The following is a 72,089-nucleotide window of genomic DNA, read 5'->3' as shown; positions in this document are numbered from 1 at the left end:
TGACCTATGACCTCTTAACCGTAGGTCTGACGAAAAGGTCACTGTGGAAACTTTTATTTGTTATTCCAAGTTCCATCCACCCACCAAGTTTGAGCTTCATAGGGGCAGTTTGAAATTTATACCTTTGTTGACCTATGACCTCTTAACCGTAGGTCTGACGAAAAGGTCACCGTGGAAACTTTTATTTGTTAATCCAAGTTCCATCCACCCACCAAGTTTGAGCTTCATAGGGGCAGTTTGAAATTTTTACCTTTCTTGACCTTTGACCTCTTAACCGTTGGTCTGACGAAAAGGTCACCGTGGAAACTTTTGTTTGATAGTCCAAGGTCAACACAATGGCATGGCTAGATTTGCCATTTAAATTATTTGAAATTAGACTTCAATTGAACTTGACCCCGTCCTTGACCTTTGACCTTAAAAAATATAAACTCGTTCGGTCTCATACCAAGCTGCACCCACCCACCAAGTTTGAGCCCCGTATGACCTACGGCGGCCTCACATTAGCAGTCACAGACAGACAAACAGATCTACAGACAGAGAATAGCGTATTATTATATAGATTATTAACTTTAAAAAGGTGCCTATTGATTATATAATAATTCAAGTACAGTTGAATCATGGTAGGTGTTATGATACCTACCATGGTTGAATACAAGAAGACATTAAAAGATGCTCATCATTACGTGCACTCACTAAATTTAGAACTCTTAGAAATTTGGCAACTCCGTATCAATTAAGCAACCTATGATTGTAGCAAAATATATATTTTCCCGGTACATACTATTTATTGCACGTGTAATGCTATTTGACGTCACGAAAAGTATTGTACATACAATATTGTACGTACAATACGGAGTCTGAAGCGCGCTTTAAAGTTGCAGTTTGCTGCGTTAAATGCCCTATTGATTTGTACACAAAGCGTTCGTGAACAAGAGAACTAGCGCTGCGCTTCCATTGATTATTGTCTGTCCAAATAACTTAGACACCCGGTTTTTAGGATATATTTCGAAAAGTTTTCACTTTGGAAAAAAGTCATGAAAGAAAAGTTGTTAAACACGGTCAGACCTAACAGAAATTATTAGTAAAGCGATGAAAAAATATTCTTCCTTGTCTACTTTTATTCAATTTTGACCAATTTACAGCAAGATATCTGGGTCCAGCCGAATATTCCTAATGACTTTAAACTTTTGATGGGATAATCTATTTACAGTAAGGGGTGTTTGAACATTGTAATCATGCATATTGATCAGTGACCAGTGATTCCACCCTTTTTTCTTTGATCCTTTTACTAATTCACAATAATGGCGGTCTACTCAAATGCATTCAACAAAAGCATGTTTGCAATCTACCGCGAGAGGTCGTCTCACACACATAACAAATACACTACGATCAAATAGGTTGATGACAATATTTGATTGAATGGACTGCGCTGTGCCATGATTTCGGTGAAGGACACCGGTTCAAATCCTTTGTTTGGAGCCAATCAATAATTCCATGCACAACCTCTATAACTCAAAAGATGTCACAGTTGGTGCATTATAACAAATGATAGAGCAAGTTACTATGTGGCTGGAGTGTATTGTGAATTATACTCCTCACCAATAACATCAGAACATTTATAGTGCATACAATTGGTATTTTCTTAGAATTGGGCCAAGCCAAAAGCATGCACAGAAGAAGATTCAAATACCGCGCCGAATTGTTGTAATTGGTTGAGGGACAGCTGGGATCACTTATAGTTAATACACTAAGAATAAATATGCCAATTAGAAACACTGTCTGCATTTTATGAACTGAATTATATTTTTCATTTTTATAAAATGTTTTTGGTGAGGAGTATAATTAATTTACTATTCATCCATTCACTATCCAAAATCACCATACCTACAAATCTTTATAATGAGACCTTCCAAAATAATGGTACCCAACTTCTACCGGATTATTTTTAAAGTGTTGAGAAAAACCTTCCAATTTCAATAGAATTTCTGGTAAACTCTCACTCAATCCTTTGGAAACACAAAAATCCTGTTAGGTCTCAGCGAATGTTAACACTTTTCTTTCATGACTTTCTTTAAAAGTGGATATTTTTTCAAATAAGTAACAAAAACTGGGTGTCTAAGTTAATTGGACAGACAATAGCACGTTAAAACCAGCGTCGTGCTGTCATTGATTAGAACACAAAAGTGCAACTTTTGATTTCGTTTCTTCATTAGGTTTTTAGTTACCGTTTCTTTCATTCTCAGCCAATTTTAACAAGTAAGGTCTTAAATCAGAGCTAAAGAGTACAGGTCTTGGTTGCTTGTTTTAATTTGGACATATTTGTCTTTATTTATGATATACAGGGGTGAACATAACTGATACCTTAATTTTTTGGCTTACTGTATATGAATCCCGATTTGAATGGGGCTTCAACTTCGTCAATACTGCTGTTTTCTTCGTTTTTTTGCCAAATGTTTCATTTCAAAAATATCAAATGACAATTGGAATGATTATCCTTTACTTTTAAGCAATTTATAAACAATTTTTTTAACACTTGCGCTGAGATCACTGAATGGGTCTTTAAATAATAGTTAAAAAATGACAACTGTCCATATTTTGTGTCCTCTAACAAAGTCAATATTACCCATATGTGGTACCTTCACCGATATAGATGCCGATATAATTCAATAATTTCCCATATAATTACAATCATTATCCCTTCAATAAAATGCCTTCCACACTAATTACAAAAGATCTCTTCTATATTGAAGCTGGCTTTTCCCTTTAAGGGGAATTTTATTAATCATAGAACCTGGAAGATCGGGTATGTTTTAACATGATATTGCAGTCTTTCAATGCTTTCACAACTTCAGTGAGCTGTGTAGTAACTTATACAAAGTCCCGCTGAAAAGTGATTCTTTTAATTTTAGAAAATCGCTCTAAACTGTTCGTACTGATCCAATGAGGTAGAAAGGATAGAGTGCCCTGCTCGCCGAATCTGTGAAGCAGGTTTGGGTCCCGGTTTGGGTGCTGTATAGATCACAAAGTTGAACAAATCATGTATTAAAACGCATTAAATTTCCCAGTATACCATTGTCTTTATCAAAAAATTGCTGAATTATAAAGGCAAACACGCCTGAATCTGGTATTTCATCAGTGTTGCCACGCTATACAACTCTACCACTTTACGAAATTTCGCCTTCAGTCGCAGTTCCTGTAGCGCTGCATGGCAACGGGCGAATGAACTAGATTTAGGAGCGTGCTTGCCTTTATTATTCAGCAATTTTTGATAAAAAATGGTACACAGTAAAGTTGAATATGCTAAAACAAGTAATTTATTTATTTTATTAATCCATACATGCTAGAGTAAATTCAGTTTCCATTTTAGTTGTATTTGATGCTGATTTTGTTAGGTCCTTCATTTCATAATGGCTTATTCAGTGTGTGATTGTCAATGAAACGGCAACGTACCAGCTCGAGCTCAGCGATCTATGTTTTTCTACGTCATTGTACTGATCAGACTATAGCTGTTCTAATCCAACGGACTGAAGCCTTTATTCATCTATTGTGTCCGATTTGAGCGCTGATATATTGGAAAATGTTGCGTTAATCAAGATAATCGCACGAGACCGAATAGTTTGATATATCTCGAGGAGTAGACGAGTGTCAATTTCGCGTTTGAGCATAGACTCTGAAGAGTCTATGGTTAGAGCTAGAAAAAATTGGAACACCAATGTTTTTGCTTGCTAGTGACTCTAAACACCCTCCTGAACAACATATCCAAAAAGGACAAAAAAGGACATAGGGGAAAAATTTGTATATATTCAAAATGGCCGCTACTGCAGGGCTCAGATTTCAAAATTGACCGAATATGGATAAGCATATAATTGTATTCCTCTCATTATTAGGATTCAGAAAAAGTAAAGTGTTACGAGCCGTAATAACTCAAGGCCAAAATCAACTTTTACCCAAGTTGACTCCAATGCACAACAATAATACACTGTTTGATTAAGTTAACAAATCTAAGTCATTAATTGAAAAATATTCTTGATACGTAACAACAAATGCACATGCAATATAATCAAGTATAATCACTCTTTTAAACTACTTAACCGACAGTCTTCTTCTTGGTGATCATAGAGTTTATTGCAATGTATATATCCTTATTCACTTTTCCTGCGAAAATCACTGTTCAGCGAAGTCCACTGTACACTTGCATTTATAATCCTTTGCGTATAAAATTCCAACCCCTCGCACAGAAGTGGTGCTGCTTTCTCCAAATACTTAACTCCTTGCGCAGTTCTCCAAACAAATTGCTCAGTAAAATTTCAAACGTATACGATACATTTCGTTGACATGATTTTTACCTTCATTTTACAACAGAGTGTGCAATATTTGTTTGTCTTTTAACATGTCTTGAGTGTGTGATGTGCCCTGAGTAATTTGATTTGATTATTTATCTTTGTTTACAAAGTTACATGAGTGATGACATTTTGGGGGAATTCCCCTCTCAAATTGAGCAAAACAAGTTGAATCATATCTAATTTGGAATATTTGGAAACCCCTGAGGTTGTGAAGTGAAGATGACATAACGGTATTCCCCTCAGGAAATGATGTCATGTGAAAGGTTAATGTTATAATTAAGGCTTGGGAATTTCCAAGATCACATTTGGCTATTAATATTTGGTATTACCCACTGATTGATATATGTGACGTGTCATGGGCAGGTTATCAATATTGAGGTTTTTACATATCTTAAATATAGAGATATTTTGCTCCACAACGCCGTTTTCCACAATGAAATCAAACATTCCTGAGCGAAGATATTGAGTTCGTAAGTTATAGTATTATAAAATTAGAAACTGAGATATCAGCCTTTAAAAATATTATTGACAATGTTGAGAGTAGGAATTACCTTGAAAAATGTCTAAAAAAATACAAGATGCCAGTTATATTCTGGTCTGAAACTATCAGACAATATTTTAAACATTAATAACAGCACAAATTCGCAACAAACCCAAATTGGGATAAAATCACCCCGAGCAGATTTTTGGCTATTTCTCCATTTACGATCCTGCCTAAAAGTGTCTCCTTTTGACATGACACGTCACATATAAGAAAATGTAAACACAATTATTGACAGTTTGTAGTGTTGATCTGGGCTAGCTAGCTAATATGCTTACAGTCCAATTCGTTCAAAGAAAGGAAATTGCGAACCAGAATTAATTTAAGTAGTCAATGCACTACTACCTGCCAGTGTTATCGGAGAAGATCTAGAATACGTCAAAGAACGTACTTCATCCAAGAAAGGAATATAAATTCTTCTGTCGACTCGCTGAAGTCTGGTTCATGCATAGATTATCCAAATATGATGATCTATGGTTTTTGATACAACACAGCTGTCAATATAAGTGTGGACAACTGCATCGCAGTCCTGCTTCCTGAAGATATTGTGTGAAAGGTGGAAATAGCACCATAGCAGCGCAAGGAGTTAAGTTTGGAGAAAGCAGCGCAAGGAGTTAAGTTTGGAGAAAGCAGCGCAAGGAGAAAGCAACGCCATTTTTGTGTGAGGATTCCATACGCAAGGATATTTATAAACGCAAGTGTTCATTGGACTTGGACTTCGCTGATTTTCGCAGGACAAGTGAATAAGGATATATTACATCAGTCGTCCAGAACATTGCAAGAACTTTGTGATCACCAAGAAGAAGAATGCTGGCTAAGTACTAAATAGATAAAGACTGATTATATTTGATTATTGTGTATGTGCATTTGTTGTCATATATTATACCAATCATAACGTGCTTTCAGTTAAGGTTATTAATTATTTTAAACTGTTGTGATTTGGTAGTTCACAGCATCTTACGAATGGTAGTGAGCTTTGGCAAAAACTGCATTGCTCAATTCATAGCGAGCGTGTAGAATAATTAAAATATCACAGATATACTTCTATAGGTGCTGCGGTTCTTGAGTTATGTTGTAAAGAGGGCTGAAACAACAACACTTTTGTAAAACGTACATAACTCATTAACAACAATAAATTAAGCAAGTTTGCAAAGTATACGATTATAGAATGAACTTTTGCAAAACACCAAGGTATTAATTTTCAATAATATATTGATCTAGATAATGAAAATCGATTTTTATGTTGCTTCGACCAACAATACCTCGTCTACCCTTAAAGACTTAGAAGCTCTTAGACTTTGTTAGCTTAATCAAACAGTGTATTTGTGTTGTGCATAGAGGCCCTGCATGAAATTATTGATTGGCTCCAAACAAAGGTTTTCAACCGGTGTCCTTCACCGTAGTTATGGCGGAGTGTAGTCCATTCAATCAAATGTTGTCATCAACCTATTTGATCGTAGTGCAGGATTATGTGTGTGAGACGAACTGTCACGGTAGATTGCAATCATGCTGTTGTTGAATGCATTTGAGTAGTCCGCCATATTTACGGGATGATACGTCGCATGCAAGGCCTCTATTCGTGTGAGTTCGGGTAAAAGGTGATTTTGGCCTTGAGTCAAGTACGACTCGTAACAAGTGACAAAGGGTGAAAGAGAACAGTATTTACCATGATAAAATCATTGACATGTACATGTATTTGATTTTACAGCAGAATGTGAAATATTTATTTATCTTTTAATCTGTCTCAAGTGGAAAAGAGAATCATTATACCTGTGTCATGATAAAACAGTAAAAACAATTTTGTCGATGCATTCTTTTGATTTCACGAAGGAACTCTTGATAAACTTAATGCTATCATTGATTTAAGTACATCATGTACAGCCCTCTTCCCTAGCAAAAGTGGCACAATTGTTTTTTTCTTTTCTTTTTTAACTAAAAATATCTCGATATTAAAACAACCAAATTGAAAAGAACAAACGGCATTTGAGAGCTAAGAATGCGCCCTTGACGTTTATTTAAGCATCATGCCACAACAGTATTTTTTAATTGCCAAAGAGGGCGCTTTTCACTTGCACAATATTTTTTGAGACAGGCTTTATTTCTGGGTTGTTATGATTACTTGTGACTTAAACCTGTTACTGAAAGTATTTTAAGCAGCTAATTAGCAAATTAATTAGCGAATTCAGATTTTGGAATAATTAATAATGTATAATAATAATATATACATTTATATACATTTATTTCGTCCACCATAACAACTTACCCTAAATTTCCAAATCGACAAAAATTGCATTATGTTCAGACACAAAACTAGAAACGGGTTTCTTTTATAACATGCAATAATATTTTGTCGTAAAATCTAAAAAAGCTAAACTAAATAATTAAAACAAAGAAAGATATAAATAAAAAAAGAAGAAAATATAAAGAAGGAAAGAAAATCTTGAAAAGAAGTTTTCATGCAAAGAGCATATGGTCGAATCCAACGAAAAGTGTACACGGCATGTTCAGGGCCATAACTTAAAAGTATTAATCAATTGGTATTCGTTTTTGTATTGTGTTTATTCGCCTTGATCATACGCTTCGCGCCATATATAATAAGACCCCCTTCTGTGAAAAACTTAGACACAGAGACCCCAAAACATGCTATTTTTACCTATTTTTTCACAATATTTCTGAAAGTATTTTAAAAACATCTAAATCAGTTATGAAAAGAAGTCATTGGATTGAATCTAAATTGATTTCCTGAAAGGTGTGTATTCAAAGATTGCCTGTTCAATTTTTCACATATTTGTACATAATTATGAATTTTTTGTGATAATTTTTTGAGTGGTATTTTTTACATTACCTACGAATACAATTTTTCATAGCACTAGATATATCTTTAAAAATGGAAATCACTAATAAATGCGCAATTGATACAAGCTTTGATATGTCCAATACTGAAATGCATTGCATTCGGACATCTTTATTATTGTGTTTAGCTGCCAGAAATTCTAAATGGCACAAAGGTAGGTTTGGTAAAAAATATGCATTACCTCCGAATACATGTTAAAAGCTGTGCCATTTCCACAAAGTGAGAGAATAGTAAACAATAGTTAAGCAATAGGTGCAGGGTAATACACTCTTTATTTCTATCAAGTTTCAATAGCCTGCGTTTAAATATTTCTGAGATGTCAACAATAAAAGCAAGTATTCGTAGGTAAATTTCGTAACCGAATGTTACCTACGAATAAAATTTGACATCATGACAGTATTGTGAAACACCGCCATTCATGCCAATGCCCATATTGGTACATAACAAAGGCCTGTATGTTTGCTATCAAATCATATGTCAATGAAAGTTGCGAATTCACATACATGCCCACCATGCAAAACTGAATACGGCGTAATTGGTGAAAAATATGTACTGAAATAGACGACGGTCTGCTCATTTGAAAGAAAAATCAGATTCAAAGAAGATTAGAAGGGATAAATACTTGGATTTGTCAACTGTCATGTGTGCTTCATTTTAAATGTTTACCGACCTTCTGGTTTCTGAGTAATTTGTGTCCAAATTGATTTATTCGAAGGTAACTTTTGACGTTTTCGCTAAGGTTACCTACGAATACCATGGAAAAAACGACTGTTCTCATTGTCTCATGATCTAGACAACACATTGATGGACCCTGGTATAAAGCTAATTGTAGTTGCCCTCAAACGAAAGGCCACAAGACGTAACTGACTCCAAGATGGACTTCACAAGTCTGCAATAACGGTTTTAAGTGATTTGTGTGCAATTAAGCAAATTAAAGTCACTTTAGTGCCTTTGTTTCTTACTTCAATCCTCTTTCAACCGCTGTGAACCGACATTATTAATACATGATAGGGTCTAAAGTATCAAGTAACGCACATAACAAAAATAATACATTCAAAGTGCTTTATAAAATGAATTTTTGATTCCGATATCCACCAAAAGTCTAATTCTTACCTACAAATACTGAAATGTTACTTACGAATACAGCATAATACATGCCATGTGTAGTGAAGTGTGTCTACCAATGGAAATTAATTGTCAAAAACTTTAAGCGGTACCCCAGGACACTATTATTACCCATATACGGATTCATTCAACAATTATTTATTATGTAAAATTGCTGATTAACTACTTGTATATCAAAATGAAGTGGTCAAAATCTTGCTAAAAGCATCAAAATGTTTTGATCTAAGGTAATTGCATTTATTCATTTGGACGTACCATCTGAAAGAGATCTAAAAACTACCATTTTATTAATTCATTACCATAACAGCAAAATTTAAACCTCTAAACTCAATATAGATATTGTTAAATCGCTCATGTTACCTACGAATACCCGGGTTTCTTCACCTTTTCATTGTATAAAGCGTTAGGTGTATGCGTATAATTCCTAATATTCTTGAAAATATATATCCTACTCGTTCTAATACAATGTGTAAATTGATTCATACTCATTAGATAAATAAAATACAGAAACTGACCTAAACTTCATTTTCAAAAATAAACTAGCATAAATTGACTAAGATCATATTAATCGCGTTATAAAATAAAAACAAATATTTTCTGGTTGAGCTAGCATTTTCCTGACACCCTGTGGTCTACATTACACGAAAAAAACGTTAATGGGAATATTCCATTTGTTTTAGGTTGATTAGTATTGCGATAGTGAAAGCATCCTAGTGGTATTCGTAGGTAACAGTGGGTTTTGATATCACATTTACTATCACACGTCCTGAATTTATTTTTCAAGATTAGTAATGGCACTTTTGGTTCCTATAAGGCCAATATGTCATCAATCCATGGGCAAAAGGAAAAAATTGTGGAGACATTTTTATTTCGGACTTTTATTTTTGGCCCGTGGACACTTTTGGTTGGATTCGACCATATACTATGCATTCTGTGTGTTTCTGTGTGTATGCTTCAAAACTGGGTTGTGTATTGAGAGGGAAAGTGCTGGCACATATTGCCAGTCAATCATGGTTCAAAGTTCTTGCCTTTTTAGTTCATACTTCCGTTCATTGACTAATCAGGCGTGTCGCTTTCACTTTTTACCAAATATGGTAATTGTAAACAGTTGGCTTTATTATGTTCATGATAATGCAATGCCATTCAATGCAATATCAATTTATGGTATGTAATAGGAATAGGATCGGAGATGGAACAAAGCATGTCTGAAGGCTTGCAACATGCCAGTGTGCCCCCTCAGAAGTGTGAAACTTTGCAAAATGAAGACCCAATTGAAGCCATTTTGTGGTCCATTTTAGTACTATTATTGTCTTGAATTTTAGTTCAAAAAGCCGAAAATTGGTGAAATGAAGGCCGAATTAAAGCCATTCGCGGACAAGTTCTCACTATTATTAATTGTATAAATGATTGCTTTCAACATTAAATGTCGGGTGACCAAAGCAGAAACGAAAATAATGAACGCAGGGGGTGTCTGAAGGGGATGTGCCCCCTCCCTTTTGCAAAATCGAAAACATTTGGTGGACTACTGCCAGTTTCCCAGCAAACACAAAAATGTTCTTAAAATGTTTATTCAAAACGTTTTAATAACATTTAAATGTCGGGTTATTTAAAGAGCATGAATACGTTTTTAAAACGTTATTATTAAAATATTTTTGGCAAACATTTTTGCAAAATATTTCGTCAACAGTCAAATAACATTATGTTAGAATGTTTTGCATCACGTTTTCAAAAATATTATGTTATTGAAATATTATTATACCCTTTATATAACTCGACATTTCAACATTTTTGGTAAAATGTGTGTTTGCTGGGTTGGTACTATTGTTGTCAACAATTTTAGTTTGAAAAACCCGAAAAATGTTAACACATTCTTGGACAAGTTCTCACTATTTTTAATTGTATACATTTGTATAAACATTAAGGTCCGTATGCACAAAAGAGTTAGACCGGGTCTAAAGTTAGACCTGGTCTAAGTGGAATTTAGTCTCAGGAGAAAGGACATTTTCCTTTACATTTGCTTAAGTTATTTTGTATTATTTTTTAACTTTGCATTAAAACCTTTAGAATTTGCTAGCTACTAATATAATTGGAATGAAATAATAGTAAAGGACCATTCCTGATGGAACTAAATTCCACTAACTTTAGACCCGGTGTAACTTAAGACCCGGTCTAACTCTTTTGCGCATATGGTCCTAAGTGTCGGGTGACCAAAGCAGAAACGAAAAGGGCGACTTGTTTATGTATACGTAGTGTCTGAGGGATGATGCTCCCCCCGAGAAGTGAGAAACTTTACAAACTGAAGGCCCAATTGAATGGGTTAAAAGAAGGCCAGGTGAACGAAGGCCCAAATTGAAGCCAATCATGGACAAGTTGTAACTATTATTGTATACATTATTGCTTTAAATATATAGTGTTGGGTGTCCAAAGCAGTAGCAAAAAGGTAGGCTATTTGTTATCCATAAACAGGGGGTTGGAAAATTTACTAAATGAAGGTCCAATTGAAGCCATTTGGTGCTTCATTTTTACACTTTCTTTCAGGTTGTAGAATAGAGATTTAATTATTTATGTTCACCCAGACATGTAACACACATCACATTATGATTTTGATTTTGTGTGTGTGTGTGTGTGTGTGGTATGCACTGACCACCTGCCCCCCCGGTTCCGCCGCCGATGCTGTGGGTATTTAGACGTCAAGTAAACATGGTAAATGGTAGGAGCAAGTTTAACGCCATACCACATTAGCAGCCTGGGCATTTGTGAGATTGAAAAAGCACCATCCAAGACATCTCAAGGTCACTAGAAAATGAGGATTTACAGAGACCTTAGTCTCCCTATTGCCACTTTCGGAGCCATATCTTTGACTTTGAGTAAATCAGACCACGCAAGCGTGAAATAATTCAGTCGAGATGAGATGCCATATCCTTGGTGTTGGACAAGATAAGAAATTAGGAGGTCATGTACAGGCTGAACCGTAACCGTGGCAGCCAACGACAGATGAAATGGTTTGGATATCTAGCCCTTTCTCCAAGCTTACTAGAACGACTTCACTGATCATATGCCACCAGGAGCTATCAGGTGACAGGTCGCCTACTATACAAGATGGAACAAATAAATACAGCATTGGGATGTCGCTGCAGGATGAACAGCAGGCCTAAGGAAGAATGGAGTGGAGGATGATGACTCAGAGGAGGTCGAAGGGCCACACCAGTCAATGGAACTAAGTCAAGTTAGAACTTAGTGAAGCCTAATCAAGTACAAACCCGCGGTACAAACACGAACTGCGCAATCGGCCGCGGTACGTATTGAGAAAACAACGGTACCCGATTATTTTTGATCAGCAACTAGATACGTATTGTAAAACTGGTGCACGATGTCTCGGCAAATAGATTGCCTTAGTCTTAGAAATATATGAACTGGCTGAAGAAATTCTCAATTGAGACGTGTCTTAGCAAGTCATGGTTTAACCAGAAACCAGAAGACATACTTCAATCATGTCAATAATAATCATTGGCACATCTTGCCCGGACATCTTGTACCCGGGATCAGACCCCTGCCCGGGATATTGTTCATTTCAGTGACCTGCATGGAGACATGCTTTTTTGCGAAACCGTGCGAAGTAAAAATTGGCAAAAGTATCCGATCGATTTTGAAAAAGTCGAAGGGCAACTGCAAATGAAATGATGAGAAGAAAGCTTCTTAATTCAGTATTTAACCATCACCCTTCTACCTCTGCTTTTCTCCGAATTATAGAGATGCACTGACATATTTGGTAATAATTATGTTTCATAGACAGGCACAAGCGAGAGTATTACATTTATTTGATTTTATTAATCAAAGAACACGTGCCGTTCAACACGCATGGATACGCACCAGTGAAATATTGCCCATGTATGGCTGTGAAAGCGGAACTGGAAGTGAAAAAAAAATCCCCGACGAGTTTACTCAATCGAGAATACTGCATTAAATACACAATGAGTCTACAAAGTGTAAACAATGTCTCAAAGCTTCCCTGGATACATCCAGCAATTATGGTTTTTGCAGCATATTGATACCTTTAGTGCATGGAGATTGCAGCTGATTGCAATAACTCCCTGGGAGAATGTGTCCGGTATTTATGGTTTTTGTAGCTTTAGTGTACTTCAGTGTATAGAGATTGCAAATTCGAAATCTTTATGGTACCGAAGAGTCCCCAATATAATGTTTTTTACCATCGTCTTACAATTTTCATTTAATATTTACAAGCGAATAGTTGCCATCCACACAATTAAACGATCCTAGGAATTCGAGGCAATTTTCGGTAATACAGACTTGACATTTAGTATGGAATATTTTTTCGCAAAATTCCAAGACGGGTCTGGAAGGGGTCTGCACAAACTGCACGGGGTAAATATTAATTGGGGTGTGTCGGGTGATAGTGTAAAGTAATTGTTTGACAGAAAATGTGCTTTCCATTAGTTTACACTATGGCCCTCATAATGTAGTGAATTAGCCTAAAATGGCGGATTTAAAGAGAGTGAATTTGATTTTTTTGGGGGGATAAAATTTCTGAATTTGAGCAAAATTATTCTGATATTATCAAATTAATTGAGGTTTGAGGTGATCAATATTTTTACTGAATCTAATACCAACAAGTGTTCGTCAGAACTGAAATGCACTTGTAATCTGCCAGTTTTTAAAGTGGGAGGAGCTTTAAAAATATGGCTCTGAAAAGTGGTACGCATAACATTTGACCTCAGGGGACCATTCAAACTTTTTGAGTATACGTACCACTTTTAAGAACCATATTTTAAGCTCCTCCCATGTTCAAAAAATTGGTACATTTGCATATATATTTCAGCTGTGATGGATGCTAATTGCTGACGAAGTTTAGGAAATATCACTTAAAACCCCTATAAATTTGATAATAACAGAACAATGTTGCCTAAAGTCCGAAATTGTGTATCTCACAAAGCTCAAATTCAGCCTCCCTAAATCCGCCATTTTAGGCAAATTTGCTACATTATGAGCACCAAAATGTAAACTCATGGAAAGCACATTTTCTATCAAACAATTATTTTATATCATCTCCCGACACACCCCAATTAATATTTACCCCGTGCGGTTTATGCAGACCCCTTCCAGACCAGTCTTGGAATTTTGCGAAAAAATATTTCACACTAAATGTTAAGTCTGTATATCCAATGGTATACCGATGTAAAAATTAACAATCATGACACCAGAGTCAGGCTTAGCACTTTTGGTCAAGTTAACACAATTTGAACTTAACGGCAAATAACTGCAAAGATATGCACATAGTTTTTAGCATCATTGTGAAATTTTTGTTGCAATGCTGATTGTAGATGAAGAAAGACAGATCTATGATGTGAAGAACAAGAATGATAAAATCAATGCAGTATGCAAACCATCCATGGAAGAGCTTGGAAGTTACTGACTAACACTGCAATAGCAAAAATACAAAACCACATGGGACAAGAAGACAAGAGTTAACAGGTACAGGGACAAACAACAAAAATATATTACAGTAAAGCTTGGTACCAAAGAATTAATTAAATTATAGCAAATAATTGAGTTTAGGTAGCAAGCAAAATATCATACACACAGTCAAAAAAGAACACCAGCTTGCTGCTGAGAGACCATTTACGTGATTTATGGTGACGGAAGGGTAATTTCTAACACTTTTATCAGAACCTTGGACGCCCGGCTTGGACGCGACTTCATGGTTAAATTGAAAATACAAACAACCATTTTCAAAGCAAACTTACTTATAATGTGATGCGATCATCAAGCAAAATCAGTCGGAACTCGCAAATAGTGATTTTGAGATATAGCCATACAAAAGAAAAAAACTCTTTAGTTGCTCATATCTTTGGAATTGGCTATTCAATTTCAATGGGGTTTTCTGCAAAATCCAGGTTTGTCAATGTTTTTCACTATCCATAAGAAACTGAAAATTTAATATTTCCAAGTTCCGACTGATTTTGCTTGATCGCATCACAAACTATATTAAACCATATTGTCAACAAGAACTGACTAAGCTAAGCTTACTGTAGCTATTGGGGTTAACTAATTTATATGTCTGTGGGCCAATGTGGTGAAAAATTGAACGATTTTAATGAATTACATATCAGTTTGTACTAAAATTGATTAAACTAATCGCTTATGTCAATGGAAAAGACATTGGTCCACAACCATTTAAGAATATTCTTAGAATATTAGGACATTTTCAATGTATAGCCATGTGCAACTGGAGTATGCTTTGATGAGGTTTTCTAGGGTCTGTGTTTACAATCATTATAACCAGCTACCATCTACCTTGTCGTCATCAGGGGCGTAGCTTTCTTGGTCGGGGGGGGGGGGGGATAAAATTACGGGGGCAAAGACGAAAACAATTACAGTTGCACTACATACACACATATACCGGTTTTGTCTTCGGGTTTCCAAGAAAGGCATTATTGGAACGACGTGCATTATTTTCGCCCATTATCTGGATGAAAAGGGCTTCATTGTGACAATGTGCTCGCGGGGAGAATTTTGGTGGAAAAGGGGCTCCTTGCCCCTTTTCTTTTCCTTTGCCCTCCAGATTTTCTCTTTCATTTTTTGTAAGAGGGGCACTTTTTTCTTTCATTTTTTGTCAGGGGCACTCTGCCCCCCCCACAGCTGGCTACGCTACTGATTGTACGGGGTCAAGTTTTATGGATTTTCCTTAATACTTCCAAAGGCATTTATTACGGCGTCTGTGATTGGTCAGTCAAGAAGGCTGGTTTTTAATACAACTTATTTTGATCTTCTCCAGGAGAACAATACACTGCTGAACTGGGTCAAAGTTTTATGGCCCCCAATAATCCTAATAGTGTATTACATTTGTTGGTCGAGACATCCGTCTCTCATAGTTCTTCTCACAGACAAACCCCTACACATAAATGTTTTTGACCAATACACCTCTGGGTGCAATTGCAATAATTATTAAATCAATGCAATTTATTTCAAAGTGCTTCTCAGACGCAGTAAACTGCGAAAAACAAGAAGGAAAGTATAAGATCTAACCAAATTCTAATCAAATTCCAGATATCATATTTCCAGTAATCAGTAATACCAAAGACAAAAAAGATGGTACTTTCGAAAGGAAATTTAGGGTATGGATATTAGGGGGATATCAGAACCCCTTTCTTGTCTTCCGAGGACCCGTGTTTTATAGGCCGTCGAATTCCTCAAGCACCTCGTTGTGTCGGTATGCCGTTCTGTTAAAATTCTTCATAAAAATGCCAGACAAACGCGCAACCAACACATAAGATGTCTTACTTCAGCTTACTGAATTGAGGGAACCCAGAATCGGATAAGATAACGTTATGCATGCTCGTGAAAACTTCCTTTTTAACCCGCTGCTTGAGAGTGATACCTAATACCTTTACCTTGAAAGACCTAATCTATTCTATTCAAAGAGCAAGGGTGAAAACTCACACAATTCTTCACCATAAACTCTGATTGTTTCCATCTTGTCACGCCGTTAACCAAAATCATTGCAACTGTGCTCCCGGGACTGTGCTACATATCAATAAGTATTTCCGTGTGGTTCGAACAGACTAGACGCAGAGCTGCAATCACAAACTATGAGCTATCACGGAGTTTGTGGTTGAACTTTATTCAACCGAGTCGGGTATTCCCCGGCTACCACGTGACAGCATAGAAAAAGGAACTACAATCGGAATAATCCAAGGGAAGTCAAGCAGAATAAAGGGTATTCACTTTTTTTCGCAATTGCACAATATTGGCACATTAGCATACACGGGGCATACACATTATTAATTCTGAGAAGATAGCAGGTTGAATTCGTGGAAGCACAAAGAGTTGACCAAACATGGATTGGATCGCATTTACCCCTGCCCATTGGTATAGAAGAAGTATGGTTGAACCCTGGATATGGGATGCCCTGGAGAATGGATGATATCAGACTCCAAATCACACTGGTCATTCCAGAACAATCTACCTCGGCATCTACATGGAGTGTCTTAGTCTCTCGTAACACAGGTAAGTCATAATATTACTTACGATATTTGCTTGCATTTTACTTGTGGCATTAATATATATGTAGCTAATTGGTTTGCCTCAACCGTTTACCTCATTGCCTCTTTAGTTCATTGAATCATCATTTTTAGGTTTTAATTTGATTTGGAGTATGTTGCTTACGTAAGAGGATGTTGGCGGAGTCAAAAGACCATGGACTTACTAACTCGTCGACATGGTTACCACTTTTGAGACGTTCTATGCCGTTTTCAAAAGATCTAAGCATGTGTACTGAACTTTGACGTCATTTGGCTCTGGTAATACGTCAATGCCATACTTTGTGTTTACCTGTGCATTGTGTATACAACAATATACAACTTTCACTAACCATGCACACTACGTTTTAGTTTGATTGCTTGAACTTGTATTGGTAGCTATAAGTTACAATGGGAAATGGAAATGGAAAAAATTAATCCGCTCGCGTGTAAAATGGGGAGGGCAGGAGAGGGGTTTATAGGTAAAAATTGGGATCAAAGTGTGACTTAAAGACCCATTCAGAGATTTGCTCATCCGGACGATCGTAAAAACCATCAAAATTCAGATTTTGGTACCTTTGTCATTGTCATAGATGTGCTAACTTAGTCTGCTAGTGGTTCAACCGGAAGCCGTGTATTTCAGACAAAATAAGGCATTATACATGAAATAATAATATATATACTGACAGTATATAAATTAGCTACATATATTTGAATGGGGCTTCAACTTCGTCAATACTGCTGTTTTCTTCGTTTTTTGCCAAATTTTTCATTTCAAAAACACCAAATGATACTTTGAATGACTTATCCTTCACTTTAAAGCAATTTATAAACAATTTTTGTACACTTTCGCTGGGATCACTGAATGGTACTTCGGAACTTTACTTTGCAATTTTTGGCATGCCGAGAAGGAAGGGGGGGGCAAGCGATTTTTGGCAAACATTCATGGGGCGCCATTTAAATAAAACGCTCTAAAAAGCTTTAGGAGCAAAAATTACTATTTGCGTCGGAGCAAATGTGTAGCATGTGTAGCATCCTATCTACAATACACATGCTACACGTTTGCTCCTACTCTGAATAGTATTTTTTTGCTCAACCCTCTCCTGATGTAATAAAACGCTGAAGCGACCAAATGACTTGAGTTAATCTTATAGGACATTCCTTGCACTCGTTGTAGCGACAATGACTTGGGTAATCTTATAGGACATCCCTTGCACTCGTTGTAGCGTTAATGACTTGAGTTAGTCTTATAGGACATCCCTTGTACTCGTTGTAGCGTTAATGACTTGAGTTAATCTTATAGGACATCCCTTGTGCTCGTTGTAGCGCCAATGACTTGGGTTAATTTTATAGGACATCCCTTGTGCTCGTTGTAGCGACAATGACTTGAGTTAATCTTATAGGACATCCCTTGTGCTCGTTGTAGCGCCAATGACTTGGGTTAATTTTATAGGACATCCCTTGTGCTCGTTGTAGCGACAATGACTTGAGTTAATCTTAAAGGACATCCCTTGTGCTCGTTGTAGCGCCAATGACTTGGGTTAATTTTATAGGACATCCCTTGTGCTCGTTGTAGCGACAATGACTTGAGTTAATCTTATAGGACATTCCTTGCACTCGTTGTAGCGACAATGACTTGAGTTAATCTTATAGGACATCCCTTGCACTCGTTGTAGCGACCAAATGACTTGAGTTAATCTTATAGGACATCCCTTGCACTCGTTGTAGCGCCAATGACTTGGGTAATCTTATAGGACATCCCTTGCACTCGTTGTAGCGTTAATGACTTGGGGTAATCTTATAGGACATCCCTTGTGCTCGTTGTAGCGACCAAATGACTTGAGTTAATCTTATAGGACATCCCTTGCACTCGTTGTAGCGACAATGACTTGAGTTAATCTTATAGGACATCCCTTGCACTCGTTGTAGCGCCAATGACTTGGGTAATCTTATAGGACATCCCTTGCACTCGTTGTAGCGTCAATGACTTGAGTTAATCTTATGGGACATCCCTTGCACTAGTTGTAGCGACCAAATGACTTGAGTTAATCTTATAGGACATCCCTTGCACTCGTTGTAGCGACAATGACTTGAGTTAATCTTATAGGACATCTCTTGCACTCGTTTTAGCGACCAAATTACTTGAGTAAATCTTATAGGACATCCCTTGTGCTCGTTTTAGCGACAATGACTTGAATTAATCTTTATAGGACATCCCTTGCACTCGTTGTAGCGACCAAATGACTTGAGTAAATCTTATGGGACATCTCTTGCACTCGTTTTAGCGACCAAATGACTTGAGTTAATCTTATAGGACATCCCTTGCACTCGTTTTAGCGACCAAATGACTTGAGTAAATCTTATGGGACATCTCTTGCACTCGTTTTAGCGACCAAATGACTTGAGTAAATCTTATGGGACATCTCTTGCACTCGTTTTAGCGACCAAATGACTTGAATTAATCTTATAGGACATCCCTTGCACTCGTTGTAGCGACAATGACTTGAGTTAATCTTATGGGACATCCCTTGTACTCGTTGTAGTGACAATGACTTGAATTGATCTTATAGGACATCTCTTGCACTCGTTTTGGCGCCAAAGGACTTGAGTTAATCTTATAGGACATCTCTTGCACTCGTTGTAGCGACAATGACTTGAGTTAATCTTATGGGACATCCCTTGTACTCGTTGTAGCGACCAAATGACTTGAGTAAATCTTATAGGACATCCATTGCACTCGTTTTAGCGACAATAGTGAGTAAACTTTGAAGCTCACTCACTATTACCCTTATGATAAGTTCAAAGAATTATAAACTTCTGTTTTATGGGATAATCATTCAGCATGCTCAGGAACACCAGATATAAATAACTGTAGCATTTCTCGACTTTCTTTCTTGAATTCGTCTTTCCTCATGGAATATCCCATATAGATGGATGAAGTCAAGAACTCGTGCAGGTGTTTCCCTCTGTGGCTAATACAGTTATTTAATAGCTTGGGTGAATATCCATGAAATGACTCCTCCTTATGGGTTAGTGGAGAGGGTTACGACAAGCAGGGGAATCAAAAATGGACCCCATTATCACAACTTGATTTTATTTTTGACTTCTCTAATACACAGCGGTGAGTATAGATGTAACCAAGAAATAGTCAAAGTAAAAAAAGTAAAGAACTAGAAATACAAAGAAAGTGGGTAATGCTTGACAATCAGTTGGAAAAGCCTCTCACTTATAGTAAATGCCAGATTGGCTCTAATCACAAAATAGATCATTATTATACGTGTGATTTACATGTATATGGTGTGATACCATGGACATTAATCCTGGTGCCAGGGGGACGTGGTAAAAGTCTCCCCTACTTTGTAGTAAAATGAGCTATTTTTTGTTCTTTCAGTCACTTTGATGTGGCAATTCAGGTAGTGCCCCACCACCACTTAAAGGCTTAATGTACGATTTCCTTCAAATTTAAAATTTGTCATATATACTGAAAATGCTGAAATAATACTAGTAATAATTATCGGGAATGGTTTCTGTTAATTTTGAGCTAGACACTGCTTGTTATTTTAGCCGTTTAACACGCAGTTCTATGGGAGGACATAAAGTCATAATTCTTTGAATTATGACTTTATGTCGAACTTTGCTCTGTTTACCTACAAACACAAGAAATTTGGCTGATTCCATTTAGGTGCAAGTTGTGACATGTGTAAACATTACAAATATGCCAAAAAATCAGGTTTGAAAAAAATCATTGGTTCATATTATAAGATCGTACATTATGACTTTAAAAGAGGCGAATTAACACCGCTGTGTGACACACTTTATCCCAAAAATTTGTTACATGTCCTTTCCTGCTGAAGCTAATAAGAACTTTCTTCCCTTTTGAGACATAATGAGTCGCATCTTTGTTATGCTATTGTTTCACTTTCAGGCTGAGGGTATGAATGGTCACCATTTTGGTAAAGGTATCTTACAATCTGTTGTATTAGCAGTTATTAATGACTACAGACAGCCATACTTCGGGGTATACCTACCTCCAGATGAAAAAGATGAGGTAAGAAAGAACCAAGATAAACCATTCAAGTTAATCATTGCGTTTGTAGCACAGAAGCCGTTCTCTCAGGCCCGTGCCCATAAGCGTCCATGAAATATTATGAAAGGTGAAAGAGGATGTGCTTTGGGCTTTTTCCTACAATCATCGAAATAAGTTTTGGAACGCTTGGGTGTAAATAGCGGAAAACTCTCACCCCCTTTCCCCCATTCAATGTTGAGAAATGCTAATGTCTTCAGCGGTTTCCCAATGTGTTCCAACATTGATTGATGGGGAGAGGGGAAGGGTATATCATTGTTGTAGATGTCATGCTTGTTCCCAGGCAAAATATACGTCATTTCCATGATCATATGAAATTCTGCACGGAATTTCGACATAGTGTACCAAGCGTTCCAAGGACTTATATTTTCGTAGATTGTAGGATCTTGTCTGTCCGCAGGAACACGAGGCTGCCTTTATTGAAACTGATATTGATTTGGTGGTATTTTCGATAATTTCATCTGGCAGCAGGGTAATTTAATCTCAATTCAAACAATTTAAGGTGGTACTACAGCCCTTGATAAATTTGTGACTATTTTTGCATTTTTCTCAAAAAATAATAACACACTGGTAACAAAATTTAATGTGGGCAAGGAATCAGTTACTACACTGGAATTTCAGTGACTCAAGACAAGCGGTACGTTATTCATGATAAGAAAAGAGGTACCGCAAGAATGTACCTCATTTCTTAACATATATAATGAATTACTTGTCTTGAATCACTGAAATTTCAGTTAAGTAATTGGATTCCTTGTCCCTATAATATAGAAAACTTTCTTTTGTTACCAATGTGTAGTTATTTTTTGAGAAAAATGCAAAATTAGCACAATCACAAAATTTATCAAGGGGTGTAGTACCACCTTAACATGCTTAAGGTCTTTTGCAGATGGTGCTTTTAAGTCAAACAAAATCGATGTTTCATTTCATTTCATTTCATTTTATTTAGGATTCAAACCAAGGATAAAAAACAAATAGTAAAAAAATGCCACAAAGATATATCATGCCAAATGTGTACGGGATATGTGCACAAAAAATGTACAAAACTCAAGCCAAAACAACTAAAATGTCTAAATCCTAAGGAGTGGGTGTGCTCAAAGTGCTCAAACAACACTATTCCTGATTCTGATTTTGAAGAAGATGCAAATGACTTAAACGAGAATCCTCAATTTAATGTTACTGAGGTAGACCTAAAAAATATGATAAAATGGTTTTAATCCTCTACGATTTGATTGTAATTCAACGGAAAATAGATATAACGATGTAGTAAATGATGATACGGAAAGGAGTCATGAATGCTCATATGTTACCCCTGAACATTTTTCCTCAGATTCTAATTCTAGTATTGGCAAATTTAGTTTCCTAAATGTTAATATTAGAAGCCTATCAAAAAATTTCGAAAAGCTCAAAGAATGCATTAATATATTGAAAAATGACTTTAGTGTAATTGGGATATCAGAAACTCACCTTAAAGACAAACCAAATGACTTTTATAACATATCTGGGTATAAAGTAGAATATACAAATAGAATTGCAAGAGAGAAAGGTGGCGTATGCATGTATGTATCTGACAAAATTAATTATAAACTACGAAAAGATCTTTGTATTGCAAACTGTAATTACGAATCCTGTTTTATTGAAATTGAATGTAATAATGCTAAGAACATTGTAGTCGGAGTTGTATATAGAGCACATACGTCTATTGATGACTTCATGACAGATATTGAGCCCGTCTTTAAGAAACTGAATACAGAGAAAAATCAGTTTATATCATGGGAGATTTTAACATTGACCTTTTAAAGGTAGATACCCATAGACCTACTCATGATTATCTTGAACTCATTTATTCCTATTCCTTATTACCTACGATATACAAACCAACGCGGATTACTGAAACTACTGCAACAATAATTGATAATATTTTAACCAATGATGAAAATATTATTAAATCCTCCATAATAGTTACCGATATAACTGATCATTTACCAACTGTGTTAACAACTCGTAATACCCAAACTAGTCCATCTAATAATTCTAAAAGAATTTCTTACAAAAGGAATCACACTGACGATAATATTGCAAAATTTAAAAAGAGGTTATCAGAAGTTAAGTGGCAGGAAGTTCTTGAAAACAACAATGTAGATGATGATTACAATAAGTTCCTAGAAACTTTTGATAAGTTATATAACGAATGCGTACCACTTAAGAAATGCACTAATAATAGAAAGAAGGAACCAATGTCTCCTGGATCACAAAAGGCCTACTAAAAAGTATCAATAAGAAAAATAAATTATACAAACAATATCTTCACTCCCCAAGTCAAAATGGATTTCAAAAATTTAAAACTTATAAAAATGTATTAAACATGCTTATACGTAAAGCTAAAAGAAAATATTATTTCTTGAAATTCGAACATAGCAAGAATAATATGAAGCAAACATGGAATACAATAAATAATATTCTTGGACGAGGAAAGCAGAAATCTTCCCAGAATAAATTTAAGGATGGTCATGGCAACATATATACAAACTCTGACGATATATCAAATCAATTTAATGATTTTTTGTAATGTAGGCCCGGAACTTGCATCCAGTATTCAAGATTCCGACAAAAAATATTATGATTACCTTCATGATCCAAGATTTAGTAGCATGTACATGAGCCCAATTGTGGAAATGGATATTATAAAAATTATTGATAAATTTAACCAAAATAAAAGTGCTGGTAATGATAACATAGGAAATTTCATTATAAAAAGAGTAGCTAAGGAAATCGTAAAACCTCTTACAAGCATATTTAATATGTCAATCTCAACAGGTATTGTTCCTGAAAAACTAAAAATAGCTAAGGTTATACCAATATACAAAAAACAAGAAGCTGAAGTCTTCTCCAATTATAGACCAGTGTCACTTTTACCATGTTTTTCAAAGATTTTAGAAAGACTTGTATTTGATAAATGTGTTAACTACATAGATACTCACGAAATCCTTAATGACAAACAATTTGGATTTCGATCCAACCACTCTACCTATATGGCTATATTACAGCTGGTGGATAAAATTAATACAGCAGTGGACAAAAATAAAGCAACTATTGAATTTTCTTAGACTTATCAAAAGCGTTTGATACAATTGACCACAAAATACTTCTTCATAAATTAGAGCATTATGGATTTCGTGGTGTGGTATTGGAATGGTTTACAAATTATCTAAGTAATAGAAAGCAATATGTATCCTACAACACGTGTGACTCACAACTTAAAGATATTGTATGTGGTGTTCCGCAAGGATCAATATTAGGTCCACTATTTTTATATTATATGTTAATGATATCACTAGTACCTCTAATATTCTGGATTTTATACTATTTGCTGATGATACCACTATCCTTTACTCGCATGAAAATATTGAGAATCAAACAAATGTCGTGAATGCTGAATTGAAAGAAGTAAGCAATTGGTTTAGAGCAAACAAGTTATCAGTAAATGCAAGCAAAACAAATTATATGTTATTAGGAACGCCTCATATGACATCAGTCAAAGTGCAGCAAGATTTAAACATCGTCCTAAACAACACACTATTGGACCGAGTGAAACATACCAAATTTTTAGGTGTCTTAATAGATGAAAACCTCACCTGGAAATGTCATATTGACTGCGTTTCCAAAACTTTGTCGAGAAATATTGGTATCATGAACAAATTAAAACACTTTATTCCTGATCGAATATTATATACCTTATATTGTACTTTTATTTTGCCGTACCTCAATTATGGAATTCTAATCTGGGGAATACATGTAAACTTTATTTAGATAAACTGACCAAACTCCAAAAATGGGCAATAAGAACAATTTCTAATAGTCATTATAGAAGTCATACCAGACCTTTATTTGCCAAATACAACATTTTAAATATAGAAGATATGTATTCTCTTGAACTTGGTGTATTTATGTACAAGAATTCCATACATGAGTTACCCAATTCATTTAATGAGTATTTTACAAAACGTTCTGACATCCATGACTACCAGACAAGACGAAATAATGATCTCCAGTTAACAAAAAATAAAAGAGTTTTTCCGACCATTCCATTCGAACGAGCGGGCCCATACTTTGCAACTCTCTAGATAAAAAATTAAAGACTCAAAGTCCATAAAACATTTCCGCAAACACCTTAAACAAAAACTTATCTCTAAGTACAATTAGGCCATTCTCGAGCACTGTAATTTGTCATGTCTGTTAGTCATTTTTATTTATTTTTGTTGATTTCATAATCTTTGTTTTGTTTTTTCGTAATGGAAAGGCAATTGTCAGGCCTTATTGGCCTTCCTGCCTTTTCCGCCATATTGTGTTTCTTTATTTTTGATGTAGTTGTATATTTTTATATATGGAAATAAATGAATGAATGAATGAATGAATGAATGAACACAGAAAAGAATACATTTAAAAGCACACTTATTTCCACTGTGGTCCTTGATGAGCCTAAGACTTAAAGGTACAAAAGTAAAGAAATATTTGGATTGCACTTTACATATGATATCACACACATCAAGGTGGTACCACACCCCCTGACAAATCCTGCGACCAGTTTCGCACTCCTCCCAAGAAACAACCACACACCGGCAACAAAAAGCCATGCACACTACAAGGGCAGGGAGCCCAATCTCCCCACCGAAAACCCAGCGACTCAAGACCAGCGGCCCATCTCATATGTCAAGAAAAAGAGGTACATTCTAGTGGTACCTCCCTTCCTAAAACAAAACAAATGCACCGCCCCTCCTGAGCCACCGAAAATTCCAGCGCAGCAACAGGACTCCCCGCCCCCACAACACACACGACTCCTCCCACCCATGCACGACTATCCCCCGAGAAAACTACAAAAATAGTCACACACCCATCAAGGGGTGTAGTACCACCCTAAATTTAAACTGTTCAGCAAGCATAAGACATAAAATATTACAAATACTGTTATCATTACCTACAAATTTTGAAAACAAAAAATAAAATAATATTAAAAACACACAATATATTAATGTTGAAAAAACATGCATCAGGTCCAGCCTTAGTTAAAAAGATAAATTGCACGTTCATTTTTGAAATTTTTTTTAAAAAAGTGATGTTTGACCTCTTTCCTGAAAATGTCTTGACATAGCTGGGATTGCACAGAATTTGGAAGCGAGTTCCACACATTTATTGCATTATAAACAAAGGTTTTTTGCCCATGGGTGCCCATACGAGGCTTGAATAAAGCATATGTTCCTGACCTGGTTGAATGTTTGTGTACGTTTTAGACTTAGAAATACCTTCAAGAAAATAAGTAGGACTTTTGCCATTCAGGATCCTAAACATGTGATTTGTCATAATCTGGAAAACCCTGTACTGGGTCGGGAGCCAGTTTACCTCCTGAATTCACTAGCACCAATGTGAGACCTAGGGACAGATTTAGCACATTTCTGATGATTTTATTTTGGGCAATTTGGAGTTTTTGTTTTGTTTGTTTGGTTAAAGCAGGATACCAGGAACTACAAGCATAGTCATAATGACACTGGATGAGAGCCGAAACAAGAAGTTTTTTAGTGTATACATTCAAAAACCTTCCTTTTCTTTGAATAAATTTGAGTCTGGAATTAGCCTCTTCTACAACTTTATCTGCTGTATTTTGCCCACTTAGAGTTTGATGAATATTGAGGCCTAAATACTTTACTTCAGATTTGGGAGTAATTAGTGTGTTACCACATTTGATGCTGAGCTCTGATTGTCTCGCAAGTTTACGTGCAGTGCCAAACAGGACCGACTCAGTCTTCCCTAAGTGAAAGGATAATTTATTATCAATCAACCACTCGTTCACAGCCTTGAGCTCCAAACTGAGCTGTTCCTGAATGACATTGACGTCACTATGCGAGACCATCAGAGCTGAGTCATCTGCATACAAAAGTAATTTACACCCCACTGCAGAAGCCATGTCGTTGACATAGACTAAGAACAAAAGAGGCCCCAATATTGAGCCCTGGGGAACTCCGCACGTAATATCCTTGGGCTGTGATTTCACTCCGCCTATGTCAACGACCTGTTTCCGACCTGTAAGGTACGAGTCAAACCATTTAATTGAACTTTCAGCCACGCCAAGGGCCCCCAATTTTCCAAGAAGAATTGCATGATTCACCGTGTCGAACGCCTTTTGTAAATCAAGAACCACCATACCAGTAAGATTACCTTTATCCCATTCCTTTCTTATGTAGTCCGACAGGTGAATCAAGCAAGTATCTGTAGAAAATGACGGCCGAAAGCCTGACTGAAATTCATAAAGGAGAGACTCGTCCTTCAAATATTTTTCTAACTGGTCATAAACAATCCTTTCAAAATTTTTGAAATAACACTAAGGATGGAAACTGGTCGGTAATTGCCAGTTTCCGTCTTACTGCTTTTCTTATGTATAGGCACCACTCTAGCATTTTTCATGTCATTGGGAATTACACCAGATTTTATTGACAAGTTAATAATGTGAGTAAGAGGCTCGCATATCACCGGTGCAGCATCCTTGATGAATTTTGCAGGTAGATTGTCAAGACCAGTTGATTTGCTAGTATTTATTTTCATCAGTAATTTTAAAACACTATCCTCATTTATCTGGGAAAGATCAAAATTATTTTGTTTGACATTTCTCTTTTTGTAAAATTCAAAAACAGAATTCAGGCCATATCTGCCAGAGCCAGTGGGGAGTTTGCTGACCAGTGTGGAGGCCACTGTAACAAAGATATCATTAAACTTCTCAGCCACAGTTGCTTTGTCAAAGCAGACCTCTCCCTCTATCTCAAGGCCGATACTGCCTGATTTTGTGGAACCTTTATCACTAGCCCCCATGCCTTTCAAAATACTCCAAAGATTTTTTTGGATTGTTTACATTTTCTTCTATCTTGTCCTTATAATACTGTGATTTGGCTTTTTTTATTTCATATTGAACCTTGTTTCGAAGACTCTTGAATTCAGAAAAATCACTTGTGTTTTTAGTTCTGTTGAAAGTGTGCAGTGCTGTGTCACGATCATGAATCAATTCTTTTATCTCTGCACTAAACCATGGCTCAGTTCTTTGTTTCACCCTGATTTTTTCTGTGGAGCAATTTCATTTATGACCGACAACAAGGAACCTTTGAATATTTCCCATGCTTTTTCTACATCGACACATATTAAAACATTCTTCCAATCAACATGGTTTAACTTTGTTATGAAACATTCATTAGAGTACCTTTTCATTGATCTGATATTTACAGTTTTGTGTCTATTATATTGCACCTTAGTTTGTTTTCTACTACAGTATATTAAGTAGTGGTCACTTATCCCAAATGTGACTACCCCGATTGACACACTTTTTGAGGGTCAGAGACAAAAATCAAGTCAATGGCGGTTTTACTTGTTGGAGTAACCCTGGTATAATCCCGTATCAACTGAATGAAATCTTGCATGAGGCAAAAACGTTCCAAAGCATTAATAATGCTGTCTTTTGGTTTCTTTTTCGATAGAACATCAGCATTGAAATCGCCTAGAATGATAGTTTCATTTTGGTTGAAACATTCATTTTGTGAACACACTTCTTCCAAAACACTGAAAAAATTGCGCTGCTCTTCGGTACGGTAACATATCCCAGTTAAAATTGTTGTTTCGTTCTCTCCTCCAGTTTGCATAAGAGTGTAATATTAATATTGAACTATAATCTAGTCAACTGGACTTATTTGGGGTATAATTTCTTTTAATAAGATTCTTGTTTACAATAGCCATTTCTACATTTTACTGTACAGTGAGGTTCTAACATTCTGTCCACAACAAGACAGTGTGGTAAGAAAATTACACATTTCATCTGAAAACGTGGAGCATGAAGAGACGGTGATGGATCTGAGCCGTGATTCGTCGCCAAGTAACCCTGGTAGCCGCCATTGTGATGACAGTAGGACACCATCACCAGCCGTCAATGCATCACCGCCTGTTCCAAATGGTAATATATAGTTAAATAAGTTTCTTAGCAGCTTTGTTCCTACTAAAAACTGTGTTTAGTCATTAAACACATTCTTGCCTTCATTTTGTTTAACATGTTTTAATAATGTTCAATACTCTAATCACGTTCAGTATTTACACACATTTACAAATTGAAGGCAAGAATGTGATTTTGAATTTTGCAGTGTATTCATCTCAAAGCATTAATCCTGGAAAATAGTTTTAGAAACGGACCAGGGTAAGAAAAACGAGAAAAGGGTGTGAAACAGACCATTATCAGAAATAATCGGTGTCTTGTTGAGGTATGGTAAACATGTTAGTCGCTCAGAAGGCGAGACCCGAAGGCGTCGAGCCTTCCGAGTAACTAGCATGCGAACCACACTTCAACAAGACACCGATTATTTCTGATAATGATCTGTTTTGAACCGTTTATCTTACACATACGGCGAGCAAAATAATAATAATAATAATAATAATGATAATGTGAATTTCTAATGCGCACATCTCCACCAAATCAATGGCGCTTAAGGCGCGATACAGAGAATAACTTAAACTAAATTGTTTGTACCAAAATATGTATAAAGAATAGTTCAAAAAGCAATTTAATGACAAACTTTAATTTCTTGAATTATCAAATCACAGAATTGATCTCAATTGAAATCTGTATTTGAAGTGGTTAGGCGGTTGCACAGTTAATCTGGCTGGAATGTGATAACCCGGTGACTATTGTTATTAAAATTATTAATGAATAATGCAAATTACACAGAGTTGTCAACGTTTGGACATTTATATCTTAGACAAATGTGTATAAGCAGACATTTGAAGAAACTAATAATGCAGTGTCCAGTTGGCACTCCCCATTATTTGTAGGTCGCAGTAAGGCTTTGTACGCCAAGTCTCTTGAATTGTAATTAGTACCGCAGGTTAATTGCAAAGCTCCTAATTTGCATGGACCATATATTTTAATCAAGTGTGCCTAATTTAAGTATGCTTACTTTTTATACCCGTATTATTTACTATGTATATAAATGTAATATGCATAAATTTGCGCAATATATTAAGTTTGGCGCTGATGGTGTAAAATATATAAATGTGACGTGGAATATCGAAAGGAGACACTTTTGGGCAGGATCGTAAATGGAGAAATAGCAAAAAATCTGCCCGGGCGATTTTTTCACAATTTGGGTTTGTTGCAAATGTGTGATGTTAATAATGTTTAATATTGTCTGATAGTTTCAGATCGGAATATAACTGGCATCTTGTAGTTTGATCATTCCATCCAAATAATTAAAATATGAATGCTGTACTTTAATACATTCTAAGTTCAGAAAGTGTGGCCCTCAGTGTTTCTAAATACGAACATGTATTTCTCTTGCTCACAATTTATTAAACTGTCCAGGAATATCTTGACCTGAAAGATTATCTTGACCTGACCAAGATTATCTTGACCTCTCCACATTACTTGATATAATCGACAGTTGATCAGACTTTGAACAAAAGAAATATAATGGATAATGGAACAAAAGAACAGGGCTAGACATAGTAAGAACAATACCAGGTATCGAGGGCGCACTTTTGGAACATTTCTCAGTGACTTTATTTGCCGACCCGATTTCCAATTAGTGCGCTATTTGGAAAAAACCCAATTTGCAAAATGTTGCTGAATTCTTGATAACACTTGATGCTGTCCCGTTGTACATCATGTACATTATCATGATTATGACCAATACTTTCGATAAAGTATTTCTTTCTACTTCTTTCTTTCCCAAATAGATCCCAGAGAATGGAGTCGCAGTGATGTTAGCCGGTGGTTGCAGTGGGCTACAGCCTTCTACTCTCTGGACACCATTGACCTATCGAAATTCGCTATGAATGGAAGAGGACTTTGCCTTATGACGAGGCAAGGTTTTCTGGAACGAGCTCCAACATCGGGGGATGTTCTTTTCAGTGATTTCCAGAGACGTGTAGTTATTTCTATCTATCAGAACCGTCCTGTTTACAATGGTACGAGTTCGTCATATCAGAACCGTGCTGTTAACATTGGTCCGAGTTCGTCGACGTCGTCACCGTACTCAAAATAAATCCGCAAGATCTAGATGACGGGACATGGACCAGCGGTAACGTTGACTTGTGCTTTGCAAATGAATCACAACCATCGTGGTGTTGATTTGCTTCGCTGAGATTTTTAGACTGAATTTTTTTCACAGTGGAATTTTCAAGTTTTTCGTTCTGGTTAGACTATCTTTTGACAGATAGATATTGAATTTCGGAATAATATGAGATATTTCAGTGTACCTCATACACGCGGTTGCTCTGTCGTCCGTTAGTCTGAATATAGAGACGAGGTATCGATTCAGTAATTTTACTTCGTATAATTACAAAACAATGTTTCGTAACAAAGAAAACAACGTAAGTGTACAGGGCGTATCTCCTAATATTTTTAAACTAAATTGAAGAAAAAAGATATTGGATGTCGGCCAAGTCAGGAGTTTTTTCCTGTGTGATTCAGAACTTTTGTTTTAAAGTCACAGTCAATTTACTGAGGCATCCCAAAATTCATCTGCGTCAATTTGTATACATTGAAGAGGTGTTGATCACGCCATGCTATTGAAGTAAGAGTGGACAAATATGTAAATAAGCTAACCGTATCTATGGATGTAGATGCTAAAATGTGGTGGGACATTCAACGCACGGCTGGCGATTACGCAACTTACGAATACGAATTGAAATTTTCAATGAGTTTTTCGTAAGGAGTAAGTATGCCGACGTTGATTAAATATGTCGCAAGGGATGAAGGCCAAAATCAGAAGAATAGTGATGAGGACAATACGGATAGGAAATCAGATACGAAAACTTGAAATCATCCCGTTGTATATTATGATACGTAAAAATACATAGTGTAATGTATTTCAAAAAATGTTACAATTTTAAAATATTTTTTCGACTAGAAGAAAAGGGATATAGAAAATATTTGTTTATTGGTGGTGTGTAGCATGATGTCGGCCGAGTTCACCTTATCTCAAGCCCCCGGTAGAATCGAATTGGGTAGCCCACTGATGATCGTTAAGCTGCGTAGTAATGCAAAAAAAAAATGCAATGGGAGCATTTTGAACATTTTACCCCTGCACAACTTTATTTGTACCCTTTCATCTATTTTGACATATAACCCATTAATTAGGAATCCTGCAGATTTATCATTGACCTTTTTAAAACTTTTTAACTTATTTAAAGTATTCAAAAATATAGGGTCCACAAGTTATAAGTTCCCCCCTAAATACTTTTTCAGATAAATCGAAAAATATTTGACAAAATGCAAACGTGTAAAAAGGTATGAGTAGCCGTATTTGTTTTACACATATGGACAAAATTATAGCGTCACATGTTTAACAGTATTAAAAGTTGCATCTGAGTCCATAGGAGTCAGCTCTCAAACAATACAGTAGGACAGGTCTATTCATGTGTTTGTTAAAGAAAACCTGACTGCTATGGACTCAGGTGCAACTTTTAAAACGGCCTCTTTTCTTACAAAATTATCTATTGTGACTGAACGCAATGACGTGTAACGCTAAAAATTGGTCCACATGTGTAAAACAAATAAATAAATAAATAAAAACACATATCTTTTTACATTTTTACATTTCGTAAAATATTTCTTGACTTATTCTAAAAAAGTATTAGGGGGAACTTATAAGTTGTGGACCGTATATAATTCCCGTGTGTGATCGGCACATTCCTTTGCTTTTTAAGTTGGGTTGTGTGTCGGTTGGGATTTGCGTTTATTTGTTGTCTTGTGTAATTGTAGCACTTTGGATTGGTAAACTGCTCTTTCTTTCTTTTACATACGTACGCAACTTCCCAGTCATTATTATGGCCAGTTTCCTCGACTATATAGGAAAAGTGAACCAACTAGACCAACATTATGTAAATCACCATATATTTGAATGTAGATGCTTTTATTAGATGAGGCATTGTGTTGGGTTATTATTCTGCTATCTACTGAACAATGAGTTGGGTAACCAAAGAAATCCCATTATTTTTATTTTTATAATTGTAACATTTATTGAGATACACGTTGGAAATATACCGTAATTGTTAAGGCGATTCCAAAGGACATTTGTGTCCGTTTTTTCACATGACGTTAGTCTGATTTCTCAGAAGAAATTGTTTACTCAGAGTGTTGTTAACAAAAATACCGACTTGATTGGTAGGAATAACACCAGAAGAATCACGATAGCTCATGATGTTGTGATCAATTTGGCAACATAATTGAGCCATCTCTAGACATCAGTCATTGTCAATGACGATTTGTTTTATGCGCCTTTGTGGGGTATATCGCGTGAAGTCAAAGAAATCTGCAGTGTTTGATTTCATAGGCTGACCAACGATTTCTAATTTCAAGTGTATAGAAACGTTAATGAATCTAGCTTGAAAAAAATATCAAGTATATCATAGGAATATAATTACCATAATTATATTGATTTCGTGACGGGTAACTTTTATTGGTTAACGTTTTGTGTTTGCTTGTTTATATGTTTTTGGTTTCTGGTTTTTGTTGTTGCTGATTTATGTACACATTTCACCAAACTATGTTTCACACAAGCTAGTGTAGGGTCATTTCAGTTGAGGTCAGGACAATTATATCACTTTTCATTTTGGACTCGGGTTATTCGACAATAGGGAGACAATGCAAAGCCACCGGGGCAAAGTCTAATGTTTGAAATAATTTTACTTAGACCAAATAATGACAACGCGCTTCACTGGGAGGAGCTAAAATGAAAATAAAACAAAAACAAACACATTTCATTGGGTATATGTGTGAGACCTTATACTTTACTTCTACATTAGAGAAGTAAGTAGAGAATGTATTATAATGTACATTATGTAAATAAAGACTAATAAAAAGGAAGATGCTGGATCATCAAAAAATATTAGCGATGACTGTTTGTATATTTCAGAGTGCCTGGCTTCAATATTAAATGTGAATAATAAAATATGACGCACTGTGTGGAGGAGATATGCAGAAGGGGACATTTTCCCAATATTTTTCTTGCGCCCCAGTTTGGCCCCTCCCCAGTTTTGAGGAAAAACCCCCCAAATTACGTAAATTTCCACTTTTTGTTGCAATTTTGAGCAAAATCGGTCGATTTCCCCCCTGAAATTCACTTTTCCCCCAAACACCCCCCAGAAAAAATTCCTGGTGCCGCCAATGCACATCGCGTGGTTCTATATATTATACTCTTGTCAGAATATTCGTCTTGATTTCACCTTTTTTTTACCTGCGACTGCCAAAATGTCCAACTTGTACTCCATTTCAAATATGACCATCAGAAATAATCGATATTTCTATTGTGGCTTGCAAAATCATCCATCCATGGGTACATTCGCGAGTTGATTTTGACAAAATTGGTAGTCGGAAATGCAAAATGGTGCAATCAAAACCGAAATTCTGACAAAACTATGATATATAGCTTTATATGATGTGCTTTAGAAAGCTTTAGAGCTTTAGCGAATTATGTTACTTTGAAAAGCAAAAACGCTGACCCTCCCAAAAAGCTCACGGGGCAAGTTGAAGCCTATGAAAATCAAAAATCTTACACTAGCCTAAATTTCACACCTAAGTTTAACACCAGGGTTTGAAAAAATATACACTACCAAGCATTATAGTTTTCTTCTGACATTTACAGAAAAAAATGAAAATTATTGCTTTTCATTTGACCGAGAAAAATAATAATGAAGTGAAAAGGTGCAACTAAAAATTTTGCTAATTTCAACACCGAATTCGATCGTTTCTAGTGCCTAATTAAGTCACTGAGTGGGTCTTGTTTCACAATAGCCATCGACTGACTAACGTTCTGCGTGAATACCGGTGTGTTATTCCAAATTCAATCTGATCCACGCTCTGCAATATGTAGCCCTGCAAAAGTGATGCGGGAAAAGGCAATTACACAAATTTCCAAAATCCATACCTTCATAGTCAAAATGTATAGAATTGTACAATAATGAATCAGCCGTAATGTCGGCCCCGGTCAATTTTGTTTTATTTCGTGTTTAGAAAATATATATCATAAGCTTTAAAATGTTATATCATTTGACTTCAAACGATATCCAGAAGCGGGGTTATGGTTTGTTGAACTCTGCTCCTTCAACAAAATGGCACCTTTTTCAGTTCTACATGTGTCTCTTTTTCCACATTGCTGGTAATAAATATCAAACAGTCATAATTGGCGGTCATTTCAAATCATCTCCAAGTCAACGAGGTTCAGGAATGTCCTCTCATTGTTAATTGTTGTTTATACATACCTAGACAAAATACAATGCTTTGTAACACGCCACTTGAACAGGATTTAGCCAAAGCAAACAAAGACTAGAGCTATTTAAGGATTCTATAGAAATAGGTAGAAGACGATTATCCTCTTCAGCAATAGGATTATTGATTGGTTAAAACGGTGTTTGACTCGCGCTATCAAATGAGAAACATATCGCACCATATTGAGGTGTCTATGAATACGACCTTCCCGCACATTTTACACTGTAACTCAGAATACAATTTGCCGACGTTACGGCTCATTCGTAGTGTACGGCCACAATTACATGAGATGTTTTTGTTTCAGCAATCATACTAATATCAGCAGTGGTGTATTATGAACCAATTTCGTTCAACAGTTACGTGTTTGTCACAAGCATAATCAAAATAATTAACCAATCTTATATTTGCCAAGTCTTATGGTTAGTATTTCTTTATCAATAAATGCAATTATTTCCAAGTATGCATGAGTTCAGTGGTTCTAGTTCTAGACCATGTGATCATGAGAAAAAAATAAGATAAATGTGATGTTCGCTATTAAAAATATTATAATAACGCTAATAAAGACCAGATGACGCCATAACAAACAGACAATTATATCAAATACACGTTTACATCACATTGAATTGCTTAGTGTATAACGATGGCAATTAGTACGGTATGCTGTCAGCTAAACATTACCGGTATTATAAAATGCTCAATAAATATACTAAGTTGACATTCAAGGATTATGAATTGTTTAAAAATAGTTGAAAATCTTTACTTGGAAGTATAAATCCGCGATGCAGACACTATGTTTTCTAACAAAAAGATGATGTTTGAAATTACACACGACGATCCAGTGTTTCACGCCATTTATCTCGGCAATCAAATGGTGGAGCACACAAACCAATCTGACTCAGTGTTACAAACAGCTTGGAGCCTTTGGAAACGAAACGGACGCCATTGCAAGAAAGTATCGGTAACTATCGGTATGAGTGGAATCAAAGTGAATGAAAAACTAGATACAAATGGACAACATGCAGTGTCTTACTACTACCCAATACGCGATATATCTTACTGTATGGCTAATAAAGATATAGGTGGAATCTTTGTTTGGTTGGAATCAAGTGGATTGCGAGTTGACACCAGATGCCATGCGGTTGCTTGTGAAACCCCTCAAATAGCCAGATCAATGGCGAGAGTTTTAATAGAATGTTGTACCGTTGCAAACAATGAGATAGTAGCGAAAGCACGCCGTGAAGAAAGACAAAAAACATTGGAAAAGAGACTAATAACAGAGCGAATGCGTGTCAATACTAAAATACCAACGAAGACAAATACTACGAGTGAACCTGATGATGACGACGAAGATATCAGATTTGACTTCAGATTTGACAGAAATCGACCCCTGAAAGGGGGATTTGTTGACAAAACATCAACAGAGAAAAAACTATGACCAGAGCAAAGCTAAAGGGCATTAGGATTGGAAGCCGAAAGTTCACGGATATCAAACTTGTGGAGGATCAGGGTGTCGGCAAACTGGAAGTTGAATCCAATATTCATTGGTACGGTGAACCAGAAACTGTGAATACCCAAAACGAACCCCAAAATGGACTCATATGAAAATGTTGCTTTTCCTACAATCCTGCGGTACTTTCGTAACGCAAAATCGATCAAAATTTTGGGTGCATGAAATTATTTTGTAATGACATCTATTCACGTTCTTGTATACATTAAGAAAACGATAACAACAGCAATGTGCTGTGGACATTTCAAGGAAGTAATCGCGCGAAAGTTTGACGTCAACCTGCTCAGGATATGTTTTGCATTGCGTTGCAGGATAAGCAGTTTGGATTCTTAACCATGTATACCATTAATGTAAATAACGAAAGTGGTATGTAATGTAAATTAAAAACGGTACACGCTATTCTTAGCCAGACATTCTGACACACTGTATCCCAACAAACACATTCGGAGTCTCCGAATGTCATTCTGGAAGCGTTATGCGAAAAAAGAGCCAGAAAAAAGCGTTCAATTTTCAAGAGTCCTTAAAAGAGGCACTTCGTGATCCACAGCCTCATTCCCCAACTTACTCCAAAAACGTTGCGATGTTTATTCCACCAGAAACCAAGGACTGCATAAACTTTGCTGCAGATTTGGTCGTTGGACAAAGATATCGTACGATTTGTATTTTCTGCTTGTCGACAGCCTAACACAGTGGCCTATGGAGCGCTGCAATACATGTACAGTAAGCCAAAAAATTAAGGTACCAATTATGTGCACCCCCTGTATATCTTAAACAAAGAGACAGATATGTCATAATGAGAACCAACAGCCAATAGCTTCATATTTTAGCTCGAATTTAAGACCTCATTTGTTGTTCCAGAAATAATAACACGACGATCCAAAAACCCAAGGAAGATGCCAATTTAAAAGTTGCAGTTTGCTTCATTACATGCCTATTGATTGGTACACAAAGCGTTTGCGACCAAGAGAACTAGCGCCGTGCTTCCATTGATTCGCACGTTAAAACTAGCGTCGCACTTTCTTTATTTAGGATATACAGGGCACACCGTCATCATCCCTATATCTTCGTGTCAAAAATTGCCGTGATAGTACGGCGAATCCTCTCGTTTTTCAATAGCTACGCATGGCGATTTTGTTCGAGATAGGCCGAGCGACTCAGGCTAAGCAAAGTACGACTACCATATGAGATACCATCAAGTTCTATTCTACACATTATTACGATTTGCGCATGCTCTAGTATCCCATATGGTGTTGCTATTACAAGGAAATTCGATTTGTTTTGAGGTAAAACCAAGGTTTTTGTTTTAAATACACTAACTTTAAATTAAATACACTAATTAGCGGCCATCACTGTTTGCTCTGGATACATTTTTACTGCATTTTTGGCGTAACGATTTTTAAATCGAAAGTTAAAATTGTGATATATTTAATTTTGAGAATTACAATTATATAAAGGAACACATTTATGATCCAGGTTCGTGTATAATAGAAAATTCGATCACACGTGTATATCACAATGCATATGTAAACTTTCTTTATCTGTGTCAACAATAGAATATTGATCACCAACGGAGTATGAAGCTTTATGAAAAAAAATATTTATAATATAGCGTGTTGACACTGTGCAGGGGTGAACACAACGGTACCTTAATTCTTTGGTTTACTGTAGTTATGCGTCACTCGCCAATTCAATATGAAACATTTCAACTGAAATGTTGGAAATACGCCTTTGTCTTGGGTATCTTTTGAACCATACCCTAACAAGAGCATTCAAACATCACGAATACCTCTTTAAATGCCAGGGCCGCAACTGTATATAGTATAAGTATTTTACCGTTCTTTACCGAAATTGTAATAAACATGATATATCTTGACATTATTCGTAATTAAAGACCAACATATAGATATCGGGGAATGAGGAATTCTGATTTTTTTAAAAGATTATTTAATGCCTCGTGAAAAAAAAATCGTTTTAATTTAACGCAGATTTAAAAACAAATGTATGTTATTTTTCGCTTCACTGTATAATATCAAAAGTAATATCATGATATGTTACGTGCAATATGCATGAACCAATAAGTGTATACAAAAAGTACGAGCACAGCTGTTGTGGTAATAAGCAAATGAGATATTGATTAAAAGTTGGCCTCAATTATTACCAAATGATGCAATTAATGTCATTTTCATGTTGATTTGCAGACTATTTGTGGTTCATCAGATAATATGATTTTATTTTACAGCATGGGCATGTAATGAGATTTTGTTTAAGAAATAGCATTTTAAGTCATTTGTCGAACCATATTATATTAAGAATAATGTATTTATACTCGTAGTTCAATATTTTGATCTAATATTGGCAGTATGAAAACCGAGTATTCAACTCTTTAAAGCAAATGAACAAAATATAGGTTAAAAGCATTGTATCAGTGTTAGAAATAAACCAACATTGTCAAGAATCATTTGGGCCCTTAAATTACGTCTGGAATTTTCCCCCCGTTTTTTCCGGGCAATTTACCCGAGGCCCCGACATATTTTTTGGTAATGTTTTGGTAATATAATGACAAACAAACGAAATAAAGTTAACGGTGCTTTTTGAAAAGAGCGTCTTAAAATTAACGGTACTTTTTGAAAAGAGCGTCGGACCACCAATTTTTCACAAAATGAATATTTGCCAAAAAGGCCATCGATCTCCCGGGCTATCTGAGAAGTTGACAATGGTTGAATAGAAACCATACAGTGCACAAAAGAAGGTACCGGTTATGCTCACCCCTGTATATTATATTATAAAGATGTCAACATTAAAACAGGCAGCAATACTTGAACCTTTAGCTCTGATTTCAGACCTCATTTGTTGATATTGGTTGAGAATTAAAGAACTGGTTATCTAAAACCTAAGGAAGGAACGAGATCAAAAGTTGCACTTTCATGTTCTCATCAATGAAAGCACGACGCCAGTGTTAATGTGCTATAATCACTGGAAAACATGGCGTTAGATTTCTGGCTCGAGAACGCTTTGTGTACAAATCAATAGGGCATGCATGCATGAAGTAAACGACAACTTTTGAATTTGCATCTTACTTGGGATTTTGGATCATCGTGTTTTTATTTCTTGATCAATTTCAACGAATACGGTCTCAAATCCGAGCTAAAAGATGTAGCTATTTGCAGTGCTTGGTCCAATTATGACATTCTGTTATAGGATATTACCTGGTGGACATAACTGGGTACCCTAATTCTAACCTATATTTTCAACTACATACAGATTTTGCAATATAAAATCATGTCATAATCATGATTTAAATTACATATCTTTGTGACGAACGGGACGCTATCTCAAAGAATTTATGATATTTTCTTAGTAGGTGTTTAATAATCATTTCCCCAATACAATATAATCCATAAAAATTATACAAATGTCTTAGCAATTGTAAAGAGTTGTAGAATAATAACTTAGCTTAACACAGGGTGTCCCTGAGAGACCTGTACCGTCGGAAATATAATTATTTGGGTATTTTAACTCCACATCTAAACAAAACTAAATACTTGGTGTAGTTGAGGAACTAATCAGCTATCACATACTTTAGTTACATTTGGTGTATGCGTTTAAGTACCCAAAAAGTCAGTTCCCGACAATACAGTTCTTTCAGGGACACCCTGTATAAATGTAGGCACAATACCATGTGTCTGCCCATGATAGGGTTTATTGACAATTCCACGATATATTTAGAGACGTAGCCTAAATGTCCAGTAATTTAGTATTGATTGTCTTTGTTCACTATTTTGACTCTGTCAGAGTTAGTTTCCCCATACGGCTTTGCTTATCAAAATGTTTGTGCAATTAGCTTAGATGGACAGGGTATGGTGCGAGCTCAAAATATAAACTATATATCAAACAAGACACTGTATTGCTTTGTGTTCTGGGCATAAATTATCATAATAAAAGATAGGCAAGAAGCTAAAAAATTATAAAAATATCAACAAGCAAACAAATTCAACTACACACAAGGGCAATTATATGGGTTATCTTTTCAATGGCATTACCAAAATATAAATCAATGCAATGCATTTATACTTTATCGTATCAAGCATCACAACTGCCAAAACAAATAGTACGCAACAAATAATCGTGTCAAGTGTGTTTGTCCAAGTCGAGATATTGTTGATACAAGATGATTTCTGACACAGATCTTCCTCTATACTGACACATGAACCCGAGCCAGCCAACCTTTTCAATCTAGGCATATAATAATAGGCATAGGGCTCTACTACATCATCGTCGTCAAGCAGAATTACTTCTTGCATAATGACTCCAGTGTTTTTTATACGTAGAGTTTTCGGGCTCCATTTACACAATTCAAATAAGGCCCGGTGTCGGTATAGACATGTCTGTTGATTACACAATTGACTCGCGATTTAATTCTGTTCCATCACACCCACCAGGATAATACGGTTCGAAATCATTTGAATCATGTAGTTCGTCAAATCTCATGTTGTGCAGCGTGGTTTCACCTGCAGACACAAAAATATTAAATATTTGTGAAAAAATATAGCATAAAATACATATTCAAACTGGCGACGTATTAAACCAGAGGTGTAAATATTTGTCAAATCAGTCAATACCCTTGCCCCACCGATGTCCCGATTGACAAGAACTGACAGTTTATCATTATTCAGATCCACATTTTTTGTCCTTCGCATTGCATCGCTCATCTTCGCTGCCGCTCCCTCGTTAGAAAAGTGAATATCCCACTGCCTATACTAGTACAAACCCCACACACCCACCCTCGTTCCACCCACATATGCACTTTAAGGAGGAAGAATGATAGATGAATTGGAAGAAGAATAAGAACAAAACGAAGACGAGGAAGAAGACAAAGACGAAGAGAACAAGAAGAAGATGATAAATGATAAAAGAAGCAGTAGGATTTTGATATAAAACACCATAGATGGACTAATTGCGATCACTGCATATTGCCAAATAATAAACCGTTTGTATGAATCCCTTTGTATTATTCTGACTACAGAGGGCGTGGTTATCGATTTACCTTGGTCACTACTTGGCCTATTGCATAAAGCACTAATTGCACTAATCTGTTATTCGGCATTATGCATATCACGACGATAATTATTATTGGGAACATTTTACCTGCAGGTAGGTAACCGGACCGTTTATCCCATGGAAAGCCTTGAAATGTTGGACTTATTGGTAGATAGCTCCATAATTTCGATCTCCGTATGTAGTCCATACCAAAGGGAAGATCATAACCCTTGATAGAGCTCAAATTAGGATCATCTTCATCGGGGGGTGCAAGCCATTTCAACATACCACGCTCCTCCATAGTTCCTGGAAGAGGTGAAATTGACATTACTTTATCATTGTCTCAAACAAGGCTGAATCTGAGGTTGATAATCTTGTTAATATGACTCCTATTGCTAGAGTTTAATAAGATAACCATGTACAGTCATGTAGTTTCTACAGGAAGTGCCCTTCGCCAGCTGCGAGGTATTTGGTTGTCAAATGTTGACAGTCTTGGGTTATGCTACATAAATGAGGCATTACCATCAATTGGACTGCAACATGCGGTGAAATATGGCGTATACTCTAAGGCCCTCATAATTTTATGCTGTGATGGGATATGATTTTTTTGACCCAAAAGGCGAAACCAGTCAAAAGATAAAAGCTGCCCCTACTTTTTAAGAATCTATTTCAGGATTTGAGAAATGCAATAATATTTCAAAATGGCGTCCCCAATACTGCCTGCCCATACCTCCGTTGCTAAGACTGATTTTGTTGAATCCGTCTTCGAAACCAATATGAGAGAATGGATATTAACTTTAAAACAAATGTGTCAGGTTTCGACTGATAAAGAAAGAAGTAAAAATGTCCAGTACCTACCAGGAATTGTATTGTCCAAGAAGAAACCCACTATTGCGCCAACAAAAACATCGGTTGTTAACAAAATGGTAATGATAGAGTCGACATCGGCTGAGCCTGTATGAATCACATACCGAGATCTTATAATAACTTGCAAACTACTAGCATTCACGTTATATTAGAGTCAGTAGTGTCATTAATACTGGTATTGACGGCAAGAGAGAAATATTATGCATATTATACAAGTTTAAAATTTGAATTGTTAAGCAGCAAAAGCAACCGATGCAAAGACACGCTTATAAGTTAGTAAACACAAAGTTTTAAGTTTGAAACGATTAATTGCAAAAAGAGAACAAACCATTAAGAATGGTCGTGCAAAGGACTACTAACAATCATGACTACTGAGGAAGATGCGAATCAGGTTGAAGATTTGTGTTGCCGTAATTTACCGTATAGCCTTTTCACCAGACACAAAACGTAACGCAAAGTTGTAAAAATTGTAAAATATCTGAATAAAAGTCTTACACGACTCTAGTAAGCTTATGCGACAAACATGCGAGAAGCCAAAGTTAAAAATATACCAACAACAATCTGGTACTTTTCTTAATGTACTTGCTATAACACCCATATCAGATACGCATAATCCCACTATGAAATTATTTACCAACTAGTACTACCCATTGACTAACTTTATTTGAGCTGTGTGAAACAGTATATGAAAGCCTTTATAATCAGACTTGTAAGGTGTAATATAAGATAATCGATTACCTGTTTGAATCGCTCCAGGATGACCTCTCAACCACAGAGGAATACCAAAGCCACAAGTCAGTGAAAAACCAGTCACAAGTAAATTCCGAGTACTATTCATGTTTACAAATTGAAGATTAGACAGACCTATTGAAACCACCATAGCTAAAACAGGAAGAAACTCAAATTTGTTGCGTGGACTATTAGTATTGTTATTGCCAATAAGGAATAAAACAAGTCACTCGAGTCTAGTCACGTCAATTTGCAGTCGAGTCGTGATCAAATCGTTATAGGTTTGACATTTACTAAGTCGAGGACAATTTCCATTATTATTGAGTACCCCAACAGAGGGAGGTGATTGGCCGTTTTTGTATGCCTGCCGATTTGGGAGGTATCCTGGCTGTTAAAATGGATATACTGCTTGTAAAATAGGCAGAACTGGGCTGTCAAAATTCTGCATAGTGTGTATGGGTGTGTGCATTGTTAACAGTACACGTATAATCATAGCAGAAGAGAACAAAATGACAATAATGAGCAAACTACTTACATCCCCCAACAAGAAGTGCACCACCAATGATCGGATGAGGTATTGTGGCAAAAAGAGCTCCTATTTTCGCGAAAACCGCCAATAATATCATCACTACTCCCGCCGCTTGAGCTATTATTCGACTAGCAACCTGAAGAGTGTAAGTAAGTTTTCTCTTTTCAGAACTGATTGTTTTTTATCATTACCATTTTTAATATAGACTAAATACAATGCAGTTATGATCAGCGTACATTGTCCCGTGGAGCCGTATAAAGCCTTAAGACTGGTAGCATCAAAAGCACCATTACTTTAAAGATGCCCTAAACAAAATGCCATATTTACGTGAAAAAGATATTTTAGGAAGGTTACTTTCAGGAAAGCGGGACTGAATAAGGTCATCAAATGTAATTGACCTCACATAATGGGTCACATACTGCTCCTAGCTGTAACAGCAATGGTTAGAACTTTAACTTTATTTTGTACCAACCCTAGTAAGACCGATATTTCCAACACAATCACTGTAGGAAGTCACTCCAATCCCTGTTCCCCATGCACCAGCGCAAATACAGGCAATGCCTTCCCTCGGAATACCCCTATTTATGGCATGGTGTGGGGCTTCGGTGCCGAAGATATTCGTGCGCAAGCGTAATAATCGCCTATAGATTCTAGAATGGAAGCCACTACACCAGCAATGATGCCAAAAACTGTCCCTGCTGTTACAGTAGGTGTTCCCCATTGACCTTGAAAAAATTAATTATGGCAAACTGATTTTAATGCATTTTCATTTGGTCAAAATCGATACTACTACTGAACCTTATTTATACATGAGCCCATGGTTCTTTCGGTGACAAATCTCGCGGGACGTCCAAGATGCAATCTTAGACGTCCAAGATGCAATCTTAGGCGTCCAAGATGCAATCTTGGGCGTGTAAGAATTTCGCGGTACACTTAAATCAACGAATCACGGGGCCAGAAATCCTAAACAGCCACTCGTCTTAAGCAAATTCAATTATATTGACCAATGAAATCTTACACGCATAATAGTTTACACACCCAAGATTTTCTAATGCCTTCAAATAACACAGCAGCTGAGTCGATAAAGCGTCCTTCGTACATTTTGGTCGAATCACAATATCGTCCAACACTATCAGTCACGGTGAATGGTCAATCTTAGACGTCCAAGAAATCTTAGGCGGGTAAAATCTTAGGCGTGTAAGATTTAATTGGCCAGTATTAGAATACGCTTAAGATGATTGGCTGTTTGTGATTTCTGGCTCTGTGATTCGTCGATCTACCGCGAAATTCTTAGACGCCCATGATTTCATCTTGGACGTCCAAGGTTTGGTGTATTATGTTAGGCGTCTTTTGAAAGTATCTGCCATCCATAAGACATGCTGCATTACACGCAGTTAATGGATGCACGGTAACAGATAATTATGCATATACTTAGTACAAAAGCAAGTTCCTTGCAGCAATGTTTTTATTTTGTTGTCATACATTTCAAACCTAAAATTGAAGGCAGTTTTATATAATTATGAATATCTGGTTAGTATTCTTTTGAAATTCATCACAATATTCACTGATAATATACGACCTTCACTATTGTCATTGTTTATGTCATAGAATAGTTTTTCTGTGTGTAAAAGGGTCGGGTATCATCCAAATCTAATCAAAGTAATACCTTGAACTATACACATACCTGGGTATGGAAATAAGAACCACGGTGTAGAATGGATGCCGTCAACTTTGGTATCAGTACGGGCGCCATAGCCAGGTTCAGACGGATCATCGGGAAATACGTCAGCTACCGTAAGTATCACAGAAAATATCCATGCAGTCAGGATTGCAGTAATTATCTGTGGTAACATTTAGTTTTGAAATGAAAAGTTACCTTTATGAAGCTATTAGACTTAAGATGGCAATAATTGGTTATTGAGGATCATTTGTCCCACACTCTGCAGGCATTTGGGCGGACGGTTACGTTAACAGCTATCTTGGCGCCAACCCATCAACAGCAGCAACGTTACCTTAAGATTCATGTGGTTAATGCCTACTCCCTATTCCAGAAAAATATAGCATTAATGTTGTAGGATTCAAAAAAAAAATATTATCAAGTTCTGCAAAATGAAACATAGCTCAATCCTAATCATTCGTTTAGTACTAACTGGAGATAAAAGAAATAGTTCACTATTTTACTAATTTCTTGAAAAAAAGAGCTAAAAACATGAGGAAAGAACATGTATGTAAAAACATGTATTTTTGCGTACTGGGCCATCACAGAATTCAATCACATAACTTTTTTTATGTGGAGCATATCTATACTTTGATCAGCTCGAAATCAGCGGGAATTATTACGCTTTTACTACGCCGAAAAGTAGACCCACGTTTAATGTGATATAGTTGGTTGACCTGGCCTGTTAAATAAAGTCGAGAAAGTATACGACTTCAATTAAAAATTTGTGATGCTTCTGGCGAGATGTCACAAGGCAATTCTCAAAATAAGTTAACCATTTCATTTATAACGATTATATCACTAACTTACTGGAAACAATTTGAATATTGGTGCCTTGCCGATGTATATTCTCTTGGATGAATTATATGCAGGAATAGGTATATCAAAAGGAGCCAGATACTGCGAAAACAAAATCACCAAACCACCTGTCCTGGAACAGTCATGGAAACAAAATATTTCATATATATAATAAGCATGTCTCCTATATTTGCTTTTTCTTTTTTAGTGAGAATGGGCTGTTAGTATCGGAGGCGCTATATATAAAGTAATGTAATGTAGACATTGTATGAGTCGGAAGAGGATAGAATTACATGTCTTAGCTAGCCACCCGTCTGTATTCCCGTCAGTTTAGACGGGGAGTTTGCTCCTGGGACGGGCAAAATTAACAGATGCTACATTATAATCGTAGGTATTGATTTTGTTCTGTGTTCGATTGAATGCGCAGCCTAGAGCGTCTTTCTATAAGCTTCTATATTGGAATTAAATTTCGTCATAAAATAAATGTCTTCATTGAATGCGTGTATATTTTACGTGATTTTTTAGCATCTACAGTGCGGAGCTCGGGACAAATCTGGTGGTGTGAAATTATTATGCGTCACCCCTTCTGTATGATATTCCACGGTTTAGCAGTAATTAAAATAAAATATTAATTTTCAAAGATAGATAATTGAGCATTCAAATAACAATTGCTTATGTAAAGCAGCCATGAATCTTAAAATGTTGAGTCTACGTGATTTCCCGAACATGGGTTTAAACCTGTGATGTGACCAAGCGCACTTTACTAATTTTTGGTTAATCTGGTGCAGTATTGGGTCAATACTTTTCGTTATAAATCAATCATTCATGCCAGTTGTCAAGTACCAGTATGTTTGTGTAGATTGATAATTTTTATAATACGAGGACACGCACACAAGCAAATAGTGGTTATATATGGCGCCATGTGGAAGATCTGGTCCAAGGTTGCCCTGACTTCAAATACTGTCTGCATATCATAATCGTCATGAATATGTCGGTGACCGGAGTCAATTTTTATGACCCCCCTTATTTCTAACATATAAGGCATAATGTTATAATTGCCGAAGACTACCAGTTTCACTCTCATTGAACAGATAAAATTCACTTAACCAACGGCGGCTTTTTATCAACAGCTATCAACCTCATAAACATAATCAAGGGGTCGATATAGTCCGATCGATAGCTTGTCTAGCTCGCAAATCACCGGAATATGTGTTAGGTTCGCGTTGCTAAAGCACAACCGTCACTTTACTGTCATCCCTGGTAGCAATTGAATACATGAATACAAAAGCCACCTAAGTCCATGCGAAGTTATTTTGAAAGAAAAACCTGTGTATCATTTTAATTCCTTCAGTTAGATTTACCTGGTCCATACGGTAAGTTTACGTGCAAATGAGTGGATTAACCTGTATTAGGTATGACGATTAGCATTTCAGGGACTTCGTGGGGTTCATTTTAAATTTTGGACTTAGGTGGTTTTTGAATCATACACAAAGACAACAATGTTACAATGAGATTACCACTAGTAAGATAATACAAAATAAAGCACACAGGTATGTATAATGTTGATAAGCATTCTGCCATGTAATATAAACCACACACTTTCCTTTATTAAACCCATTTTTTGTTCAAAAGTCATTCTCCAGCAATGAATGTGTTACAAGTGGACTTTTATACATACTGGATTTCAATCAATGTGTTACAAGACTCAAATCATGGAATTGGGTGATTCTTTCATACATGCTATTTTTCACATGCCCAATACACAGAGGATGAATTTGAGTTCTTTCATGCATATAACAGGCCTATGTATAGCAACAATTTCCCATGCTTAACTCAATTTGGCTAAAGTATGGACTTAGGTGGCTTTTGTATTCATATATTCAATTTCAAGTTCTACTTTGTGAGTACTATAATGGCCAATACGTACATGGCTGCTATTCCCCAATGAACACCAGAGAGATCGACAGATAATGGAGCAACTGCAAAACCAAGAAGTGTGACTGATGGTGTGATGGTCAACGGTCCAACAAATCGTAAAAGAAGTCCTATACACCCTGTAAAACCAATTATGACTTGCACACAGGAACCCACTAGAATAGCACCTGAAAGCTAAGTAAACATAGAGAAGACCGGGAGAGAAAAAACATGGGAATACGTTAAGGATTCCACTCGGATAAAGGACCGACCGTTATTTACGGCAAGGGGGGAATGGGCGTTTTGGAAAAATATCGACACAAAAATCGCGTTCCCCCCTCGCGTCCGCTCAAAATGTTCAGATTCCCCCCTTGTTTTCACGAATTTCTCCATTTAAAACTTGACATTCCCCCCTCCTGGTTCAACAAAAAAATTCGCATTCCACCCTCAAGACCCCCCCCAAAATATTTCGGGTTCCCCCCTTAAAATGCCCATTCCTCCCTGTCGTAAGTAACGATCGCTCCCTAAATTTCTCCAATAGCTGTGAGATAAAATTCTCTAACTTAAGACTTTATTCTAGAATACAATGCAGAGAACACATTTAATCTTTAACCAAAGCAGCCAGCGCACATGAATGTTGAACAAAAAACCCACAGTGCATCTGGCTAGATTGAAACCGGCAAGCTTTGTAATAATCTAACGACTCTCTACCAACTGAACAACAGAGAAGAAGAGCGGAAAATCTACGAGGTTGAGGTTCGAATGATGTTTGTCACATTCTAAAGGACGGTATCAGAACCGGGTATTTATAGCAAATACACGAAGTCACATAGGGATGAAATTATTATACTTAGTTCTCTGTGTCAACCCAAAGTCCAAAACTAATTATATTAATTTCAATACTTTCAACTACCCTAGTACATGTATGTTAATGACGTTGCTTAATACCTGACCCAAAATTGAGAGTCAAGTCCAGGTTTGAAAAAAAAGGGCAAAATCGGTGTAAGTCTTGACTGCGTAGAAATCTAAGTTACAACCAACCTAAGACAGGCAGTGGCGTCCGCTGGTTTTCAAAATTTGGAGGCCACTGGTCTCGATTCCCCCGACTCTCATTCCCCCTAATAATAATAATAATCATGATAATAGTAATAGTAATAGTAATAATAATAATAATAATAATAATAATAATAATAATAATAATAATAATAATAATAATAATAATAATAATAATAATAATAATAATAATAATAATAATAATAATAAATAATAATAATAATAATAATTTCTACCTCTAACAATCGACTCCTCCACTCATTATCTACAATATCCATCTGCTCTTTGGTCATGTTGGTAGAGTTTCCTGTAATGGTTGTATAGGTGGTTAATTAAGAAATATGCATTTAAGAAACGACCGGTGGGGAAGAATCTCTCTTGGATATAGTGCCTAATACTCTGGTCACAAAGCTACTTTAAATTGTTGCTTATCTTCGGAGCTCCTCGGCATGCTTACGAATATCTCTGAACAGTGGCGTAGCAGGAGTTTGGAACCGAGGGGGCACAACTTGTAAATGTACCGACGGAAATATTTTTTGCCGACGGAAGTTGTGATTTGTTTTTGCATGGTTTTAAAAAGTGAAGAGCAAAAAAAAAAAAAAAAGAAAAAAAAGGATTATAAGCGGTACAAACATCGCCTTTTTTTAGCGAGTGTATATAACCATATTTATTGCGTTTGATCATAATTTGGTTTAATTCATTGTGTTTATTATTGACAACATAATCCCCACTATTTTGTTTCCAAACCACGAAGAATACATGGATTTGTGTACAAAAGAATATATATCTAGATTCTAAAAAGAAACGACAGGTAACCCACTTTAGCCGTAAGCCAAATAATTAAGGTACCAGTTACGTATATCCTAAAAAACGGCAGATCTGTCATAATTGGAACCAACAGCTAATAGCTGCATCTTTTAGCTCGAATTTAAGACCTCATTTGTTGAAATTGTTGAAGAAAAAAAGACACGACGATCCAAAAACCCAAAGAAGATGCAAATGAAAAAGTTGCAGTTTGCCACATTGCATGCCCTATTGATTTGTACACAAAGCGTTCGCGAACAAGAGAAGTAGCGCCGTGCTTTCATTAATTAGCATGAAAAACTAGCGTCGTGCTTTCATTGATTAGGCCTAAAACACAAAAGTGCAACTTTTTATATCGTATCTTCATTAGGTTTTGGATCACCGTTTCTTTAATTCTCAACCAATTTCAACAAGGTCTTAAATCAGAGCTAAAGAGTACAGGTATCGGTTGCTTGTTTTAATTTTGACACATTTGTCATTATTTAGGATATGCAGGAGTGAACACAACTGGTACCTTAATTCTTTTGCTTACTGTAGTTGGGGTTGTGAGCAATAGATTTGGTCGGGAACCTGGAATTGGAGGATAGTTGCAATTTTTTTACTTTTACTTACTTTTCTTGATTATTGTTATATCAAACATTTAAAAATCGTTTTCATGACCTAACCCGACATTTAGATGTTATTAAAAAGTTTTGACCAAAACCAAAACGCGTTTATAGCATATGGTTTTAAACAACATTTTACCTATGTATCACTGAGAAAGTTGTAATTTTATGTCTATATAATTTATTTCCCGAGGTATGTGTTACATTTGTTTATTTTAGCGACATTTCGACTCAGTGACTACATTTCAACCGTAAAGAACTATGTAACAAATATACGTAGACTTAAGCGCGCTTCAGACTCCGTATTGTACGTACAATATTGTATGTACAATACTTTTCGTGACGTCAAAAAGTATTACACGTGCAATAAAAAGTATGTACCGGGAAAATATATATTTTGCTACAATCACTACAATCATAGGTTGCTTAATTGATACGGAGTTGCCAAATTTCTAAGAGTTCTAAATTTAGTGAGTGCACGGAATGATGAACATCTTTTAATGTCTTCTTGTATTCAACCATGGTAGGTATCATAATACCTACCATGATTCAACTAATACTTGAATTATTATATAATCAATGGGCACCTTTTTAAAGTTAATAATACGTCGTATTAATACTAATATTAATAATATTAAAATTGTAATAATAATATAAATGGCACATTCAGATCTTATTTTTTTATTTATAGATTTATCTATTTAGGCCTATTTATTTATTTATTTATTATTTATTTATTTATTTATTTATTTATTTATTTATTTATTTATTTATTTATTTATTTATTTATTTATTGATTGATTGATTGATAACTGATTGATTAATTGATTTAGAGATTCATTTATACTGATATTTAGTCATATATTGATTTAGAAAGTTTAAAAGTATTATTTGTAGGCCTTTGTATTTATTCTGGTTCTGATTTTATTGATACTGATATTTTTGTTAATTTTTAAAGTTTTGGCATAGCATTCGTTACATTATAACACGCTGTGTTATGAATTTGCAACACCTTTTTACATATTGATATCGTTGAAGCATGTTATGATAGGCCTACTTATGATCATCACAATACATCCATAAACGTGTTAATGCAGTAACCGTAGCGTTAGGGGCACGGAAGCCCCCCATTGATCTGAAATATTAGAAAATCCCATAGGAAAACTGCCGAAAACGGCTTGTGCCCTCCCCCTCATCAGAACCGGATGCAACGCCTTCTATACTTTTTCATTCATTAATTATAGGCGTATTAATAGTAATGCGTTGAGTTTTTAAAAGTAATATCCGCCTTTTTTCTTTCTTTTTTTGAAATGACATACGGTTGTTACAAAACAAATCAGCATGGAAAACATTTTTTTTCGTCAGAGGCAGATATTTGGCCTATTCAGTGTCATAAAGCTACAAAATAGACGATCTTTTAAAATCATTTTTAAATGGCTATTTATTTTTCAACCTTATTGTTTGTATTTGTAATGTTCACACAATCTGAACATGTGCTTGTAGGACAACGATTTTGAATTAAACATGTCAATTGTGATATTTTAATTCCCCTAGAACACCACAGTTAAGCGACCAAAATTGTAAGTGGGTTGTCTTTTATGTAACCTCATTATTTCGCTAAAATTACTCGAAAACCCTCCTAAGAGTTGTTGTTACTAATAAACATTTCATAATTTTGGGCAAAGGATAGCCAAATAGTTGACCGAAATCGTATATTTGCACCAATATTTGACTGAAATCGTATATTAACATTACCGCCCCTTCGTGGCTTTATTGCAAGCCAAAGTGTGAAAAGAGATTACTTGAAATATATATTTCAGAGTTGAAAGAGTTTCAGCCCTACGAATATATTTCTGAAATATGTCTCTCTGATTGGTTGATGGTCAAGAGGACTACGGCATCCTCAAAGCCTCTTGCTGTAATTCTCTAATCGATATCTATTATAGAACCGATCTTCTGAAATCCATACAACCGTGTCAAATGAAATAGTCTCGAATCATAATTTGTGCACGATACAACGTTGATACGTCAGATTTCGGAATTTTATTAAAAATAGGCATAAATCACATTGAACAGGTTGAATGCTGGCAAAAGTAGATAAAATAACTATGGGTCGAATTTACATTAATCAGTGTCCTGGGGCCAGGATAACATTTAGGACTCCTTCGAATTCTAAAACAATACTTCGCCAAATGTCCTTGCTTTCATTTTCTCATTTAATTTGTTTTAATTTTAATTAATTTCTTTATCCACTGGCTCTCTGGTAAATCCGGTATTGCCAAATATTTCTTGTCCATTACCCGTGTTAATCTATTTAATTATTAAAATGAACCATCTATTAAATTCCTATAATACAATAGGCCTAGTGTATTTGATAACAAATTTGTTTTTATTTTTGATTGGAATTTGGGTTCCATTACACGATTTCATAATAAGATGTTTGGGCATGGCGGAATATATGATTAAAAATAGACATACTCTTAGGCCCCCTTTTTTAATGTTTGTAGGCCTACATTATTGATATCAATATTTATGTACAAAATGCAAAAGAATGTATATATATTTGATTGTTTTGTAAACATTAAATTTGATGTTTACTCATAATTATGTCTGGAAAGTCAGGGAAAAACTAAGGAGTATCGGTATTTAGTTTCCTGGGAAAGTGGATCAGATGAGCAGTGAGTAAAAACATTTGCCCTAAATCTTTATTTGATTTTTATTGTTTTATGAATTTATTAGGGCTACTGGTAAAGTGCAGAAAAAACCTCCAAACGCACTCTGGGATTTTTCATCAGCAGCAGTAGAAATTTCTCTTGCATAGATTTTCTAGTGACCTCGCTTGGATTTAGCAAACAATGAACCGTCAGGGTTATAGCGCGTTATTTAATCTGATTCAACTCGTCGTGGCACGTATATTTATTGCACGTGTAATACTTTTTGACGTCACGAAAAGTATTGTACATACAATATTGTACGTACAATACGGAGTCTGAAGCTAGCCTTACACAGTCTTTTCCATTTTAAAAATGTTACGTCATTGTTATTGCACAGTGTTTTTGGTATGGTATAGGCTGTGAAATTGCTCAATGATGACAAGCGAGTCAAGGTTCAGAATTTCATTAGGCAGTGTGAGAGAATCAGGACCAACAAAAGAATTGCAATACTAGTGATTTAAGTCAATGTTAATATAACGATTACACATTTTTGGATATTGTTTACCAATGCCCTAAAATGATTCTCATAAAGCAAATTTAATGTTGATGACTGATCATGCTGATAGCTACTGGGAATTGAAGTTGCATAAGCCGAGAAGTTAAAAAAGTAACAAATACAACCATTTTACATGTTTTGAATAACATTTTTAACAATTATATATTTTGGGTTATTTTTGGTTATTTTGGGGCCAAAAAGAATTTTGTAAACATTTTAATGTCATTTGTCGACTGGTATCTAGACAATTAGTCTCCTTCGCAGCCAGTTTGGTTACGCTCCTCCACACAAACAGTCTGCCAATGATGACGAACTGGTCCTTTTGACTGGCTAACGGTTTTTGACGACGTCATCCAGCTTGACGTCAAACAAAGCTTTCAATTGGTCGATCGGCTAGACGGCTACTTAATTATTCATGAGCAATTTTGACCCGCCATCTCGCCAGTGGACTGAGGTCAATCAAGTTCCCGTATGTACAGCTCTTCGGCTACATACGTGTAGCCAATCAGAAACGGCGTTATAAGTGGCCATTGGCAGATTGTTTGTGTGGAGGGAGCGGAACCAAACTGGCTGCCGTGGAGACTACTAGACAATATGATTGTATTATCATTTTCTCAATTTTTGGTCAATTTGAGCAGTTTTTGGTCATAGTTTATATTTCTCAATGCTAACAAACTAGCCAAAGCGCTAAACTCACCAGGTAACGCCAGTGAGTCAGAAACAAATTGCAACTAAATTAATAAGAAACTATATTTCATCGCCATTTTAGTACATATTTTTTGGTACCTTTGACCAAATTTTGGCTCTAAAATGAGTTTCCTAAGCACTTTACTGCTATTTGATGCTTGATATCGACTTGGAGTAGAAAAGTCGTGCACTTATTAGAAACCAATTACCATTTTCTCAATTTTGGGTCAATTTCAGCCATTGTATGTAGTCGTATTTTAAATCGCTCAATGATGACTCAAAGTGGCATCAGTCGGATTTTATGTCAGGACATGTCAGAGAATCAGAAACAGCTAAAAATTGTAACTATATTCCAATACCACGTTCACCTCAAATATACCCCGACCATGGGGTTGGAAAAATGTCTTGACGTGCAGTGAATCCTGCACCTTTTCACGACATAATAAATTTATTGTACAAATGCGCACTAAGCGTGCGAATATTTTGCTATATTGAAATTTAATTGGTGAAATATGGTGGAAAATGGAATAATTCGCGTGAAGAGCGCAAAATGGGCACTTTTTAGGATAAAAATGACCAAATGAGGTTAATTTGGACAGAAACCCACATACAGGCGTTACGGAACATGGGGATGATTGAATGGATCATTCCCCCTTATCAAACATTTGGTAGATTCATCACTCCACCCCAAGAGATCTTTGCCTATGCCCCTTTGTTGCGATCGCCTGGAGTTGGAGCACTCAACCTCATTTACCACGCACATTGACAAATGGAAAGTTGTCAAAAGTTGACAGCACGGATTTGTAATTCTCGCTGCACGGATTTTTAATCTCACTGCACAAATGTGCCAGGAGGTGCGTCAAAATAGCGCCAAACTTACATTAGGACAAACTTACAGAGAATGGCATGAATATATTATAGCGATATGTACATACCTAGCACTACGGCTGGACATGGTCCCTTTAAGTCTAAAATTGCAAAAACTGCCACAAAAAATGCTCCTTGACCCTGAATTATTGATAATCTGTACAGGTAAATAAAATGCATTGATTACCTGTTACGCTAGCAATTTTTTGCATCGAAAAATTTCAGTACTGAAATTGTATAGGCCTACAAATATTGAACGTTTATTAATATAATCACTGATAATGGTGCTAATTGAAAACTTCCATGAGATGAATGGAACATTTGATTTCATAGTTCACCGAATGAAATGCCGTGTTTTAAAATCTCCCCCATGTTAAATTCATTTTAATTTAATACCTGCATCCAAATGTGGACTGTAGAAGAGTTCCGATTCCACAAACCATGAATCCTGAACACATCAAGCGCCCCATGAGGACTGTGTCAAAGGACATACACATCTTAACCCCAACTATTATTGATATTGATACGATGCCGCCAAAACTTGCTAAAAATTGCTGATGGATAAAAGGAAAAGCATGTACGGTAAGTGTAATGTAATCATAACATAATGCGTTGATGTCCGCTAAACATGGACGCACCTCTGAGCTCGAATCGCCACGATTAGCTATTATAGCTATTCATAACCAATAGCATCAGTTATGTTCAGGTTTTGTACGAGATTGCAATAGGAGGTATAAATATGTTACATTGCTACCAAATTAACATTTCAAATTACAATCTTGTCCCGAAACTAAATTCCACTTCAAAATGCCATACATTTATTTCTCACCTGGAATCCAAACAAAATAGTAGCATACCACGGCGGCACATCTTCCAGTCCATATACCACTTGTCGTTTGTCATTTTTGTGGTCCTCACTCTCTCCTTGTAATTTCCGTTCGGCATTACTGACTGATCCTTCTGGACACGTCTCTACATCATCACATTTCACATAACGTCTTTGTAAAAACGCGCGGTTCTTTTCCTCCATATTCAGGATAATACTATTTTCTACACAACACTTCTAAAAATTAAGTTGTCAATGTCGCCGAAGACTCGAATCAATTTGACTTCATGTTGAGGTTCAACAATTCGATAACAATGTATTTATGATTGAACAATTCCCCAGGATTTGTGAGATTTATGTGTGACCGGTCGACCGGGGACAGCGAATATTCTTTCAATACACGTTGCAATTTTTTATGCTTGATCTACTTCTGCTAGATTTAGACATTGTACTTGATTCTCAGTACTGATAATGGGAACAAACCTTGATATTTATACACGGTGTCCCACAGTTTAATATTTTTAGCTATGAATATCATTGCTATTTGTTAAATAGTTTGTTACTCTAAGTTACATTTAGCTTAATTACTTACTGAATTACTGAATATTTTGTTACGGCAGAATATTTTGTACAAATAGTAGATACTAATTTTGGCCGAAACAATCAGTTTTGATCTGTTCTCACGATATGTTCTAACTACAACTAAAGAGTAAATATCTATACATTGTCATGTTTACGAAGCAATTTTTGTATGGAATAAATTATTATAGTCCAGTTTGAGTGTCCTAATAATATTGTTTTTGTTGGCGGCAGGTTTGAATATAATTATTGTGGTGCGAGGTTCATCTAGTTCGCCATTTGAAATAATGGCAGGGAACAGGGAACTTACTATTACTATAGAAAAATTATCAAATTCGTGGACATCATGGAACATACTCTTTGCGTGGCTGTGCGTAGTAAGCAGTTGTACGCAGATAGCCTCGCTAATATGGACGCGTAGAGTAGCGTTGTACGCGCGTGTAGTTAGTATGATTAGTCGCGGAGTAACAAGCGTAGTTGAATGTTCCACGATGTCCACGAATTTAATATTTTTTCTATAGGAATGCTATAAACATTAGGGAAGGGTGAGATAAAATAGGTCATGTGGGTGGAAATAATGGCGAATAATTCGATCTTGGGAGTCCTGGGACCAGTTTTTGGTTGATGGCAATCTCAATGCACAGAAATATCTGAACATTAGAATAGAATAGAATAGAAAAGAATAGAATACAAAACAATACAATACAAAGAGCATTTGACCATTTCCAAAAGGCTCAAAGTACTTGTACAAATGGTACAAATAAAAACAGGTTAAGAGGGCACGTAAGCTACATATTTACAGATGAAGAATAATGCAGAAACTGTGAAAGTGTTATCACCAGCTAATACTCCAGTAATAGTCAAGACGAAGATAATCATTGTAAGATCGGAGTTGGCACTGTTGATCCGCAACTTACCCACCAGAATGCTGATTGCTGCCCTACAGAATGGGACTAAGGTGTTAACTTCCTTCAGTATGGTGCTACAGCACACAGAGACAGGATTGTTCAACAGAGACTTCGGCAACTCTTCTTGGGCATATTGTAGGACTTGTATATGATCAGGAGTGACCACCGGAGTGACCGCCATGACCACCGGACCTTAGGGGAAGATGTATGCAGAAGGACCACCCTAGCCCTGTAGACACTGCACTGATACAGCGCATTGTCACTACAGTTGCAAGACTGCGGCGTAGACAATGGTAGAGATTTTACGACTCGGAGGGTTATTGGAAAGTGAAATGTTGATGCGTCTAATGCACATCTCAGTACAACTACACTCCCAACAAGTGATACGTATTTATTAAACCTATAAATGAATTACTCAAATCTACGACTTGAACAACAACAACAACAACAACAACAACAACAACAACAACAAAAATCATCATTCAAAATGAGTAGGTATGATAGCAAAGAAATATTTTTTTCAACTATTTCGAATAAAGCTAGACAGGTTTAATTAAGCTTTTTCCAACTAATATTCCATACAAAATGAAACACGTGCCGTAGTAAAATTACATCTAATTTGGTTAAAATAAATACACAAAAATAAGAATACCCTGTGATAGAGATTGGCAGACGCAGAAATTTAGAAATGCATCATAAATGTTCAGCATTTAGAAATCGAGTCATTAATAATCATTATTATATAATATGAAGCTTCCATCTATACCACTCATGTTTAGTACTGAATGACGTTTAAATCAATATATTCTCGCAACTATTATTTATCTCCGCTTAAGCATGACTTTGATGCCTGTTACTTATGATAAATACAAGTTTGTACCTTTGTCTTTCAAAACAAAACGATTTGGAACGCCTAATTTTGATAGGGTATTTAACCTTTAACATGATACTTTAATAGTATATCAACTCACTCACACGATTACTGTTCCGCAACATGGTATTTAGTCATATTTATAGCGTTTTTTGCCTAAATTGTTCGTTTTCCATACAATTTTGGTACATTTAATCATGCATACCATCCACGCATGCGCATATTTATATTTTTATTGCAACAATCTCTATTTTCCTCACAAGTCACAAAGATCTTCACACCATACCAATTGTCATATTTTTTTGTTTCATTTTGGAGATAATTTTGATTCTTGTTTCTACATTGTGTGCTCGTCTCTCACAATTTTCACACCATTTTTGTTTATCGTTAAGGCCTATTTTTGATTAATTTCAAAGACGGGCCCTTTCCTCACCTGTTAATGGATACATTTTTTCTTCCACAATTATCAAGTGAATATACTCAGATTATCTCGTACCAAAAACTGCTTTGGTACGTACTTCTGCTTCTTTTTATTACACGTTCCATAACAGCAATTCAAATTTCCCGCCAATGTTGACAATTATTGTCAGTGTACATTGTATAACAATGCAAATGCGATTACGTAATTCATAGTACTATAATAATAAATGTTGTGTGTTTTGAAAGACAGAGGTACACACTTGTATTTATCATAAGTAACAGTCATCAAAGTCATGCTTGAGCGGAGATAAATAATAGTTGCGAGAATATATTGACCGTCCCTCGCAAAATCCAATTACATTTTTATGTTTAAACTGTGGTATTATATTCTACGGAATAGAGAGATATTGATTTGAAGTTCAAATTTCGTGGATTAAGTGGATTTCATTGACCCATTCCAAGCCTGAAAAGTGGTAGTCTCATTCTCAGATTACCGTGCAATCAGTCACTATAGTTTAAGTTACACGTAATTATATTGATTTAGTCACTGTTTGCCACTAGTTCAATTCTGGATTCCGGGTACGGGTCCCAGGCCATGAGTACGGGTACGAGTCCTAGTCCATGAGTATCGGTACGGGTCCGAAGCCAAAATAGGGGCCATGAATACGGGCATGGGTACGGGTCCGAAGCCATGGTTACGGGTACGGGTAAGAAAACAGAAATTGGGACTCGACTCGAGTACAGGTACTACAAGTCTGCCAAGTACTTACCTGGAATTGTATTGTCCAAGAAGAAACCTACTATTGCGCCAACAAAAATATCGGTTGTTAACAAAATAGTAATGATAGAGTCGACATCGGCTGAGCCTGTATGAATCACATATCAAGATCTTATAATAACTTGCAAACTACTAGCATATACGTTGTATTAGAGTCAGTAGTTTCATTAACACTGATATCGACGGCAAGAGAGAAAATAAAACTGTATGTGTTATTCAAGTTTTATATTTAAATCATAAAACAGTGAAAAAAGGAAACGTTATTATAATTATAAGATAGTAAACAGAAATTGGTATTAAAGTTGAAACGATTAATTGGAAAAAGATAACAAGCGATTAAGCCTGGTAGTGCAAAGGACTACTAACATATATGTAACTGAGTGAGAAAGTTGCGAATCAGGTTGTAAATTGGTGTGGTGCTGTGACTGCTGTCGTAATTTACTGAAAATCCTTTTCACCAGACACATAACGTATAAGCTGTGAAAGCTGTAAAGTATCGGAATAAATGTCTTACACCACACTAGTTGTTTATGTAACATTATAAGCTGTGAGAAGCGCAAACTTAAAAATATACCAATGACATCTGGTACTATTATAATGTGTTTGCTAACACTAAGAGCTACTAAGTGAGCATAACACCCATATGAGCTGTCAGAAGCGCAAGTTGCAAACTCCCATAAGGAATTATTTACCAACTACGCATTCCCTAACTATTTGTTAACACTTGAGTGAAGCCCACGTGAGCTGTGATAATCAGTATAATCAATCAAATCTTTTACATCAGACTTGTATTAAGGTGTTTGCTAGAGAATCGCTTACCTGTTTGAATCGCTCCAGGATGACCTCTCAGCCACAGAGGAATACCAAAGCCACAAGTCAGTGAAAAACCAGTCACAAGTAAATTCCGAGTACTATTCATGTTTACAAATTGAAGATTAGACAGACCTATTGAAACCACCATAGCTAAAACAGAAAGAAACACAAATGTGTACATTGCCAATTAGGAGAAAAATAAGTCACTGGAGTGTAATCACGTCGAGTTATGATCCAATCATTACAGGACAGACATTTACTAAATCAAGGATAATTTCCATTATTATTGAGCACTCCAACGGATGGAGGTGTTTTCCCATTTTTTGATGCTTACTGATTTGGGAGGTATCCTGACCATTAAAATAGATACTGCTTGTAAAATTGGAGAATATGGTAGCCAATATTCTACATGGTGTGTGTGGGTGTGTGCATTATTAACCGTACATGTACGTACATGGCAGAAAAAAACCCCACAATGATCAAGAGTAGAAAATTACTTACATCCCCCAACAAGAAGTGAACCACCAATGATTGGATGAGGTATTGTGGCAAAAAGAGCTCCTATTTTCGCGAAGACCGCCAAGAATATCATCACTACTCCCGCCGCCTGAGCTATTATTCGACTAGCAACCTAAAAAGTATAAAGTAAGTTTTCACTTTTCAGAATTGGCTGTAATAAAAACGATTACCATTTCTAATTTGTGTACATTTCAGAAAATGTAACACCCAATTTGTTCATCATCTTCATCGCCATCATCAGCAGTGATGAGCATCTTCTTCTTCTCTTAGAGCAATAATGTGCGATTTCATAAAGAATAGGATATTATTTGTCACTGTTCACTAATCACATGATGTCCCTTTTTAATTTAGGTCAAAAAAGCAATCCTGCAAAAAGTAGCAATTGAGAGTGTCGCTGTGCAGCAAATTACACATCAAGTTATACAACACAACTGATATTGAGTTTGTCTCATCTAGTACTATACATTACAGTTATGATCAGTACCGTTGTCCCGTGTAATCGTATAAAGACTTAACACTGGTCATCATTACGTTAAAGATACCCTAAACAAAATGCCATATTTTACCAACATTTTTGACGTGAAAAAATTGGCCATAATATGCGTCCAGCATAATACCTGTTACCAAGTGTCAATATTTGGTGACGGTTTCTTTCAGGAAAGCTGAGCTGAACAAGGTCATCAAATGTAATGGGTCGCATACTGGGGTCGCATACAGACTGCTCCCTGGGCCTCAAGGAAGAACAGATGATTAATTGTGTTTTCAACTGATTGAGTGTCCCAGGTTAAAGAAGAAATAAAACAAACAAACTAACAAACAAAAAGCTATAACAATAATGGTTACTACTTCCGGGTCAAACTTGTGTAATGTTATTTGTACCAACCCTAGTAAGACCGATATTTCCAACGCATTCACTGTAGGAAGTCACTCCAACCCCTATTCCCCATGCCCCAGCTAATATACTGGCAATGCCTTCCATCATGATACCCCTATTGATGGCATGGTGTGGGGGCTTCGGTGCCGAAGATATTCTTGCGCATGCGTAGTAATCTCCTACAGATTCTAGAATGGTACACAATACACCAGCAATGATGCCAAAAACCGTTCCAGCTGTCACGGTAGGTGTTCCCCATTGACCTTGAAAAAATGAATTATGGCAAACTGATTTTAATGCATCTTTCATTTGGCGATAGGTCTACCACTAGTTTACTACTAATACTAGGCATGTCCACTAAAATTGAAATACTTTTAAATTGATTCAGACCTAACATATGGGCGTTTAAATAATCTTAATCGGACGTTTCGTTCCAGAGATATGGCCTTTCGAGTGTCACGGTTTTATATAGGGCTGCTAGAACATGTTTAAAAGGTTAAGTCCAAAAAGGAATACTAACAGAAAGTTCAATATTAAGGTGCTTTTTCTTAATGTATTTATTAACTAGCGTTATCTGGAACATTATACATGTTATATTTGCTTATAACAACATGAAATAAGATCATCCTGAAAATTTCAACGATTTTGTTGACATACAACAAAGAATATAAGACCTCAAAACAAATGGTTTGTTTGGTGGAACCTCAAGTATGACCATAGATGCCTGCCATAGAAAATATCTCCATAGAGGAGCTGAACAATAAGTGCATTATTTCAAATGAATAGCGGTAGTCTTAAACATTGTTCAATCTTTTAAGGTTTATATTTCATCATGACATAAGTTTGGTGACATTAATCACTACCAATTTTGAGAAATTTGCTCCAACTCAAAGGTTATCTTTACTACATTGAGCAATATACTGTGTGTGCATGGAAGCAATGATGGGTAGCATATCTAAAATGCGCATGGTGGTCAGAAGTGCATAATTTGAGATGGGTTTTGGTAGGCTTAAAGATCCATTTCGTTGTGCACCCCAAATGGAATGTGTGTCTGGTTTATGTAGTTTAAATGACACATACCCACCACAAAATGTTCTTTATACCAGTCAATTAGTTGACCACATACACTTATATTTTCTGTCACCACCATGGTTACAAGAAGTATTTACTTGATATTTTCCAGATTTTTACCTGGCTGTTTAAACATTCTTCAATTTCTTAACATCCTGCACATTTTGTCTTCAAAAATAGTTCAATTTTATGAGTATGTAAGTTTGCTTGTCTGAATAAATCCAAATTCAGAGATAATTGCGTTTCAAGACCTGATGCACAGTCACTTCAACCTATTGTAGTTCTCATCTCATTAAATTTTTCTTTAAAAAAAGTTGATTTCATGATAAAGGAAGGTCTTCTATATTTATTGACCAAACAATAATTGACTGTAGGATTGTTGTCACTTTTTGAATTAATATTCACTAATTCCACCACCACCTTCACTACCATGAGATTGTTAATTGAATATTTATATCATAGAAATTAAGGTACCAGTTATGTTCACCCTTATAATCCTAAATATACATGATTTAGACAGATATGTCATAATTGAAACCAGCAGCCAATAGATGCATTTTTTAGTTCGGATTTAAGACCTCATTCGTTGAAATCGTTCAAGTTATAAAGACACGGTGCACCCCTTGGAAGATGCCAATTCAAAAGTTGCAGTGTACTCCATTACATGCCCTATTGATGCCAAACATTCTCAAACAAGAGAACTAATGCCGTGCTTTCAACAGCACATTAAAACTAGCGTCGTGCTTCATTGATTACAACATAAAAGTGGAACTTTTGATTTCGTTCCTTCATTGGGTTTCAGATCTCCGTTTCTATAAAATTATTCTAAACCAATTTTAACAAATGAGGTCTTTGTTTATTTGTTTGTTTGTTTGTTTGTTTGTTTAACCGGTTTAACCGGTTGGTACGGCGGACATACACTTCGGCCCTGATGGGACCAGGCTCAAGCAAAATGCATAAGCCAAGCTTTAAAAGCTTATATAATCATGCTGGCCAATATGAAGAGAAAAGAAAGAAACATGATTAAGGAAAAAGAACGAGGAAAAGAAAGGCCACTCCCAACAAATCAACTGTACAATTTTGCTCTTAGCCCTTGGGTCGAGAAATAAGAAATTGGGTATTCTTATTCCATGCCCCGATACAAAGGCTCAGAGCTGACGGGTACAGGTACATGCTGTATTTGTCTTTGTTTAGGAGGGTTGAACATAACTGGTACCATAACTGCTTACACAGTTCGGTCGGGTATCAAAATCTGATCAAAGCAATACCTTGAACTACACACATACCTGGGTATGGAAATAAGAACCACGGTGTAGAATGTAGGGCGTCAACTTTGGTATCAGTGCGAGCGCTATAGCCAGGTTCAGACGGATCATCGGGAAATACGTCAGCTACCGTAAGTATCACAGAAAATATCCATGTAGTCAGGATTGCAGTAATTATCTGTGGTAACATTTAGTTTGAAATGGAAAGTTACCTTTGTAAACCCAACAAACACAAAAACGTTTTAAAAACGTTTTAAATAAGTTATATTTTGGCTTTTGGTTTAGGTAAAAACGTTTTAATAACATTAAAATGTCGGGTTATATAAAGGTCATGATAACGTTTTAAAACGTTTTGTATGAAAACACACTACAACAATATTTTTAAATGTTTTCAAAAATGTTATTGTAAACTATTTTTACAAACATTTTGCCAAATATTGTGTCAATACTTAAATAACATTATGTTAAAATGTTTGAACCCAGCAAACACAGAAATGTTCTTAAAATATTTTTTTCAAAACCTTTTATTAACATTTAAATGTCGGGTTATATAAAGGTCATGAAAACGTTTTTAAAACGTTATTGAAAATATTTTGGGCAAATATTTTTTCAACCCCAAAATAACATTCTGTTTAGAATGTTTTGTATCAAGTTGTCAAGAATGTTTTTGGAATGTTATTAAAACGTTTTTATACCCTTTATATAACCCGACATTTAAACGTTTTCTGACAACCTTTATAATCTTTGCGAATGATGTCGAAAACGTTTTGTGTTTGCTGGGAAGCTATTAGATTTAAGATGGCAATAATTGGTTATTGAGGATCATTTTGTCTTATACTCTGCAGGCATTTGAAATGTTCTGCCATCACATGCAGCTTCAAACCAGGAGCTATCTTAACGCCAACCTATCAACAGCTATCATCGTTACCTTAAGATTCATGTGGTTAATGCCTACCTTACTCCCCATTCCAGAAAAATACAGCACTAATTTTTTAGGATTAAAAAAATATTATCAAGTTCTGCAAATTAAAACATAGCTCAATCCTAATCATTCATTTAGTATTAACTGGAGATAAAAGAAATAGTTTTTTTGAAATGGAAAGTTACCTTTGTAAAGCTATTAGATTTAAGATGGCAACAATTACAGTCTGTAAGTGGTTATATGTACTGACAGAAATCAAGGCAAACTTGGTGTTATGAGGATCATTTGTCCCATACTCTGCAGGCATTTGGGTTTTGGAATGCACGCCAGCACATGTATATAGCTTTAAAACAAAAGGATTTGAAGAGCTTCAAGCGGACAGTTAATAGCTATTTTGGCGCCAACCCATCAAAGTTTTTTTGATTAAAATATCATATTTCTCCAAATATGAATACTAAAGTAGTAAATAATTTAGGAAAATTACTTGCATTCACATAGGTGCGGGGGGGGGTGTCACTTAACTTAAATTTCATGCGGGTTTTTCCCCCGGAAAGACCCGCCTTTTTAAGATTTTGAAGCTCCAACACACCCCCTAAATTTGACCAAAATAGAGATCCGAAAGACACATTTTGATAATATCTCAGCTCTATAAGAACCATAAAGTGCTCATGTCTAACATTTCTGATTGTTTTCAGCGATTTTCAGCCAGAAAGCCAAGAAAGACTGCTCTTGATTTTGTTTTACTTGTTCACAGCTCCTATAGACTCCCTTTTCCCGGTACGCCGTCAGCTCCCAAAAGCTCCCAAAGATGAACCACCTCAAGACACCTGTAAAGTGTGCTGAGGCTTGTGGATCAACGTCTAGGCGTTGTGCCTGTGCGTAGCGCACTATAAATCACTGCGCTTTATTTATTCCGGGAGAGCATACCCACCAAAATTACATGATGTGCCCCATCCCAAACCCATTTGCCATAGTATCGGTTTACAACATCGGAGTAAGGAGCGATGCAAAATGTTGAGAATTGTTCATGGCGTGCAATACTCATATAGCATACTGGGCCTTCACAGAATTCAATCATATAACTTTAGGAGGATATAAAGTTAAGTTAAATTTTATAACGATATAGGCGTATACACTATTTACTTACTGGAAACAATTTGAATATCGGTGCCTTGCCGATGTATATTCTCTTGGATGAATTGTATGCAGGAATAGGTATATCAAAAGGAGCCAGATACTGCGAAAACAAAATCACCAAACCAGCTGTCCTGGAATTAAAAGTGATGGAAACAAAATATTTCAAGTTTTCAGCTACTAATGAGCATGTGTCTTTTGCGCTAGTAATTTAATACAGACATAGTATGACTCAAAAGTGGATATAATATCACATTAATTTTGTTCTGTGTTGGGTTGAATGCGCATCCTAGAGGACTTCCTAGAGCGTCTTTTTAAAACTTCTATAAGGGATACAATAACATTCGTTATAAAATAAATGTCATTATTTAATTGAAAGCATGTAAATATTGAAGTTTATGTGACTTTTATCATATCAAGTGCCGAGCTCGGGCGAAATCTGGTGGTGTACGTGATTTCCGAACATGGGTTTAAAAGCAGACCTATGTCAACCTGTGACCTAGCGCACTTTAACAATTTTTGGTTAATCTGGCGCAGTACTGGGTCAATACTTTTCTTTATTTAAGATCAATAATTCATTCATGCCGGTATTCAAGGACCAGTAGATTGTGTAGATTGTTTAGATGTTGAAGATCAGGTCCAAGTTTTCGTGATCATAATGGTATTTATAGGGGGCTGTCATTTTCTTTAGAAGGTGGTCATGAATATGTCGTTGATCGGAGTCGATTTTAACACCCCCCATTTTCATGATTTTTGGACAGATACTCGAAAGAAATGTTTCCAAAAAGGTCAAGAAATGTGTGCGGCTGTGCGCTTGGTGGAAAGAAGGTGCCCGGAGACAGATTATAACTGTAAGTTTAACTAATCATGCTAATGCACGGGCAGGGTGCACAAATTATGATCGTAAAAGTGAGGATTGTCCACATTTGTTTAATGGAAAGTATAAAGAATGCGCCCGTAGCCACGCTGGTAAAATTTTAATTGGCACAAGCCCTTAATAATTTTATAACCCCCTATTTTGGTGTAAAAACATGACCTTAAGTATATTCATGAACACCCCCATTCCGAAAAGAAATCCTTACTGTCACCAATTTCCTTTGTATTGTTGACAATAAGTCCTAATTTTGGCATTGCTATTGCAAAAAATGTGTCATTTTTTTAAATATTAAATTAGTAGACTTTCTTTGAAAAACAAATCATTGACTGTCCGCAATTCCTGGTTTTTACCCTGTACTAAAGTTGGCGTTTTCAAGCTTCCAGTTTCACTCTCAATTAACAGGCCAAAGTCACTTAACCAACGGCGCACACCGACATCGCCTGGCTAATAATTATTTGGTGCAGCAGAGACATTAAAATGAATACACGGGATCCATACACGTGAATTGCTATGCACGATTTTGATATCAGACGAAAATCTTCGGATACTGGGTTACAAAATGATGAATATCTCCCGTAAATGAATTTTTCTCAAGAAACCAGATGTGGTCTCATACACTTGAAAATACGTGTTGAACAGATATTATAGTCGTTAGCGTGCGCTTTGAAAATTGGCCGTGCGCTTTGAAGTCAAAGTTTGACCAAAACTCTCAATTTTATATTGCGTTGGTCCTATACAGCGCGCAGCAGGCTATAGCGGCACTCACTCAAGTGGAGAGAGTATAACCATTGACCGCAATGTCGTATACAAGCTTGCTCACAGAGCGAGAAATCAATTACCCCGTCTATACAGTAGCCTTAGTCAAGTCACTTCGCTAATAATATGCATCTCATAAGGTCCGAATAAAATGGTCATAGGTGGCTGTGGATTCAACCTACCATGGCGATTTCTACTATTAAGATATCGGGGCGATGTCACTGTGCGGCGGCTTTATTTATCATTGATCAAGAGCTATCAAGGGATCGATATGACTTACTCATATTCTTATCGATAGCTTGCCTCACTTTCTAGTTCGCAAATTAGCGGAATATGTGTTAGGTTTGCGTTGTAAAAGCACAACCGTGAATTTACTGTCACCCCCTGATAGCATTCTCAAGTTCTAGTACGCACACCTCATGACCAATACATACATTCCTGCTATTCCCCAATGACCGCCAGACAGATCGACGCCCAGTGGAACTATTGCTAAACCAAGAAGTGTGACTGCTGGAGTTATAGTCAACGGTCCCACAAATCGTAAAAGAAGTCCAATACATCCTGTAACACCAATTATGACTTGCACAGTACAACCCAACAGAATAGCACCTGAAAGCTAAACATAGAGAAGACCGGCAGAGAAGAACATGGAATTACTTTGAACACGAAGAAAAATTTCATGCAAGTTTCCCATGTAAGTGAATATTTATATAATATTGAATGGCTTTGAGTGTGATACAAGAATATATTGCACGAGTCGAAGACGAGTGCAATATTTTTCTATCTAGTGCAATATATTCTTGTATCACACGAAAATAAGCCATTCAATATTAGTATTATTATTTATATCAGTAAAATGAATTTAAGCTTACCTAGCTACCGGGTTTAACCAATGTGTATTGTAATGTAAGCTTAGGCCCTACCTTTTGACCTTCTTGTTTTCTGCTCTTTACTCTCCAAAGACAATTTCGGAATAATTATATATAGGTTTATTTGTAGGCCTAGATATGGATTATATTTCCTAAGGTTATCATCATCCAGAATTGTCGCGAATTAAGTTTTTACTTGTTTATACTGTAAGAAATCTGTGAGCCGTTACGGTGTCTGTATTGTTGTGCTGTTGTATCATAACGAGTGTTGGTGCTGTCACCATAGTAACGCGCGACGCGTACGCGATACACGTACAATATTAAAAAAAATATTGTAAAGCATCCGGGTATTTTGCAAATATTGTACAATATACAGTTTTATTGTATCGCTCAAAAGCCTGATATAAATAATAATTCCTCGTATTAAAAATTACACAAGAAATACCCCGGAGAAATACTTAGAAAAACTGTTCTTATTTGTGAAGCGCGCAAAAAATGTCAATTTCAGACTATTTTAGCCCAAAGTGACAACTGTCAGATAAACAAATTCTCTAATTGAAAACCTGAGGTTAAGTTGCTAATATCAAGCAAAATGTTGTTCAATAATACAATATAATACACATTTTAATCCTTATTAAATTAACAAGAGCAGCCAGCGCACATGAACGTTGAAAAAAAACCCCGCAGTGCATCTGACTAGATTGAAACCAGCAAACTTCGTAATAATTGCACGATGCTCTAACCAACTGAGCAACAGAGGTACGCTGAAGAAGAGCGGAAGATTAAAATCTATAAGTATGAGGGTGAGGTTCGAATTATGTTCGTCACATTCCTAGCAGAAGGTATCAGAACTGTATACTAATTTCAATACAATACAGTATCTTTTACCTTACATTATGATGGTGCTTAATACCTGATCAAAAATTGAGAGCCATGTCCAGTTTTGAAAAACAAGGGCCCAAATCGGTAAGGTTTCGACTGCGTAGAAGTCTAAGTTACAACCAACATACAGGGTGTAACAATAAAATTTGTACAATTTTGAAAATAGAATGACACAAGTATGCCGCTTATGTTGTGGTTTGATATTTATATGTCTATCCAGATAATTTCTTTAGCCACCAGCTAAGCTTTGTTTAAATAAAATTGATGGTATAAAAGTGAAGATATGGCCAATTATGTAACCTAGTCTTAAAACCGCTTGGGCCACTTTTGTCTAAACTGTTACAAAAGTGACTGAATAGAGTTGGAACCATGGACGATGCTCTTATGATAGGTAGTTTTAAACAATGGGGTATTCGAAGTGGCAGAAATGATTACATAATAGAATATCTCCTTGAGTTTTTGAAAGTCACAACTAATCACTGACATAACAACCTCATTTACTAGAAATCGTGGCTGCAGCTCAACAACTTCAACCCCAATTCACGTTGGAAGAGCGTATTTTTATGGTTGTGACAATCGGTACATGTAGCACATGGAGTCAATCAGAAACTATAAGATTATTTATAGCTCATTTTCCAAACTCATGTATTCCATCAAGGCATACAATTACATATAACTATGAGAAGTATGTAGAATTTGTTAACAGAAATGCTGGCAAAAGTGGTCGCCTCAGAACAGCTAGAAGCCAAGCTGAACTTTATAATTTCAAAATCCTATTGTTTTGTACTTATGGATGTAAAAACTGTTCTCAGTTTTACCAACGATATCTCAGGGATATGAGAAATTACTTTATTTATATGATAATTTGAAAGAAATTTCCTGACTTCATTTATATATTTTAAAGAAAGATCATATTATCATTAAGTTCATGTTCATTATATGAAGAAACACGACTTATAATTCTTTTGTGTCAGTTCTTTGATGTTTAATGCACGATAAGCATATCTACGCGGTACAAACTTGATGTGCGCAAACATGGCAAAAGTGGCCCAACACGTTTTCTGGACGTTTTAATTAATCGGACATAACTTTTGAATGCAAGCTAGTAAAGAAACCAACTAAACGTCTTCTTTTAGCCAAGATATTACTGATTGTGCCATAACTCTTTTAGTTTTTTCCTGAGAAGTCAAAATCCAATTGTATAAATTTTATTGTTACACCCTGTATAAGACCTCTGTAAGACAGGCAATGGCGTCCACAGGTTTTCAAAAGTAGGGGGTGGTGGAGGTGGGGCATGGGTCTTGATTTCCCAGACTGTTCAAAAAATGTCGACCCGCTTCAATTGCCGTAATAGGTAAACCCAGGTGCATTATCCACGACTGACTGATAAAGGTGGCTCCCCCCTTGCGCACGCCACTGAATACAGGGACAAATATTTCTACTACTAATAAAATATCTACCTCTAGCATTCGACTTCTCCACTCATGATCTGCAATGTCCATTTCCTCTTTGGTAGAGTTTCCTGTAATGGTGTACAAGAAATTCGGGAAAAAGCAACAACAATAAAAACAAAAAGACAGATCAAAAAGGCAAAGAGTGTTCGACCGGCGGTGGGAGAATCTCTCATTGGAAATGTAAACCTCTGGCCCAAAGCTAGTGTACTTTAAATTACCCATGTTACTTCTCCTCGGCATGCTCAAGAAGTATCTCCGATTGATAATTAGTACTCCGATTTATGTACTCCAAATGCTAAGAAATTGTGGAACTAATATGAAGAAAATAAGAACAGTAAAAGCTAGTAAATACCAACAAAGCGACTTCAACAGAAGAAAACAAAAGTCAGGGTCGGGCGTACTTTTGGTTACATACCACTAATAGGCCTGGGCGATACATGGAAATACGACGAGTAACTATTTGTTTGCATGGCATCTGAAAAGACTGCATTAAAATCGCTGAAATTGGTCAAGTTATATATAGCCAAAAAAGTACTTTTTAGCGTTTGATGCTTCAAAATGGTATATTTTCTCTTATTATGACATTTTTGTTGGAATAGTACCAAAGTTCATACGCACGGCTTCGGTTTTTAGTAAATATTCGCCCTACCATATTGTAACAGCTTCGAGGGCGCACT

General features: G+C 36.1%; 2 protein-coding genes and 1 pseudogene across 2 annotated transcripts in view; 1 reads left to right on the top strand and 2 right to left on the bottom strand.

Annotated features, from left to right (window-relative positions):
• The window catches only part of LOC140155866 (S-adenosylmethionine-dependent methyltransferase Rv2258c-like), a 77,119-nt gene extending 60,644 nt beyond the window's left edge, over positions 1-16,475 (bottom strand). The window contains exon 1 of the mRNA XM_072178860.1: positions 16,322-16,475. The gene's annotated coding sequence lies outside the window, so the exon portion shown is untranslated. The remainder of the gene's footprint in view (positions 1-16,321) is intronic.
• Positions 16,476-20,802: 4,327 nt separating this feature from the next.
• On the top strand, positions 20,803-33,883 carry LOC140155863 (uncharacterized). The gene is made up of 3 exons (XM_072178856.1): positions 20,803-20,947; positions 28,771-28,964; positions 30,737-33,883. Exons 1-3 carry the CDS (start codon positions 20,892-20,894, stop codon positions 31,042-31,044), a joined length of 558 nt encoding a protein of 185 aa, XP_072034957.1. The 5' UTR covers positions 20,803-20,891; the 3' UTR covers positions 31,045-33,883.
• A 5,362-nt stretch (positions 33,884-39,245) lies between these two features.
• LOC140155869 (solute carrier family 23 member 1-like) lies at positions 39,246-56,668 on the bottom strand (annotated as a pseudogene).
• Positions 56,669-72,089: the final 15,421 nt, after the last annotated feature.

The sequence above is a fragment of the Amphiura filiformis genome, chromosome 6 (genome assembly GCF_039555335.1).
Source record: "Amphiura filiformis chromosome 6, Afil_fr2py, whole genome shotgun sequence".
Lineage (NCBI taxonomy): Eukaryota > Metazoa > Echinodermata > Ophiuroidea > Amphilepidida > Amphiuridae > Amphiura > Amphiura filiformis.
Note: the sequence above shows the minus strand (reverse complement) of the source record. Positions and strands in the feature narration are given on the sequence as shown.

What these genes read in the sequence shown, in the direction of transcription:
- LOC140155863 (XM_072178856.1), top strand. Translation starts at nt 20,892, where the DNA reads ATGACTACAGACAGCCATACTTCGGGGTATACCTACCTCCAGATGAAA. An exon ending in CTCCAGATGAAAAAGATGAG is followed by an intron (nt 20,948 to 28,770) that starts GTAAGAAAGAAC and finishes TTTACTGTACAG; the next exon opens with TGAGGTTCTAACATTCTGTC. An exon ending in ATCACCGCCTGTTCCAAATG is followed by an intron (nt 28,965 to 30,736) that starts GTAATATATAGT and finishes TTTCCCAAATAG; the next exon opens with ATCCCAGAGAATGGAGTCGC.